This window comes from Zea mays, chromosome 2 (genome assembly GCF_902167145.1).
Source record: "Zea mays cultivar B73 chromosome 2, Zm-B73-REFERENCE-NAM-5.0, whole genome shotgun sequence".
Lineage (NCBI taxonomy): Eukaryota > Viridiplantae > Streptophyta > Magnoliopsida > Poales > Poaceae > Zea > Zea mays.
Window position 1 is genome coordinate 231,424,260 of NC_050097.1, and position 71,351 is coordinate 231,495,610.

The 71,351-nt window shown below is 43.4% G+C and overlaps 6 protein-coding genes, 2 long non-coding RNA genes and 1 pseudogene across 12 annotated transcripts in view; 2 read left to right on the plus strand and 7 right to left on the minus strand.

Annotated features, from left to right (window-relative positions):
- The first annotated feature begins 10,854 nt into the window (after window positions 1–10,854).
- On the plus strand, window positions 10,855–11,513 carry LOC100279135 (uncharacterized). The gene is made up of 2 exons (NM_001152175.3): window positions 10,855–11,085; window positions 11,182–11,513. Exons 1-2 carry the CDS (start codon window positions 10,980–10,982, stop codon window positions 11,388–11,390), a joined length of 315 nt encoding a protein of 104 aa, NP_001145647.1. The 5' UTR covers window positions 10,855–10,979; the 3' UTR covers window positions 11,391–11,513.
- A 16,930-nt stretch (window positions 11,514–28,443) lies between these two features.
- Window positions 28,444–29,706, minus strand: LOC103649392 (pathogenesis-related protein PRB1-2). The gene is made up of 2 exons (XM_008673672.2): window positions 29,145–29,706; window positions 28,444–28,762 (listed from the first exon to the last, which is right to left on the minus strand). The coding sequence occupies exons 1-2, from the start codon at window positions 29,593–29,595 to the stop codon at window positions 28,680–28,682; spliced, it is 534 nt and encodes a 177-aa protein (XP_008671894.2). The 5' UTR covers window positions 29,596–29,706; the 3' UTR covers window positions 28,444–28,679.
- A 4,955-nt stretch (window positions 29,707–34,661) lies between these two features.
- Window positions 34,662–35,213, minus strand: LOC100384283 (uncharacterized). Its single transcript, NM_001368218.1, has 2 exons — window positions 35,063–35,213; window positions 34,662–34,939 (listed from the first exon to the last, which is right to left on the minus strand). The coding sequence occupies exons 1-2, from the start codon at window positions 35,142–35,144 to the stop codon at window positions 34,773–34,775; spliced, it is 249 nt and encodes an 82-aa protein (NP_001355147.1). The 5' UTR covers window positions 35,145–35,213; the 3' UTR covers window positions 34,662–34,772.
- A 2,434-nt stretch (window positions 35,214–37,647) lies between these two features.
- On the minus strand, window positions 37,648–39,480 carry LOC103648052 (plasma membrane ATPase 2-like; annotated as a pseudogene).
- Window positions 39,481–40,276: 796 nt separating this feature from the next.
- Window positions 40,277–40,859, minus strand: LOC103648053 (uncharacterized). Its single transcript, XM_008672560.3, has 2 exons — window positions 40,686–40,859; window positions 40,277–40,562 (listed from the first exon to the last, which is right to left on the minus strand). Exons 1-2 carry the CDS (start codon window positions 40,774–40,776, stop codon window positions 40,396–40,398), a joined length of 258 nt encoding a protein of 85 aa, XP_008670782.1. The 5' UTR covers window positions 40,777–40,859; the 3' UTR covers window positions 40,277–40,395.
- Window positions 40,860–42,836: 1,977 nt separating this feature from the next.
- On the minus strand, window positions 42,837–43,734 carry LOC542477 (basal endosperm transfer layer1c). The gene is given in 2 exon segments (NM_001112031.2): window positions 42,837–43,096; window positions 43,528–43,734. Coding segments are annotated over 2 exon segments (258 nt in total). The 5' UTR covers window positions 43,619–43,734; the 3' UTR covers window positions 42,837–42,929.
- Window positions 43,735–47,207: 3,473 nt separating this feature from the next.
- On the plus strand, window positions 47,208–50,901 carry LOC103648054 (uncharacterized). Of its 5 annotated transcripts, none has more exons than XR_002267444.2 (5): window positions 47,208–47,452; window positions 47,611–47,677; window positions 47,929–48,098; window positions 48,233–49,486; window positions 50,533–50,901. It is a non-coding gene; the product is annotated as an uncharacterized lncRNA (long non-coding RNA). The 5 variants fall into 5 exon arrangements; XR_002267442.3 differs by lacking the exon at window positions 47,929–48,098 and having other exon boundaries at window positions 48,233–48,571; window positions 49,372–49,486; XR_002267440.2 differs by lacking the exon at window positions 47,929–48,098 and having other exon boundaries at window positions 48,233–48,343; window positions 48,438–49,486.
- An 11,321-nt stretch (window positions 50,902–62,222) lies between these two features.
- Window positions 62,223–63,180, minus strand: LOC103648055 (uncharacterized). The gene is made up of 3 exons (XR_563210.3): window positions 63,110–63,180; window positions 62,905–62,986; window positions 62,223–62,274 (listed from the first exon to the last, which is right to left on the minus strand). It is a non-coding gene; the product is annotated as an uncharacterized lncRNA (long non-coding RNA).
- Window positions 63,181–69,360: 6,180 nt separating this feature from the next.
- LOC100285667 (maf-like protein CV_0124) overlaps window positions 69,361–71,351 on the minus strand; it is a 3,891-nt gene continuing 1,900 nt past the window's right edge. Inside the window, 6 exon segments of the mRNA NM_001158558.1 lie at window positions 69,361–69,729; window positions 69,819–69,899; window positions 70,043–70,084; window positions 70,377–70,468; window positions 70,544–70,613; window positions 70,753–70,836. Coding sequence (NP_001152030.1) covers window positions 69,652–69,729; window positions 69,819–69,899; window positions 70,043–70,084; window positions 70,377–70,468; window positions 70,544–70,613; window positions 70,753–70,836 — 447 coding nt within the window. The 3' untranslated portion in view covers window positions 69,361–69,651.

Sequence of the window (71,351 nt, forward strand, 5' to 3'; positions counted from 1 at the left end):
TTTCAGGTTGCTCTCAACCTTGCGATGAACGGTGGTGACAGACGGTGGCGGACGGTCCGGTGAGACACGGGTAGTTCGACGAGGCATGTGCGGGGCGCAGACAGCGGCAGACGGTCCGGTCGACGTTCGGCGCGGCACCGGCGGACGATCCGGGCGATATTTGGCATGGCCGGGCGAGCTCCGACGCGAACGATGAGGAGGGCGTGAACGGTGGACGCGGACGATCCGGTGGCTCGGCGAGCGGTGCTTCGGCGCGGGCAGGGAGAGAGGAGAGGGAGAGCTTGGGCGAGGGGAGGGGAGAGAGGTTCGGTCGACCGGTTTTTATAGAGGGAGAGGGGAAGGGGCGCCGGGGAGGGAGATGGTTGGTCGGCCGGCCATCAAAGCCATTAATGGCGGCGACGTCCATAATGGAGGAGGAAGTGGGGAGTGAGGGAGGAGTCAGTCGTTTCCGGCTCGAAGGGAGGTGAGAGGGTGACCGAGTCGAGCGCGGCCACGGATGGTTCGGCTCGGCCGGGTCAGGGTTGGGCGCGCGTGGCGGTAGCGCTGCACTGGGTCAGCGCGGTGGGAGGAAGGGGATGAGCTGCGGTGGTCCCCATAAGGGCTTGTTCGCTTTGGAGTGGATTGAGGGGGATTGGAGGGGATTAAATCCCCTCCTATACAAATTTGTATAGGATGGGATTTAATCCCCTCCAATCCCCCTCAATCCACTTCAAAGCGAACAAGCCCTAAGGAAGTGAGAGAGGAGGTGAGGGGGAGGAGGTGGCGGTCGATTGGGCCTATTGGGCCAAATTGGCCACTCGACTAGGGTTTCAGTTTTTTCTTTTTAATCCTTATTTCCCAAAACAAAAATATAAATAAATATATTTTTAAATATCTCTAAAATTCATAATAATTATACCAACAATATTTATCAACACAGAATTTGTTTTTGGACCAAAGTTCGTGTATTAATTAGTTGGATTTTCATAAAAGAATTTTATAAATACAATCATCAAACAAATATGAGCAAGCAAAAAATCTTCTAAAGGTAAATAAGATCAAACACTTGAAAGAAAAATTCTTTACTATAATTACTACTAATAATCTGAATGCATTATTTTTAGTTGATGGTTTTGAGGTGTCACAAAAGTAAAGGTTAAATGATGAATACACTCAAAGGAACATATCCCAGATCACGAATAGTCCGGCCCCTAAGGCCAGACGGTCCGAGGTTGAACAGAGACAATCGTAGAGCTTAGCCCCTCTCGCGGACAATCTAGCCCCTAAGGCCGGACAGTCTGGTCCTCCCCTAGACAGACTGGCCTCTAAGGCCGGACAGTACGACTACTGCCAGGAAGTATAGCAGCACACATCTAGCATCGTGGATGGTTCGACCCCTGAGGCCGGACAGTCCACAACTGCATAGATAGCATCCAATTCCTCTGAAGTAAGCATAATAGAAGAATTTAGAGATCTTGACAAATTAGGATAGGGGTTTACATCGGCCGATCCTTTGGAGGAGATTGACATAGGAGATGGTAAAACTTCAAGGCTGACTTTTGTGAATAAGACCCTGGAATCCGATCCTAGGACTGAAATGATCGGCTTATTAAAAGAATATTCTGATTGCTTCACTTGGAGCTACACTGAGATGCTAGGATTAAGCCGAGAGCTAGTGGAGCATCGGTTACCTATTAAGCCTTGTTTCAGGCCATTCAAGCAAAAACCAAGAATGTTCCATCCAGACTTGCTCCCTAGGATCAAGGACGAGATTCATTGGCTATTGGAAGCTGACTTCAATAGGCCTTGCATATTTGTAGAGTGGGTCTCTAATGTTGTGCCATTGGAAAAGAAGGATTTAGGTAAGCTTAGAGTATGTATTTGTCGGGTATCATAACTAGGGATACCCAGATTGTGCCCCTAAGCATACCTAACACCTGTGTACCGAGAGATCAAACCAAAAACACGCTCCCCAAGGTCAAGCAGGGTTGAATCACGATTCGCCCGAGGCCCCGCTCAACGGTCGCTCAAAACTAAGTCTTGCCCAAGCCCTTCCTCGGGCAAAGGCTGCGCCCGTGAGAAATCCTTGACTCACCCGAGGCCCCCCTTCACCAAAAGCAATTTCTGTCTCGCCCAAGTTCATCTCGGACAGAGGATAGCCTCGAGCCCAACCTCTACGAAAGATCTCGGGAAGCATGAAGACGTGCATATTAAATACAATGATACGAATATCCGCTCCATGTGACACTACAATCAATAGAGGATGATGGGACCACGGTCCCATCTACTTTCACCGACTATGATGATGCACACCTGCGAATACCAGCCATTGCTCCCCCACTCCGGTCACTGTACTCGAACAACTCCGGATGGGACATGCAAACGTCTAGGCACATCCTCACCCTTGGGAGAGAACTCCGCCTTGCTCAAAGACGGCTTCAGCCTCGGGAGAAAACTTCGCCTCGCTCGTGCTCGGCCTCGGCCAACTGCCCTGGCAGTAGCCACCAACTCCTCATGAATCCCGTAGGAGAACTTTGGCAATTGTTCTAACCACTCCTTACACGACTGCATGCCCAAGCGCAGGCCCGACCATGGCCTCGGGAGAAACCTCCGCCTAGCCTGAGCATGCCTCAACCTAGATAACATCACCAAAAGGACATCTGATGCCACCAACCCTTCCACAAAGATAGATGACAACGGGATGGCTACAAGAACTATAGGGTTGGTGTCAAGTCTACTTTATGCCATACATGATGAATTACCATGTGCTTTTTACCATACTTATCATTGTTTCAACAACTACGACTCGGACAACAAATCCACAAGATAGGCTCAGGTACGCGTCCGAGCCCCTGACCTTGGCCTTGGCTCTGCTTGGTCAAGATATGAGACACAGGGGCCGACCATCCTTCCCCTGATCAAAGACAACCGCAAGGACAGAGGGCATTCCAGTGGCCATACTACTACAGGGGATTGCGCTCACCCCTCTCCACATTACGACAACGCTGGTACTCCTGGGTTCCCTCCTTGAGGCTATAAAAGGAGGAGTCCGGGGCTTCCAGGGGGAGGCAGAACCACACTTGATAGGTTTCACCCTCCACGACTGGTATTGGCACTCGCCTCAATCATCCACAGAGGCTTGGGATAGATGATTGTTTTAAATACTACAAAGGGTGTCAAGTATGTTAGAAGTTCGTGGATCTACAGTTAGTCCCGATAGCTGAACTACATCCTATTATCAAGTCGTGGCCCTTTAGGGGGTGGGGTTTGAACTTTGTAGGAGAAATTCGTCCTTCGTCATCAAAAGGGCATCAGTTTGCGTTGGTGTCACAGACTACTTTACCAAATGGACTGAAGTCGTTGCTATGAAGAAAATGACATATAGAGAGGTAATTCAGTTTGTAACTGAGCATATCATTCATAGATTTGACATTCCCCAGACTTTGACCATAGACCAGGGGGCTTCTTTTATGTCAAAGGAGGTACGTAAGTTTGCTGAATCATATAAGATCAAATTTCTCAATTCATCTCCATATTATGCTCAGGTCAATGGACGATGATACACCCAGCAAAAGTGGGGTTGGCCGAGGCCCAACAAATTAGGGTTGCTCGGAGCCCAACAGTTCATTAAGCACATCCAACTCTGGGAAAGGCCCAATCGCCCCAAAAGACTAGTCTAATGGGGGAAGGGTGGCTCTCCCTTTTAAAGTGGCTTCCTCCTCCCAAGTTAAGCGAGGTGGGATAATTCTGAGGCTCACACGGTCACTGTCCGACTACAATTGGGCCAACTGGGCCAATTGCATCTTTGCCAATGGGTAATAGTGGAGGATGTCCTCATCATTCCCACCTTCTTAAAATGGGCCCTAGCTCTGATACCAGATGATACACCTAGCCCAGGTGGGGTTGGCCGAGGCCCAACAAATTAGGGTTGCCCGGAGCCCAACAGTTCATTAAGCACACCCAACTCAGGGAAAGGCCCAATCGCCCTAAAAGACTAGTCCAATGGGGGAAGGGTGGCTCTCCCTTTTAAAGTGTCTTCCTCCTCCCAAGTTAAGCGGGGTGGGATAATTCTGAGGCTCATACGGTCACCGTCTGACTACAATTGGGCCAACTTGGCCAATTGCGTCTTTGCCAACGGGTAATAGTGGAGGATGTCCTCATGACTGGTCGAGTCTAGTAATAGGACATTGATTAGCCTTATAAAGAAGAAGATATCTTATCATCCTAAGCGTTGACATAAGGTCTTGTTAGAGGCTTTATGGGCTCATAGAATATCTAAACACCGTGCTACTAAAGTTTTTCTTTTTGAGCTTGCTTATGGACAGGAAGTTGTTTTGCCTGTGGAAATAAGCCTAAATGTTGTCAGGTTTGACAGGCAGAACGATCTAACTGTCGGTGATTATTATAATTTGATGATGGGCACTATTGATGAAGTGACCGACAAGAGATTGGTGGCTCTAGGAGAGATCGAGAAATACAAGATTATGGTTTCCAAAGTTTACGACAAGAAGGTCAAGACTAAATCATTCCAAGTAGAAGACCTAGTGTGGAAGATCATCTTGCCACTAAGGAACAAAGACCAAAAATTCGAGAAATGGTCGTCAAGCTAGGAAGGCCCTTATAGGATCACACAGGTAATAACTGTTAACACCTACATGTTACAAACAATGCAAGGTGAAGACTTGCCCAAGGCGTTGAACAGTCGCTTCCTAAAGCAATATCATCATAGTGTGTGGCAAGATGCTTAAGAAAACCGATGTTGTCACATCGAGTTGATTCCAGCCTGCACTGGTGCTTTTGGTTCGATCAGCTTCCCCAAAAGGCAGGGACATGTGTTGAGCACCATTTGTGGCACTGGGCACGACCAGTCCGTCCGGTCCTGAGGACCGAATGGTCCGGCCTACAGACTGTCCGCCTTTAGGCACAGACGATCCACGATTAGATCAGATCAGGAGTAACTAATCACTTTTCCATGCATGTTTATCCCTCTAAACCCGCGGCTGCTGTTGGGAAACGCCTAGGAACGAGTACAAACATCCCCTATATATATGAAGGGGTATGGCCAATTGCGGACACCAACAATCGAACTAAAATCAATATATCTTTCGTGCTTTACCTTTTGCCCTAGGAGTAGACAATAATGTAGCTTTCTTCAACTCAATCTTCACCTCTCTTCGACTCTATGTCATCTAGAGGCGTCTTAGGTGGCATGCCGATCCTAAGACCTCTCCTCCCCGATGGGGTCCCTCCCGAGAGCAAGATCTGGGTGCTGTTGGCGAACGCCGCTGCCCCTGCGCACACACGGATCGTCCGGTCTAGGCGCGAACCGTCTAGCTCGGCGCGGGGAAGACTCAGCTCCTGCCGCAGGTCACGGACCATCCGACCCAAGGCCGTGGACCGTCCATATTGCTATAGAGAGCACCGCCGCCGGTACACGTTGTAGTGATTGGCGTCCAGATCGGCGCCAACAAGTGGTATTAGTTCTAGTTAGTAACATCATCAGGGATTAATATGGACCCTCTTGTCTTGTATGGTGTTCCTTTGATGTACATAAAACAGAGATCAAAGACTGATACTCACATTGCTTTCAGGTTTAAACTTTACTGGGACTAATATGATGAATCGAAGGTATGTGCACTGTAGTCTATAAAGCATCATTTTTTTGGTTTTCAGTACAATCCTTTTTGCAAAAAAATCCTTATACTTCTTTATAATCTAACTCGTGGTACATCGTCGTCATGCGTCATTCGGTAAGTGACATAGCCCATGAGAAAACGCCCAAGCCCAGCACGACACGAAGCCGCACCAGCACAACGCTCCCGGATAGTACTGCCTCGCTAGTTGAAAGAGAACGAGCGCCCAAGTTTGCTATAAAAAGGGGCATGTCTTCTTTTCAACTCATATCTTTTTCAGTCTTTTGGCTAAGATAAAGTGTAATATTTGTAGTTTAGTATCTGGTATTGAGAGCACCTAGAGGGGGGGGGGTGAATAGGTGATCCTGTAAAAACTTGAAACTTAATGCCACAAAACTTGATTAGGAGTTAGCACAATAAAGCCAAGTGGCTAGAGAGAAGTTCTTGCAAGACACGACAACCACAAGAAGATCAACACAGATAGGCACAGTGGTTTATCCCGTGGTTCGGCCAAGTCCAACACTTGCCTACTCCACGTTGTGGCGTCCCAACGGACCAGGGTCGCAATCAACCCCTCTCAAGCGGTCCAAAGACCCACTTGAATACCACGGTGTTTTGCTTTACTTTACTATATCCCGCTTGCAAGGAATCTCCACAACTTGGAGCCTCTCGCCCTTACACTTTGATGTTCACAAAGAAGCACGGAAGTAAGGCTGGGATGAGCAACACACACAAGACACAAAATCAGAGCACAAACACGCACACAAGTCACAACTCCATTCGTGAATAAGCAGTTATATCCCATATTACAAAGCTGACTCACAGACAACAAGTTATATCCAAGTGACTCAACTAAGAACACATTGGAAATGGAGTGCTCGGATGAAATAGCTATTTTTCCTAACCCTTTCACCTTGCCTTGATTCCTGTCACCGAATATGATTGAGTCTTGGGAATCCTTGTTCTTGACGTAGGAGGTGAACATCTTCTTCTCCCCCGTCATGTGGTTTGTGCATCCGCTGTCGATAATCTAGCTTGATCCCCCGGATGCATAAACCTGCAAGGCAAATTTAGGCTTGGGTCTTAGGTACCCAACTCTTGTTGGGTCCTACAAGGTTAGTGACAATATCCTTAGGGACCCAAATGCAAGTTTTATCTCCCTTGCATTTTGCCCCTAATTTCCTAGCAATCACCTTTCTATCCTTTCTACAAATTGCAAAAGAAGCATTGCAAGCATGATAAATTGTAGAAGGTTCATTAATTTTCCTAGGAACATGAGCAACATTTCTCCTAGGCATATGATGAATGACATTTCTCCTAGGCATATCTCTACTATGCACATAGGAAGAACTTGAAGCAAACATTGCATTTGAATCATAAGCATTACAACTCCTATCATGATGAACATTTCTAGAAAATTTCCTATCATAAATAAATGCATGATTCTTTTGAGCACTATTAGTCATAGGGGCCTTCCCTTTCTCCTTGGTGGAGATGGGAGCCTTATGGCTTGTTAAGTTCTTGGCTTCCTTCTTAAAGCCAAGCCCATCCTTAATTGAGGGGTGTCTACCAATAGTGTAGGCATCCCTTGCAAATTTTAGTTTGTCAAATTCACTCTTGCTAGTCTTAAGTTGGGCATTAAGACTAGCCACTTCATCATTTAACTTTGCAATAGAAACTAGGTGTTCACTACAAGCATCAACATTAAAATCTTTACACTTATTGCAAATCACAACATGTTCTACACAAGAGTTAGATTTATTTGCTACATCTAGTTTTGCATTCAAATCATCATTGACACTTTTTAAACTAGAAATTGTCTCATGGCAAGTAGATAGTTCACAAGAAAGCATTTCATTCCTTTTAACTTCTAAAGCAAGAGATTTTTGTGCCTCTACAAATTTATCATGTTCCTCATACAAAAGATCCTCTTGCTTTTCTAACAATCTATTCTTATCATTCAAAGCATCAATCAATTCATTAATCTTATCAATTTTAGTTCTATCTAAGCCTTTGAACAAACTAGAGTAATCTATTTCATCATCGCTAGAAGAAGCATAAGTAGACTTTCGAGTACATACCTTCTTCTCCTTTGCCATGAGGCATGTGTGACGCTCGTTGGGGAAAAGGGATGATTTGTTGAAGGCGGTGGCGGCGAGTCATTCGTTGTCGGAGTCGAACGAGGAGCAATCGGAATCCCACTCCTTTCCAAAATGTGCCTTGCCCTTTGCCTTCTTGTAGTTCTTCTTCTTTTCCCACTTTCCACTCTTCTTTTCCTGGTCACTCTCATTATCGGGACAATTAGCGATAAAATGACCAATCTTACCACATTTGAAGCAGGAGCGCTTTCCCTTCGTCTTGTTCTTGTTGGGATGCTCCTTGCGGCCCTTTAGCGTCGTCTTGAAACGCTTGATGATGAGAGCCATCTCTTCCTCAATTAGCCCTGCCGCCTCAATTTGCGCCACCTTGCTAGGTAGCGCCTCCTTGCTACTCGTTGCCTTGAGAGCAATGGCTTGAGGCTCATGGATTGGGCCATTCAATGCATCGTCGACGTATCTTGCCTCCTTGATCATCATCCGCCCGCTTACAAACTTCCCAAGTACTTCTTCGGGCGACATCTTGGTGTACCTGGGATTTTCACGAATATTGTTTACAAGATGTGGATCAAGGACAGTAAAAGACCTTAGCATTAGGCGGACGACATCGTGATCCGTCCATCGTGTGCTTCCATAGCTTCTTATTTTGTTGATGAGGGTCTTGAGCCGGTTGTACGTTTGGGTTGGCTCCTCTCCCCTGATCATTGCGAATCTCCCAAGTTCGCCCTCCACCAACTCCATCTTGGTGAGCATGGTGACGTCATTTCTCTCATGTGATATCTTGAGGGTGTCCCAGATCTGCTTGGCATTGTCCAAGCCGCTCACCTTATTGTATTCTTCCCTGCACAAAGATGCTAAAAGGACAGTAGTGGCTTGTGCATTTTTATGGATTTGTTCATTGATGAACATGGGACTATCCGTACTATCAAAGTGCATTCCATTTTCTACTATCTCCCATATACTTGGATGGAGAGAGAACAAGTGGCTACATATTTTGTGACTCCAAAATCCGTAGTCCTCTCCATCAAAGTGAGGGGGTTTTGCCGAGGGGTATGGAAAGCAAATGAGTATTGGAGCTTTGCGGAATACGAGAATAATCAAAGGAAAAATTTGAGTTAATCGTCTTCTTTTTCTCGTAGTCGTTGTCCGTCGTCCTTTTGGGAAGAAGAGGATTCGTCGCTGTCGTCGTAGTAGACGATCTCCTTGATGCGCCTCGTTTTCTTCTTCTTCCCGTCTTTTCTTTTGTGACTCGCGCCCGAGTCAGTAGGCTTGTCATCCTTTGGATTTTTGATGAAGGACTCCTTCTCCTTATCATTGACCACCATCCCCTTGCCCTTAGGATCCATCTCTTCGGGCGATTAGTCCCTTACGTGAAGAGAACGGCTCTGATACCAATTGAGAGCACCTAGAGGGGGGGGGGGTGAATAGGTGATCCTGTAAAAACTTGAAACTTAATGCCACAAAACTTGATTAGGAGTTAGCACAATAAAGCCAAGTGGCTAGAGAGGAGTTCTTGCAAGACACGACAACCACAAAAAGATCAACACAGATAGGCACAGTGGTTTATCCCGTGGTTCGGCCAAGTCCAACACTTGCCTACTCCATGTTGTGGCGTCCCAACGGACGAGGGTCGCAATCAACCCCTCTCAAGCGGTCCAAAGATCCACTTGAATACCACGGTGTTTTGCTTTACTTTACTATATCCCGCTTGCGAGGAATCTCCACAACTTGGAGCCTCTCGCCCTTACACTTTGATGTTCACAAAGAAGCACGGAAGTAAGGCTGGGATGAGCAACACACACAAGACACAAAATCAGAGCACAAACACGCACACAAGTCACAACTCGAGCTCACAACACAACCCAAAGAGTTCTCTACTCAAATGGAGCTCTAGTTGCTATCACAAAGAATCGAATGCGCGAAATTGGAGTCTTGGTGCTTAGGAATGCTTAGAGAATGCTTGGTGTACTCCTCCATGCGCCTAGGGGTCCCTTTTATAGCCCCAAGGCAGCTAGGAGCCGTTGAGAGCATTCCAGGAAGGTAATTCTTGCCTTCTGTCGCCTGACACACCAGACAGTCCGGTGCACCATCGGACACTGTCCGGTGCGGATTTCTTTCCTTCTTTGGCGAAGCCGACCGTTGGAGATTCAGAGCCATTGGCGCACCGGACACTGTCCGGTGTACACCGGACAGTCCGGTGCCCCCTTCTGACCATTGGCTCTGCCACGCGTCGCGCGCGGATTACGCGGCCGACCGTTGGGCCGGCCGACTGTTGGCTCACCGGACAGTCCGGTGCACCATCGGACAGTCCGGTGATTTATAGCCGTACACCGCCGTCGAAGTCCCGAGAGCAGCCAGTTGACAGACGCCAGCCTGGCGCACCGAACACTGTCCGGTGCACCACCGGACAGTCCGGTGCACCCAGACTGCGCAGAGTCTTGGCTGCTCAGCCAAGTCTTTTCTAAATTGGTCTTTTCCTGTTTCTAGCACTTAGACACAACACATTAGTCTCCAAAGCAATGTACTAAGTCTTAGAAACATACTTTTACTCTTGATTTGCACTTCTTAAGTCTTTGGCACAAATATTACTCAAAACATTTATGTGGAACACTTAATCACCAAAATCTTATAGAAATGTCCCAAGGGAACATTTCCCTTTCAGGTATATGGTCCATATGTCCACTTTAATTTTTTTTGGAGGGTCCACTTTAATTTTATTTTTTTGTTGGTAGGGTCCATCACACTGGCTTGCCACTGGGCCCTTACATTTCTCACATTAGTTGCACTATACCAAATATGATTGGTGTGCTATCGCAATACACGAACATTGTAGTAGTTAGCCAGAAGTCATATAGAAGTCTGGGCCACTCTAACTTGGTCCAATATAGGAGTAGTAGTATTAGTAGATGACCATATTTTTCTGATATAGATACAGAGATAGAGATATAGATATTTTAGATATAGATATAGATATAGTTATAGATATAGAATTCAGATATTGGCATTGATGTTGATATGATATGAGAATATTGGTATAGTCATTCAAAGACAGGCAACACATTTGCAATGGTTGTGCTTCCACTGCTAATTATTTTGCAATCTAATAAGAAGATATTACACCACAACCTTTGCATACAAAAAACCATAAATGCTTAGAAGAAACATACCTAAGCCCCAGCCTACATAAAAACATATCACTGTAAGCACAGGTAGTCCCCATCGATCGTCGTCGCAGAAAGGAAATAGAAGTAGCAAGAATACTCGTTTCCTCATGGCACTACTCTTCAAGAAAAGTCCGACCAACATCACCGACTTGATAATCGCTTCTCTCCTGGTTCTTCTTTTCATCATGGCTTCAATGTCCCCATCCTTCCAAGGTGAAACTGCGACTCGATCTCTGCTTCCATTATATTTTTCCTGTAAAATAAACAACTAGTTTTTGTGGTTGTCTGATATGAGAGTTACTGTTGCAGTGCATGTGAAGGGCGACGATGGCCATCAGCACGAGGGATCCCTAGAACTCGCGCAGCAACTGAGGACGACGACGTGCATCGCGGTTAAGGGAGGCATTTGTTTCCAAAAGAAGTGCCAGGGTATCTGCGAATCCAATGGCTTCAATGCTGCAACTGCCTTCTGCTATAAACCGCCTGGTCTTCATCTCCCGCAGTGCTGCTGCCCATGATCGTTAATTAGCCTAATGCAGCGTACGCATGCATCGATCCGTATGCTTTATACGCACATAAACTGAATAAGATGTGTGGCTTTACTAATAATAATATATTACAATGCATGTGGAGTATTTCATATTCACTGCCGAACTCGTCTTCTTTACCGAGTGTCTCACACTCGACGAAGATCTTTTTGCACTCGTCAAAAACTTTACCAAGTGTTACGCTCAGCAAACATTTGATCGGTAATAAGTGTTGTCGCCGATCTCGGCAGCGCCAATCACTAGGGGTATACCTCCTGGTGGTGCCCTCTGTAGCGGCGCAAAGGCTCTAGGCCGGACGGTCCGCGACTTGGGTGCAGGAGCGGCGCCTTCCCCGCGTCGCACCGGACGGTCCGTGCACAAGGCCGAACGGTCCGTGATGGCGCAGGGTCGTCTTCCTCCTCGCTGGAATTTAGATCTCGCCCTTGGAGAGAGATCTTAGGGCGCTCCGGGTCGATAGGTCACCCGGGGCATCCCTACACGACGTGGAGTCGCCTAGGAATTAAGAGATCAATTCGATGAAGAGGCCTTGGGTGGACAACTAGATCTCGCCCTCCGGGAGGGGTAAGATCCTAGGGTCGTATTGGGGTCGGCAGGCCACCCAAGACAGATCTAGACGACGTAGAGTCAAATTAGGGTGGAGGTGGATATGCGGAAGGCTACAACTAGAACTACGCTACATCTACTCATAGGGCAGAAAAGGTAAATAAAGTAGATAGATTCGATTAGAATGTGTTTGGGGGTTCTCAATCGGCCGTACCCCTTTATATTTATAGGGGAGGAGGTCTATACATGTTCCTAGGAGATAGCCAACAACTCCCACGTGATTAGATGAATAACCACGCACGAGATAAGGATAATCACCTGAGTTGATCTGATCGTGGGGGCGCAGACCGTCCGGGCCCTAGGGCCGGACTGTTCGTCACTTTTGGTGCTCAACACATGCCCCCTACCTTTTGGTGGAGCTTGGCGAACCAAAAGCACTAGTAAAAACTTCAGAAACAATTGACCTCATGAGTTATTTTGTTCCCGAAGTAAGGACTTAGCTCGATGCAAGTCATCGGCTCTTGCGATAAGATAATACAAATATTTGATAAAACTTTGATGCACAGAGGCCGTTTCGGATGGCATCCTCTTCGACCATGACTGCCTGATCGACATGTCAATAGGCAAGAACTTGTGGTGCCCCCAGCCTAAATAAGCAAATGGATTGGGCCAGTAATACGGATTCATTGCCGTACCACCCCACACATGAGTAGGACAACACATCGGCGATGGATAGACCGGGAAGCACCATGTCATCCCTGGAAGAGGATGACTATGCGATCTTGGTTGTGCTACCTTTTGGGCCGGTTTAGTTGGCTTTTGCTTTCGCATAGACCGCCCTTTTGGCTTCGTTTGTTTTATTGGTCGGTTGTGTGGAACGACCTTCTTCATATATTTAGCAAGCAGCTGATCAAAAGTAGGGCCGATTCTGCTAAGTCGACCAGACGTCTTGAAAGTGTTTTGCTTCCTAATACTTGTTTTGGAACGTTGTGGTCCGACGGTCTGAAGTTGCTGCTGCTTCTGGTCATTTGCGGACCGTTCGGCCTTCATAGCCGGACTGTCCGCTCATGTCTCGAACTGTCTGGCCTTAGTACCCGGACCATCCGATGTACGCAGGACAGGTGACTGTGATCGAGTATTTGATCGTGCTTGCCCCCTGGTGCCTCTGGTCTTTCTTTTGTCCGGAGCCTTCCGTGTAACCACTTTGTGTGATATATTTGGCGTACGTGTATCACCAATGACGACATTTTTATCTTTGCTATTGTTGGTCGCAAATGGCCGAACTATGACTTTTTTGCTCGTCGGCTCTAATGTGGTGACAGGGACAGGTGACCTGTCAATCTTCACCTCCTTTTGAAATCTCAACCGGCCTTCATTTATAGCCAATTGTATTTGCCGATGGAAGACAACACAATCATTGGTGTTATGAAGAAAGGAGCCATGCCATTTACAATATATATGCTCTTTCAATTCTTCAATCGGAGGAATTATATGTGACAATTCAATATTACCATGCTTAAGTAACTCATCAAATATTTTATCACACTTAGCAATATTAAATGTGAATTTAACTTTCTCCTTTTGTGTCGAGTGCGGGTGAGAGCAAACAGAAGATTTGGCCTTAGCGGGCCAAACAAGCTTAGCGACATGTGACTTTTCGGCTCTTGGGGATTGGGTGGCCGACTATCTTTATACCGGCCTTCCACACTAGGAGGATCACATGTGATTTCATGTGCTCCGGACGGTCCGACCTATGTAGTCGGACGGTCTGTGAGTGGATCGGACGGTCCGGTACTATTCTCGGACTGTCTGGCCGCGTTGGGCAACGCCTACAACCCTTGTGGTGGGCTCTGTGTGACTCCAGACTGTCCGGTGTAGGGTGTCAGACGGTCTGACGGAGGGCTAGATGGTCCAAGATTATATGTGGATGCGGATGGTCCAACCGTGCTCAGAGTTGACCCACCATCTAGCGGAGATGGCGATGACAGTTGTCCTGGATATGAGTCCATCGGCACACCAGAATATGGCTGGAGAAACCCATTTGTTGCCGATGTGTTTGGCACAATTGTTTCGACGCCTAATTTATGTGATAAAAAATTAGGCATATGAGTTTTTCCTAATGCATGTGCCATCCTTTCTATATCCTCCGTGATACTTTTAATCCAATTATCAAAAGAGATTTTAATAAATGGAATATCATCGACTGACCTAGCATCACCTATCGCGGGGAGCTGTTGCAGCACAGCTGACATGTAATCGATGTTTATTTTCCTCTCCTTTACGACCTTCTAGTGGCGATCTACCTTGAAGTGCGAGAGGTACCACTTTTTTGCCACCTTGAGCATCTGATCTTATTGTCGTTGGATCTCCTTATCCATCTTCTCCATGTCATCTTCTAAGTTTTTATGTTCAGCGGCCAATAAATTAGTCAACCTTGTGTCGTTGTTTGGAGAAGCACTGTTGAGACCCTTATAATCGGCCATATAAGCCTGATTTTGTGGATCTACTGAAAGGGAATTAGACTTACACCTAGTTCCTAAATGATTTTGGTGGTTGAATTGCCCAACACAAACAATTGGACTAACTAGTTTGCTCTAGTGTACAAGTTATACAGGTACCAAAGGTTCACACTTAGCCAATAAAAAGACCAAGTATTGGGTTCAACAAAAGAGCACAGGTACAACCAAAGGCACCTCTGGACTGGCGCACCGGACTGTCCGGTGCACCACCGGACAGTGTCCGGTGCACCAGAGGACTCCCAGTCAAACTCGTCACCTTCGGGAATATCCAGAGGCGCTCCGCTATAATTCACCGGACTGTCCGGTGTACACCGGACAGTGTCCGGTGCTCCAAGGAACGGCGCCTCAGGAACTCGCCAGCTTCGGGAATTCGCAACGACTAGTCCGCTATAATTCACCGGACATGTCTGGTGTGCACCGGACTGTCCGGTGTGACAACGGAGCAACGGATATTTCGGCGCCAACGGCTACCTGCAGCGCATTAAATGCGCGCCAGCGCGCGCAGAAGTCAGGCACGCCCATACTGGCGCACCGGACACTCTACAGTACATGTCCGGTGCGCCACCGGACATCCAGGCGGGCCCAGAAGACAGAGCTCCAACGGTCGGAACCCAACGGCTTTGGTGACGTGGCTGGGGCACCGGACATGTCCGGTGTGCACCGAACTGTCCGGTGCACCATACGACAGTCAGCCCCACCAAACAGCTAGTTTGGTGGTTGGGGCTATAAATACCCCCAACCACCCACCATTCATTGCATCCAAGTTTTCACACTTCCAACCACTTACAAGAGCTAGGCATTCAATTCTAGACACACCCAAGAGATCAAATCCTCTCCCAAATTCCACACAAAGCTTTAGTGACTAGTGAGAGAGATTTGCTTGTGTTCTTTCGAGCTCTTGCGCTTGGATTGCTTTCTTCTTTCTTGATTCCTTATTGCGATCAAACTCACTTGTAATTGAGGCAAGAGACACCAATCTTGTGGTGGTCCTTGTAGGAACTTTGTGTTCCAAGTGATTGAGAAGAGAAAGCTCACTCGGTCCGAGGGACTGTTTGAGAGAGGGAAAGGGTTGAAAGAGACCTGGTCTTTGTGACCACCTCAACGGGGAGTAGGTTTGCGAGAACCGAACCTCGGTAAAACAAATCCTTGTGTCTCACCGCTTTACTCGCTTGCGATTTGTTTTTACGCCCTCTCGCGGACTCGTTTATATTTCTAACGCTAACCCGGCTTGTAGTTGTGATTATTTTTGAAAATTTCAGTTTCGCCCTATTCACCCCCCCTCTAGGCGACTATCAATTGGTATCGGAGCCCGGTGCTTCATTAGAGCCTAACCGCTCGAAGTGATGTCGGGAGATCACGCCAAGAAGGAGATGGATACCGGCAAAAAGCCCACTACAAGCAACGAGAAAGCTCTATCGGGAGAGTCCCGCAACAAGGAGAAGAGGAAGGAGAAGAAGAAGGAAAAGAAGACTTCTTCCCACAAGTCGCATCGGAGTGGCGACAAAATTAAGAAGATGAGGAAGGTGGTCTATTACGAGACCGACACTTCATCACCTTCTACCTCCGGCTCCGACGCGCCCTCCATAACTTCTAAGCGCCATGAGCGCAAGAAGTTTAGTAAGATTCCCTTACATTATCCTCGTACTTCTAGACATACTCCATTACTTTCCGTTCCATTAGGCAAACCACCGGTTTTTGACGGTGAAGATTATAATATGTGGAGTGACAAAATGAGGCATCATCTAACCTCACTCCACACAAGCATATGGAATGTTGTTGAGTTTGGTGTACAGGTACCATCCGTAGGGGATGAAGACTACGACTCGGACGAGGTGGCCCAAATTCACCACTTTAACTCCCAAGCCACCACTATACTCCTCGCCTCTCTAAGTCGAGAGGAGTATAATAAGGTGCAAGGGTTAAAAAGTGCGAAGGAAATTTGGGACGTACTTAAGACCGCGCATGAGGGAGACGAGGTGACAAAGATCACCAAGCGGGAGACGATCGAGGGGGTGCTCGGTCGCTTCATGCTCCACCAAGGGGAGGATCCACAAGTTATGTACAACCGCTTGAAGACCTTGGTAAACCAAGTGCGCAACCTCGGGAGCGAAAAATGGGATGACCATGAGATGGTCAAGGTTATTCTTAGATCCCTCGTATTTCTTAACCCTACACAAGTTCAATTAATTCGAGGTGATCCTAGATATAAGCTAATGTCTCTCGAGGAGGTTATAGGAAAATTTGTGAGCTTTGAGCTAATGATTAAAGGCTCAAAGAAAATCATCAAGCAAGACACCTCCTCCATGCCCGAAGCACAACCCGTCGCATTCAAGGCAACGGAAGAAAAGAAGGAGGAGGCTACTCCAAGTCGAACACCCATCGACGCCTCCAAGCTCGACAACGAGGAGATGGCGCTCATCATCAAGAGCTTCCTCCAAATCCTCAAGCAAAGGAGGGGGAGAGACTACAAACCCCGCTCCAAGAAAGTATGCTACAAATGTGGTAAGCCCGGTCATTTTATTGCGAAATGTCCATTATCTAGTGATAGTGACAGGGGCGACGACAAGAAGGGGAGAAGAAAGGAGAAGAAGAGATACTACAAGAAGAAGGGCGGCGATGCCCATGTTTGTCGTGAGTGGGACTCCGACGAAAGCTCTAGCGACTCCTCCGACGACGAGGACGCCGCCAACATTGCCGTCACCAAGGGACTTCTCTTCCCCAACATCGGCCACAAATGTCTCATGGCAAAGGACGGCAAAAGTAAGAAGGTTAAATCAAAATCCTCCACTAAATATGAATCTTCTAGTGATGATAATGCTAGTGATGAGGAAGATAATTTGCGTACCCTTTTTGCCAACCTTAACATGGAACAAAAGGAAAAACTAAATGAGCTAATTAGTGTCATCCATGAAAAGGATGATCTCTTGGACTCCCAAGAGGACTTCCTAATCAAGGAAAATAAAAAGCATGTTAAGGTTAAGAATGCTTATGCTCTAGAGGTAGAAAAATGTGAGAAATTATCTAGTGAGCTAAGCACATGCCATGACACTATAGGCAACCTTAGAAATGAAAATGCCAAATTAATTGCTAAGGTTGATTCTCATGTTTGTAATATTTCAACTTCCAATCCTAGAGATGATAATGTTGATTTACTTGCTAGGATTGATGAGTTGAATGTTTCTCTTGCTAGCCTTAGGATTGAAAATGAGAAATTGCTTGCTAAGGCTAAAGATTTTGATATTTGCAATGTTACTATTTCTGACCTTAGAAATGAAATGACATATTACATGCAAAGGTTATAGAATTAAAATCTTGCAAACCCTCTACATCTATTGTTGAGCATGTTTCCATTTGTACTAGATGTAGAGATGTTGATATCAATGCTATTCATGATCACATGGCTTTAATTAAACAACAAAATGATCATATAGCAAAATTAGATGCTAAAATTGCTGAGCATAACTTAGAGAATGAAAAATTTAAATTCGCTCGTAGTATGCTTTATAATGGGAGACGCCCTGGCATCAAGGATGGCATTGGCTTCCAAAGAGGAGATAATGTCAAACTTAATGCCCCTCCTAAAAGATTGTCTAATTTTGTTAAGGGCAAAGCTCCCATGCCTCAGAATAACGAGGGTTACATTTTGTACCCTGCCGGTTATCCCGAGAGCAAGATTAGGAGAATTCACTCTAGGAAGTCTCACTCTGGCCCAAATCATGCTTTTATGTATAAGGGTGAGACATCTAGTTCTAGGCAACCAACCCGTGCTAAGTTGCCTAAGAAGAGAACTCCTAATGCATCAAATGATCATGACATTTCATTCAAAACTTTTGATGCATCATATGTTTTAACTAACAAATCCGGCAAGGTAGTTGCCAAGTTTGTTGGGGGCAAACACAAGGGCTCCAAGACTTGTGTTTGGGTACCCAAAGTTCTTGTTTCTAATGCCAAAGGACCCAAAACCGTTTGGGTACCTAAAGTCAAGAACTACTTGTTTTGTAGGTTTATGCATCCGGGGGCTCAAGTTGGATCATCGATAGCGGGTGCACAAACCACATGACAGGGGAGAAGAAGATGTTCTCCTCCTACGAGAAAAACCAAGATCCCCAACGAGCGATCACATTTGGGGATGGAAACCAAGGTTTGGTCAAAGGATTGGGTAAAATTGCTATATCTCCTGACCATTTTATTTCCAATGTTTTTCTTGTAGATTCATTAGATTACAATTTGCTTTCTGTATCTCAATTATGCAAAATGGGTTACAACTGTCTTTTCACTGATGTAGGTGTCACTGTCTTTAGAAGAAGTGATGATTCAATAGCATTTAAGGGAGTGTTGGAGGGCCAGCTATACTTGGTAGATTTTGATAGAGCTGAACTCGACACTTGCTTAATTGCTAAGACTAACATGAGTTGGCTCTGGCATCGCCGACTAGCCCATGTTGGAATGAAGAATCTTCATAAGCTTCTAAAGGGAGAGCACATTTTAGGACTAACCAATGTTCATTTTAAGAAAGACAGGGTTTGTAGCGTATGCCAAGCGGGAAAGCAAGTTGGTGCCCATCATCCACACAAGAACATCATGACGACCGATAGGCCGCTTGAGCTACTCCACATGGATTTATTCGGCCCGATTGCCTACATAAGCATCGGCCTGAGTAAGTATTGTCTTGTAATAGTGGATGATTATTCTCGCTTCACTTGGGTATTCTTTTTGCAGGAAAAATCTCAAACCCAAGAGACCTTAAAGGGATTCTTGAGACGGGCTCAAAATGAGTTCGGCTTAAGGATCAAGAAAATTAGAAGCGACAATGGGACGGAGTTCAAGAACTCTCAAATTGAAGGCTTCCTTGAGGAGGAGGGCATCAAGCATGAGTTCTCCTCTCCCTACACGCCACAACAAAATGGTGTAGTGGAAAGGAAGAATAGAACTCTATTGGACATGGCAAGAACCATGCTTGATGAGTACAAGACTTCGGATCGGTTTTGGGCCGAGGCGGTCAACACTTCTTGCTACGCTATCAACCGGTTATATCTACACCGAATCCTCAAGAAGACATCCTATGAACTCCTAACCGGTAAAAAGCCCAATATTTAATATTTTAGAGTCTTTGGTAGCAAATGCTTTATTCTTGTTAAAAGAGGTAGAAAATCTAAATTTGCTCCTAAGACAGTAGAAGGCTTTTTACTAGGGTATGATTCAAACACAAGGGCATATAGAGTCTTTAACAAGTCCTCTGGACAAGTTGAAGTTTCTTGTGATGTTGTGTTTGATGAGACTAACAGCTCTCAAGTAGAGCAAGTTGATCTTGATGAGATAGGTGATGAAGAGGCTCCGTGCATCGCACTAAGGAACATGTCCATTGGGGATGTGTGTCCTAAGGAATCCGAAGAGCCTCCAAATGCACAAGATCAACCATCCTCCTCCACGCAAGCATCTCCACCAACTCAAAATGAGGATGAGGCTCAAGTTGATGAAGGAGAAGATCAAGCAAATGAGCCACCTCAAGATAACGGCAATGATCAAGGGGGAGATAAAAATGAGCAAGACAAGGAGGATGAAGAGCAAAGGCCGCCACACCCAAGAGTCCACCAAGCAATCCAACGAGATCACCCCGTCGACACCATCCTCGGCGACATTCATAAAGGGGTAACTACTAGATCTCGTGTTGCACATTTCTGTGAACATTACTCTTTTGTTTCCTCTATTGAGCCACACAGGGTAGAGGAAGCACTACAAGATTCGGATTGGGTGGTAGCGATGCAAGAGGAGCTCAACAACTTCACTAGGAATGAGGTATGGCATTTAGTTCCACGTCCTAATCAAAATATTGTAGGAACCAAATGGGTCTTCCGCAACAAGCAAGATGAGCATGGTGTGGTGACAAGGAACAAAGCCCGACTTGTGGCCAAGGGATACTCCCAAGTCGAAGGTTTGGATTTCGGTGAAACCTATGCACCCGTAGCTAGGCTTGAGTGAATTCGAATATTATTAGCCTATGCTACTTACCATGGCTTCAAGCTTTATCAAATGGACGTGAAGAGTGCCTTCCTCAATGGACCAATCAAGGAAGAGGTCTATGTTGAGCAACCTCCCGGCTTTGAAGACAGTGAGTACCCTAACCATATCTATAGGCTCTCTAAGGCGCTTTATGGGCTTAAGCAAGCCCCACGAGCATGGTATAAACGCCTAAGGGATTTCCTTATCACTAATGGATTCAAAGTCGGAAAGGCCGATCCTACTCTATTCACTAAAACTCTTGAAAATGACTTGTTTGTATGCCAAATTTATGTTGATGATATTATATTTGGGTCTACTAACGAGTCTACTTGTGAAGAATTTAGTAGGATCATGACACAAAAGTTCGAGATGTCTATGATGGGGGAGTTGAAGTATTTCTTAGGATTTCAAGTGAAGCAACTCCAAGAAGGCACCTTCCTAAGCCAAACGAAGTACACTCAAGATATTCTAAGCAAGTTTGGAATGAAGGATGCCAAACCCATCAAGACACCCATGGGAACCAATGGGCATCTCGACCTCGACGAGGGAGGTAAATCCGTCGATCAAAAGGTATACCGGTCGATGATAGGTTCTTTGCTATATTTATGTGCATCTCGACCGGATATTATGCTTTCCGTATGCATGTGTGCAAGATTCCAAGCCGACCCTAAGGAAGCTCACCTTACGGCCGTAAAACGAATCTTGAGATATTTAGTGTATACTCCTAAGTTTGGGCTTTGGTATCCTAGGGGATCCACTTTTGATTTGATTGGTTATTCAGATGCCGATTGGGCAGGGTGTAAAATCAATAGAAAGAGCACATCGGGGACTTGCCAGTTCTTGGGAAGATCCTTGGTGTCTTGGGCTTCAAAGAAGCAAAATTCCGTAGCTCTTTCTACCGCCGAAGCCGAGTACATTGCCGCAGACCATTGTTGCGCGCAACTACTTTGGATGAGGCAAACCCTTAGGGACTATGGTTACAAATTAACCAAAGTTCCTCTTCTATGTGATAATGAGAGTGCAATCCGCATGGCGGATAATCCCGTTGAGCATAGCCGCACTAAACACATAGCCATTCGGTATCACTTTTTAAGGGATCACCAACAAAAGGGAGATATCAAGATTTCTTACATTAATACTAAAGATCAATTAGCCGATATCTTTACCAAGCCACTTGATGAACAAACTTTTAACAAACTTAGGCATGAGCTAAATATTCTCGATTCTAGGAACTTCTTTTGTTAATTTGCACACATAGCTAATTTATATACCTTTGATCATGTCTCTTTCATGTGCTATGACTAATGTGTTTTCAAGTCTATTTCAAACCAAGTCATAGGTATATTGAAAGGGAATTGGAGTCTTCGGCGAAGACAAAGGCTTCCACTCCGTAACTCATCGTTCGCCGTCGCTCCGCGCATCTCTCCATCTTTTGGGGGAGAGTCAAAAGCAAAAGGACTCCATCTTTGGTATAATCTTCACTCATTTATTTATAACCAAAGGGGGAGAGAATAATTCTAAGGGCTCTAATGATTCCGTTTTTGGCGATTCATGCCAAAGGGGGAGAGAGTATGAGCCCAAAGCAAAAGGACCGCACCACCACCAATTTCAAAATTTTAGTTTTTCAAAGAGTATTTTCAAATTGGTATCTCACTTGTGATATAATTTCAATACTAATATCAAAACCCTCTTGAACACTAAGAGGAGGATTTCATTAAGGGGGAGTTTTGTTTAGTCAAAGGAAAAGCATTTCAAACAAGGGGAGAAAATTTCAAAACTTGAAAATGCTTAGCAAAATCTTATTCATTTACCTTTTACTATTTTGCAAAAGGACTTTGAAAAGGATTTACAAAAAGATATTGCAAAAACAAAACATGTGGTGCAAGCGTGGTCCAAAATGTTAAAAATAAAAGAAACAATCCATGCATATCTTATAAGTATTTATATTGGCTCAATTCCAAGCAACCTTTACAAAAAGATATGCACTCCTATATTTGCTTTGGTTTGTGTTGGCATCAATCACCAAAAAGGGGGAGATTGAAAAGGAATTAGGCTTACACCTAGTTCCTAAATGATTTTGGTGGTTGAATTGCCCAACACAAACAATTGGACTAACTAGTTTGCTCTAGTGTACAAGTTATACAGGTACCAAAGGTTCACACTTAGCCAATAAAAGACCAAGTATTGGGTTCAACAAAAGAGCACAGGGACAACCGAAGGCACCTCTGGACTGGCGCACCGGACTGTCCGATGTGCCACCGGACAGTGTCCGGTGCACCAGAGGACTCCCAGTCAAACTCGTCACCTTCGGGAATATCCAGAGGCGCTCCGCTATAATTCACCGGACTGTCCGGTGTACACCGGACAGTGTCCGGTGCTCCAAGGAACGGCGCCTCAGGAACTCGCCAGCTTCGGGAATTCGCAACGGCTAGTCCGCTATAATTCATCGGACATGTCCGGTGTGCACCGGACTGTCCGGTGTGACAACGGAGCAACGGATATTTCGGCGCCAACGGCTACCTGCAGCGCATTAAATGCGCGCCAGCGCGCGCAGAAGTCAGGCACGCCCATACTGGCGCACCGGACACTCTACAGTACATGTCCGGTGCGCCACCGGACATCCAGGCGGGCCCAGAAGACAGAGCTCCAACGGTCGGAACCCAACGACTTTGGTGACGTGGCTGGGGCACCGGACATGTCCGGTGTGCACCGGACTGTCCGGTGCACCATACGACAGTCAGCCCCACCAAACGGCTAGTTTGGTGGTTGGGGCTATAAATACCCCCAACCACCCACCATTCATTGCATCCAAGTTTTCACACTTCCAACCACTTACAAGAGCTAGGCATTCAATTCTAGACACACCCAAGAGATCAAATCCTCTCCCAAATTCCACACAAAGCTTTAGTGACTAGTGAGAGAGATTTGTTTGTGTTCTTTCGAGCTCTTGCGCTTGGATTGCTTTCTTCTTTCTTGATTCCTTATTGCGATCAAACTCACTTGTAATTGAGGCAAGAGACACCAATCTTGTGGTGGTCCTTGTAGGAACTTTGTGTTCCAAGTGATTGAGAAGAGAAAGCTCACTCGGTCCGAGGGACCGTTTAAGAGAGGGGAAGGGTTGAAAGAGACCCGGTCTTTGTGACCACCTCAACGGGGAGTAGGTTTGCGAGAACCCAACCTCGGTAAAACAAATCCTTGTGTCTCACCGCTTTACTCGCTTGCGATTTGTTTTTACGCCCTCTCGCGGACTCGTTTATATTTCTAACGCTAACCCGGCTTGTAGTTGTGATTATTTTTGAAAATTTCAGTTTCGCCCTATTCACCCCCCCTCTAGGCGACTATCATCTACAACCTTCTTCCCTAGTGGAGTCGTCAAAAAGTATGTTGACGCCGATCTGGGCAGCACCAATCACTAGGGGTGTACCGTCTGGCGGTGTCCACTGTGGCGGTGCAGACGGTCCGTGGCTCTGGCCCGGACGGTCCGTGACCTGGATGCAGGAGCGGCGCCTTCCCTGCGTCGCACCGGACGGTCCGCGCACAGGACCAGACGATCCGTGATGGCACAGGGTCATCTTCCTACTCGCTGGAATCTAGATCTCGCCCTGGGAGAGAGATCTTAGGGTGCTCTAGGTCGACAGGTCACCCGAGGCATCCCTAGACGATGTGGAGTCACCTAGGAATTAAGAGATCAATTCAAGGAAGAGGCCTTGGGTGGACAACTAGATCTTGCCCTGGGAGGGGTAAGATCCTAGGGTCGTCTTGGGCTCGGCAGGCCACCCAAGACAAATCTAGGCGACGTAGAGTCGAATAAGGGTGGAGGTGGATATGCGGAAGGCTACAACTAGAACTACACTACATCTACTCCTAGGGCATAAAAGGTAAATAAAGTAGATAGATTCGATTGGAATGTGTTCGGGGGTTCTCAATCGGCTGTACCCCTTTATATTTGTAGGGGAGGAGGTTTGGACCTGTTCCTAAGAGATAGCCAACAACTCCCACGTGATTAGATGGATAACCACGCACGAGATAAAGATAATCACCTGAGTTGATCTGATCGCGGGGCCGCAGACCGTTTGGGCTCTAGGGCCGGACCGTCCGCCACTTTTGGTGCTCAACAATAAGTTCTTTGCCGAGTGCTTTTTTGTGGGCACACGACAAAGACTTTGTCGAGTACTAGAAGCAATCGGCGAAGAAAACACTCAGCAAAAAGTACTTTATCGAGTACCAAAAGCATTCGGTGAAGAAAAGCACTCGACAAAAGCATGAAAAATAACAAAATATTTTTTTAATTAGGGAAACCACCTACCACCAGCCATCGACAGCCAAAGCCTACCCATTCACATTTTCTCAACATTTTTTTGTAGCATTTGTTTAGCAAATTGTATCCTATGAGACTCGAACTCCTCTCTCTCTCTCACAAACTTCTCTACCACGACCTGTTTATCTCAATCATGTCTACATTACGTTTTTCCTCTACATATATTATAACTAACCAAGTGTAAATTGATTGTTTGAGGCACTAAATGAATTCAAATGAAAAATTTGTCAACTACAAAGTTGTATAACTTTTTTGAGGTCTACGACTTTTATTTTGATAGTTTCTTCATCCGAGATCGTTTACAAATTTTGAATTTCAAATTTTAAAACTTCAAACACATTTTTATATGACAAGATGATTTTAAATTAAAAGGTTGTTAATTACAAAGTTTCATAACTTTTTGAGATCTACAACTTTACTTTTGGTGTTTTTTTCTATCCGAGGCAGTTTGAAAATTTTGAAATAAAAAAATTCAAACATAGTTTTACATGACAAGATAATTTCAAATTAAACAATTGTTAACTACAAAGTTTCATAACTTTTCAAGACCTAAAATTTCCATTTTTGTGGTTTTTCCATGTGAGGTCCTTTGGAAAATTCAAATTTTAAATTTTTAAAATTTAGATGTAGTTTTTGTTGATAAGATGACTTCAAATCAAAACGTTGCAACCCACAAAACTCTATAACTTCTCAAGGTCTACAAAATTTATTTTTGGTTGTTTGGTCATTTGTGTTGGGGGCCTTCGTCTCCCGAAGGTTGAAAGGGAAATGTTCCCTCTATATTGTTTTGGTGATTAGATGCACAACACATTATATTTGAATTAACATGATGTTAAGCAAAAGTGTTTAAGGCAAAATAAGCTCGGAAGAGCACTTAGTGCAAAGCTATATAGATCAAGCTAAAAGGTATGTTCTGGACATTGAGTCAATTGATTTGTGTGTTAAACATGTTTTTCTAAGTGTCAGGGACTCAGCTAAGTGAAGTCCAAAAAAGAAACAAAATAGACAAAGGAAGGAATAGGGAAAAGTTGCTGGACTGCGTAGCACCGGACGGTCCGGTGCTTGGCCCGGCCAAACTCGCTGCTCTCGGGGTTTTCAGCCTACGTCGGCTAAAAATCACCGGACAGTCCGCGCAAGGCGCCGGACAGTCCGGTGTACCAGCCGCGCAACGGCTAGTGGCCACGTCAGCGCTAGCCAACGGTCAACAGGCGCACCAGACAGTCCGGTGTCCCCCCAGAAGCGGAAATCAGCTAATCAGGGGATTCATTACCGCGTCCCGTGTGCGTACTGTTCACTGTCCGGTGTGCACCAGACAGTCTGGTGCGCCAGCGAACAGAAGGCAACAATGGCCTTCCAAATGGAGCTCCAATGGCTCCTAGCTGCCTTGGGGCATAAAATGGACCCCTAGGCGCATGGAGTAGTACACCAAGCCTCCATTGAACATCCTAAGAAGCCTAGACTCCGCAAGCACGCATTTGGTTCATTGTGATTGAGATTTGAGCACTTCTTTGAGCTGTGACTAAGCTGCATTGTTTCGTGTGCTCGTTTCTTACTTGTGTGTGTCGTTGCTGTGACTCTAGCTCTTATGTGTGTTTCTATTCCCTTCCTTACTCTTGTGGTTTAATTGTGATCAATCTTGTAAGGGTGAGAGGCTCCAACTTGTGGAGATTCCTCACAAAGGGAATACTTGAGATTAAGGAAGAAAACCATGGTACTCAAGCTTGATCGTTGGATCACTTGAGAGGGATTGAGTGCAATCCTTGACCGAAGGGGTCACCACAACGTGGAGTAGGCATTGGCCGAACCACGAGATAAAATCACCGTGTCACTTGCGCTTCTTTCTTTGTGATTGTTTTCTTCCATAAGAGTTCTCATATATTCACTTGCACTATTGTTCCTAAGTTCAATACATATTCTAAAGGAACAATCAAGTGAAGAGTTCTCTCCTTATTCACATCACCTTGGTTTTGATCTCACTAACATTTATTATAAACCAAGTTGTGTTGTTTAGACTTGATTTTTACAGGATAACTTATTCACCCCCGTCTAGGTGCTCTCAAAGGTTCTCAAAAACACGTTTAACCATTGATTGCGAAGTATTGCAGGAGCTTCGACACCAGAACACATTTGATACAGGGTAGTGGAGGGGCGACGAAGCTACCTTCGTCATAGCTAGGAGAAATCATCCAAGATATTGGAAGCAAAGGACAATGTTGTCCTTATGTTATTTGTAAACCCTATGTGTGATCCTCATGGGTGTAAATGTAATTTTGCACAAAGGTGTATGATTCCCTATAAATAGATGAACAGTGCTTTGCATAAAGTACCTTTTGAAGGGTTGGATAATTGCTGTGCGTAATCTTTTCTCTAGAGCACCTTCATCCTAACCCACTCTGTAAAACCGAAGGTACGACTGTAAATTCATTATACGAAAGAGGAGAAATGTGTAATTGATATATCTGAAGATGAGTTATTGTGTTTGAACTCCTTTACATTCTTTGCATACGCACTTACTTAAACTACTAAGTCACGATTTATTCAATTAACTCATTAACCTTCGTCTTCGAAGAAGTTATCCCGAAGGGATGACTGTTTAAGGACAAAAGATGATTATCCTTTTAATATTGTGTTGCCTTGTTTTTGGTTGTGTGTAACAATTGAGAACAAGTGACCAACAATTTGCTCATCCAACATGATGGTTCTAACATTGTTCACAAATCTTATATATCTCCTTTGTAATTTCATAAACTATAAGAGAGATATGTAAGTTTTGTAAACAAATTTATTTTTACTTTGTCATATAAAGAAATGACTAAAATAAAAATTGTACATCTTGATGAGTTATACAACTTTATAGTCAAAACATTTTTCATTTAAATCAATTTACTGCTTTAAAATTTGATTTCAAAATTATCTTTGCCTAGTTTAAAAAAGAAAACACTCGGCAAAAAAATTATTTGCCGAGTGCTGAAAAGAAAACACTCAGCAAATAGAATCTTCGCCGAGTGTCTTACCGAGTGTCGAAAAAACACTTGGCAAAGAAGCTCTTTGCCGAGTGTTTTCTTTTACCGAACATTTTATGTCTTTCTCATCTAAACAACGAGTGAAAGCGCTAAATCTTGTTCGTCTTCCCTAATAAGTTCGATGGTGTAGGTTGATGGTTACAAGAGAGCAAAGCCATAGGTCAAATTCCTTCGTTAGTGCTCATCTCATGTACGCACTCCTTTGGACCACAACAATAAAACTTCTTCAACCAATGGTTTAGGTACACGTCAATGCCGTTGTCAAGTTGCTTTGGTTCTTGTATAAGTGCTCGTATCATAATAAATTTTTCCTTCAAGCATACAAGGCAGGTAGGTTGGTAGGTTGTACATACGTAGAGTCACTTATAGGTTTCATGTCATTCTTGCTTAGCTCCTATGCAAACTTAGGGTAAATTCTATCAAGTTTTCTCTACTAGTGGGGTGTCTCCATATGAGTCTACTCAGGATAACTTTGTTCTAAAGAGCTTTACTGAGAATTGGGATTCCTGGATAATCTAGTTATCATCAGAATTTGGATATCGCTGGGCTCGTGTGCAGAGTAAGATAAAGGGATTTGCACGGTTTAGGATTTAGAAAACAGCGGATTTCTCCGCTCGCGATGACTCAGCGGATTCTCTATTCACATTGATTTGAACAATTTTCACATAGGCATGCTGAGAAGTAAAGCATCTGGCTGCTAGAACATTATTCTGCCGGACCAGTAAATCATGAAACTGACAGAACCACAAAACATATCTCACTGTCGACGAGAACGAACGTAAATACTGAAAACTAGCCGACATTAGTTCATAGGGATCAACTCAAATTATTTGTTCGGAGATGCTCCAAGAATACTTCAGCAAATTGGACAGTCGTAGCAACGGCTAATGTTGTATCTACAGTAGGCAGGGAGTGGCGCCATTCTCATAGCTTCCTTCACTAAATTAATGAATAAAATTAAAAAAGAGATAAGGACAAGAGATTAGTAGCATGTTGTTTCATCAACAAAATGCATATGTGTGTTGATGGTAAAAAGAAATATGTACAAGCAAATTAACGTAGAGACCAACAGTGCATTGTAGTAATAAAGCCGCTGCACTGCAAAGTATTTGGCATAATATTTGAGCATTGACTTTACAAAAAATAAAAAAAAAAGATAACATGAAAGCAGTCGTTCTATGATGAACACGTATGTATATTAATATCATTTATTTCGTAGTATAAGGTTAAATAATTTAGTATAACATGAAAAAAAGCAGACACGTCTATGACGAACATGTATGTATAGTAAAATCATTCCTAGTCAAAACTAGTAAATTACCAGCTGGTTTGTAGCTGCAGCTAATGACGACGCCGCGGCCGCCGGCGCAGGCGGCGCGTGCGCAGCCGATTCTGACGGAGGCCGGCCACACGAGCTGCACGTACTCCGTGGCCGCCGGCGCCGTCCACGCGCGCACGGCGTCGGCGGCTGCCCAGGCCTTCCCCGGCGTGCCACGGAAGACGTTCTCTCCATACCCGCCACCAGCAACAACAGGCAATGACATGCTCCGGAGGCCAGCAGCGCAGCCCGCGGCGGCCCGCTTGGCCGCGTGCCTCGCCGCCTCGGCGTCCCACGACACTCGCCCGGCGCCGGCCGCGCTGCGCGCCGCGTTGTGCAGCTCGACGTAGTTCTCTGGGGAGGTCTTGGTCGCGGTGGCAGCCGAAGCGAGGGACATGGCGCAGATGGCCATGCCGATGGCTAGTAGCTTCTTGAGGCTAATACCGGGTGCCATGACGAGCTTTGTTAGCCGACGTCAACTGTGCCTGTGATGTGAAGTTTTGCGAACGAGCTCGCTGATGATAGTCACCTAGCTTGCTAGGCAAGTGCTGGCATTTCTAATTAATTGGCATGCGCGCGGCGCGTCCCTCTGCTGATCTGCTGGTTCAGATGATTAGAAAACGTTGATCGAGCAAACCACCACGTGAATGCATGCGTTGGCAGATACGATTTGTCGTGTGGAGTTGACGCACGTGCGATGTTGGTTTGAATAGGGATGACAATGGTCCGGGTAGAGAAAAAACTCGTCCGTGAGACCGCGATCACACTCGTAAAGTCTAACTAAATCCGCTCACAGTCGTATCCACGAGTGCAATTCCAAACACGCACCGAACATGTCGGGTTTCGGGTCACCAGCGAGTTTTTACTCAATGTGCATTTTTAAATAATAATTCAGTTATAACTAATTAAGTACCAACACTATTTAAGTTATATTTATAGGTTTTAGGCCTTCTCATATTAAGCACTAACAAAACATTTCATGAATTATTAACCAAATTACATATTCAAAATCATTACTATTGTATATTAATCGTTTTTGCACAAAATAAATAATAAACTAAATTTCGGGTAGGCTGCGAGTCACTCACGGGTTGAAATAGAAACTCACACCCACACCCCCGAAACTTTGGGTTGGGTGCGGGTTGCACCCGCGGATCAAAATCCTTACTCGTACCCAAACCCGCCCTGTCGGGTACCCGTCGGATTTCGGGTTTACGAGTTAAATTGACATCCCTAGATTTGAAGCATAGTACCACCTCACTACCTGAAAGACAACTAGCGACCGAGTTTGCTATAAAAAGGGGCATGTCTCCTTTTTCAATTTATATCTTTCTCAGCCTTTCGACTAAGATAAAGTGCAACATTTGCAGTTTAATATCTCATATGTGGGCCATATATCCACTTTCATTTTATACTTTTTTATGGGAAGGGTCTACTTTAATTTTAATTTTAGTTTTTCGGGAGGATCCATCACACTGGCTTGTCACTGAGCCCTCTCATGTCGCACAGTAGTTGCACTGAGCCATCAAATATGAATGGCGTGACAGCAATACATGAGCATTATATTAGTGCACTTAGGTGTGAATAATATAAGTTTCATCCCCTCTTTGCTGGAAGTAAGGCCTCTCTTATCCCGAATCAGGATAAATGACTTGTGTCAACTCGCATCACCATCTGGATCTGGGGCACGCGACGTTATTTTACTAATTGGTTAGGTCCACGGATCTAAAACACAGACACCTCCATTCAACCGTGTCCGCCAGCGATTCAACGAGGCTCCTTCCCTGGCCGTGTGTTTGTTAATCCAGAACTCGAGCTCCCATCCATCGGTCTACTTCTTCCGATCTCCACATCTACTGGTTCGATTCCTTTCTACTCCCCTTCGTTCACCCTTGTCCCATTCTTAGCAGTACCATACAAAGTTCAATGTTCATTTGGTTTGTAACAAGTTTAATGTTCATGATTCGGGTGATTTGGGTGAACGATCTGACATTTAGGGTTTCAATGCTTCATTTGGTTTCAAACAAGTTTAATGTTCATCATTCGGGTTTAGGATCTGACGTTTAGAGTTCGCAATATTAGGGATTTTGCACACTGTAGTAAGGATAATAAAATACAATCGCTAATTTTAGTTAAAATGCATTACATTTTCATTTACTTCTTGTACTGAACCTTCATTTCATTGTGGTTTGGCCGAAGATACATTGGATGGTAGTTGAGTTAATTGAGGGGAAATGTATATAATAATAGTATGGTGGGGGTATAGAGTGTTTATTTAGAGTGAACCGTTGTAGAGGATAGAGATATAGAGGGAGAGAGATTGCTGATGTGGCGCGTGAGTGGGATATAGAGTGAAGAAAATAGAGTGAACCATTGTTCATCGTGTGTAGCCACCCTATTTTACGTGACAAGGATGGACATTTGCTCAACTCAGCCAGATTGGAGAGACGACGGAGCGTGGGCGCTGCGTCACCTCATGGACTATGAAAGTCTAAACATGGTGTCTATTCAAAAGGGGTCCAATCTTAATTGCCGAGTAGAGTGTAGGAACCACAATAGTTGGCCTTGCATCACCGACCAGGGTGTTCATTGTCAATGTTGTGCACTTATTCTTTGTCAAGATATAAGCGATTTCGATGCTGCGGTGTACTACGTCGATTATCTAAACCTATTGTTTATTTTCTACCTCTATGTATATTTGTTGCGAGTGATATGGTTCTAGGTTCCAACACACTCCACTTCTCCACTTTGCCTCCCTATCTTCGTGTGTTGAATCCTCTAACTGTCTAGCCGACTAAAGACCCATGTCTATATGCGTAGAAAGGATAAACGAATTGTAGTCTAGAAGCCGAGAATCGACCTAGTTTGTTGCCCACTTTTGCCATATCTCCGTTCGCTAGACGTGATAGGAAAAGTTCATTCTCATATCTATGACCTATCGACTTAGTTTGAGTTTCATCCTTGTCCAACTCTAGAATTAGATAATTTATTCCTATTTTTTCTAAAATAGTTAAAATTACCCCTGTTAGTGTCTAGGAAAGTTATAACATCATCCAATATAAGCAAAACACATTCTAGAACTCCATCAACAAAAGATAGACCTATAATGAACTCAATTTGGTGTCATCCTTACATCTCCGGGTCCTACACCTCGAGGATGAGCCTCATGCTAGTCGGGCCTCGGAACCCTACAAGTCGAGAGGTTAACGAAGGAGCTTTCGACACTCTCTAAGATGCACTTTCACAGACGAACTCCAGCGGTACGATCCTGACAACATACGTGCCTCAATCAAGTCGTCGCACGACATCGAGTGGCTTGGATATGGTTCATGTTCTTTATATTTATTGTGATGAATGACGTTGCAGTTAAAAGGCGTCACAATAGTCATGGCTGAAGCTGCACACATATCTATGAGCACTATAAAGAACATGCAGTCATAAAGATTACCAACTACGTCAAACTCGACGACATGGGGTCTCTCTCTTTAACCACATCTGAAGCTGTAGGTATACCCATGAGCATTATGTAGTGTGTGTGTGTGACTATCAACTAAGTTGCTCTCGATAGCATGGGGGCATTAATGTAACCACGTCTAAGGCCACAATCGTACCCCCAACCACTATATAATAAGTGCAACTACAAAAGGTATCAACTACTCCATACTTGACGTCACATGCTCCCATACCTGCCACTATGGCACATTACACTCGTTAATATGGCATACCAAAGGCATGTATTGTGTACAACACAATAACTAGAACAATATAGGAGTTAGATCTATGCAAAACAAGGCCCAATGTCCTGGCAGGGATGTAACTCTCTCCTCTCTTGTGTCATAAAAGTAAATTGTAGAGAAATATAGAAATAGGGATGCTATATATGTTCAGATCCTAGTACTTGAGTTTAAAGTATCTAAATTCTTAGTTTCACTCGCTAGCTCAGGCATCATCTGAGTATGTAAGCTCGGCTCATGCTTGAATTTATACATCCATCACATAAAGGATATAGGGTATTACACTTAGGCAATCAAACCTCTCTACATCATGCAGTTATGTACTATCATGTCAACACTCTATTATAGCGATCTTAGGTCTATGCCCCTCTCCCTCTCTTTGATTCTCTTTGGTATCCTTGGTATTGTGGTGACATATCCCAATAACATCTATCAAAATAATACATTATACAAACATCAAGTATATCCATCTAAATACCATTACAAATTTCTAGCATCATTCAATCATCCATTCGACATCACAATAGATAATTAGATAAAGTAGCAACACCAGGATAGTACCACATAACACATTACATGGTCATCAAATAGTTGTTAAGCCTTCTATGACACTATCACTCAAAAGGTTGTTAAATAGTCAAAAGAGATGGATGGTTGAAGCCCAAGTTCATGCTTTTGGGTCAAATTTATACTGGGTACACGCGGCCAAGTTCCAACCCGCTCTGCTCGTGCACCCGACACGGTGGAAATAGAAAATATCTCTGCGACGCCTGAGAGGAGGGCTACGCGCGCAACTCCTCGTGACACAGCTCCGCCTAAACCCAAGAAGGCGTAAAGCATGGAGCTGTAACGTATTGCAGTGATAAATGATTACATTTAGAGCATCTCCAACGCCTCCTAATAATTCTATCCCCAATGTCTCTATGTTGGGTTCCTCCCAAAAGTCTAAAAGTCCCCAAAACATACCTAACTCCAATAGTTCCTTAAAAATGTCCCAATGAACCTTCAAGAATGGCGTGCAGCCCTGCCAGGCACGTGAAACGAAAACAGATCACAAATAGGGGCGGTGATGTCTCGACCCTAAATTTGTTCCGCGAAGCTCTCGTTTTGGAGTACCGAATAAATTGGGAGCACAGATCATAAACTATTGGACTGGTTTTTTTTTCACTTTTGCCCCTAAACTATTGTTTTAGGAGTATTAATTGTGATCTGTTGTTGGAGATACAATAATGCCATCCTAAAATTTCATCCAAACAGCACCGGAACCACATGACGTGTGGAGGACGTGTGCTTCTGCTTTGTCATTGGCCGTTGTTCAAGGGATCTGGACAAAAAAAACACGAGGCCAAGATCGACCTTCATGTGGCTACTACGAGCGCCGAGCAAATCATTTTGTCCAAGGAAAAGGAAGCTTTATTTCGGACTGGTTCCTTAATTATTCTTGTATCAGATATATATTTTGATTTAATATGAAATTTTAGATTTTAGTTGAATGTACCAACATGACCTATTAATGCATAAGATATGTTCTTATAGATTTCTTTTCTAGGTAGGAGTGTATAAGACAATTATTGTATAACCTGTCTCCTGTAGTTTTTCTTATATCGGAGAACTTCTCTCTATTACTAAGCTTCCTCTTAAATAGAAAAGCGGCAGAGTTATTTTTTCAACCTTTTTTTTTGACGCTGTTTTAGTTCCATAATAATAATAATAATGGCAATGTACGTAGGTGTGTTCCTTTGACATCTTACGTTTCCTTTTTTCCTAAACCTTTTGCTCCATATAATTTTGTTCAGAATTTTGCACCACACAGGTAGATTTTATTCAGAATTTTGCACCACACAGGTAGATGGATGATGCATATATATGCATCAACATAACATACGATATTATATTTCTAATGGGAGCAGCAGCACACTTTGTGCTCGACGCTTTCGTCACACCAGCCACCGTCCTTGAAACCCTTCGAGCTACAGATCAAGCGGCAGTTCTGGTGGTCCTCGGAATAGGACGAGAGGTATGGCCTTCTCGGCGGCGGCGGTGACTTCTTGGGTTTCCCGATGCCTGCACACACATCGCAGTCCAAACGAGACCGGCCGGTTAATTAATAGATAATTATCGCCAGCTCTTAGAAGGAAATAGTAACTCTTGCGCAAGTAATTAGAAGTAGAGATCGAAGGTGCCTACAGCCGCCGGCTTCGTAGCATGGAGACAGCGAGGACAGAATGGCAACAGCCAACAGAAGCGCGACGATTGTGCTGCTCTTCATCACCGCCGTAAGGAAAGATGATCAAGCTTCCCTTATTACCACGAGCTAGTGACGAAGAGAGATTATATGATTTGTTTGTTCTAATCTCCATCTTCGATCTCACTTGTACTTATATAGAAGACGAATCCATCTCTAGCACATCTCATTTGTGCCAGAAGATCTAGTTATAGATATAGATAGAGATAGAGATATAGAAATTTTACATATAGATATAGTTATGGATATAGATATTGGGATATGTTGTTGTTGATATAATATGATGATATTGGTTTAGTCATACAAAGACAACCAACATATTTGCAATGGTTGTTCTTCCACTACTAATTATTTTGCAATCTAATAAGAAGATATTAGACATTAATCCATAAATGCTTAGACGAAACATACCTAAGCTTGGAGGTGCGTCTACATAGCATAGACACTACCAGAGTCACATGCTTTGCCGAGTGCCCCATGCACTCGGCAAAGCCAGAAATACACACAGTAAACCTTTTGCAGAGTGTCACACCCGGCAAAGAGTAAACGGCAAAAAAATCATTGGCAAAGGCGGTTCAACCCTATTTAGTCGTTGTCACAATCGCTGCTGTTGTTTCCAGCCGCCACCATTGTTTCCAGGCCGTGTCCAACGGTTCACCCCGTTGTCTCTCTTTCCTGTATACTCGGTGTATGGACGTCTGGAATGTGGTCCAACGATGTGTGATGACACCGAAGGAAATCAACAGAAGGCGGGAAGGAACCATGGCTACTAGGAGGGTTCGATGTCAAGTGAAGCCCAACTCTCGCGTCCATGGGCCAGATTGGACCCAATGAGTGTTTTAGTGTTTTCTTTTTGTTTTGGCATGTGGTATAAAGAAAAGGACTTTATGAATCGCCAAGGGCGGCTTGGGGCATAAGTTGAGGCCGACTGCGTTCGGAAAGGGAGGGCTCTTCCTCTGTAACCTGAATCATGAATTCCAGTGATAATTTGATACTTCGTGAGGTGGAGGGTACCAGGAGCGGTGCTCGTGATCCAAATCATGTCTTTGTGTTCATCGGCTCTGTTACCTGTTCCATGGTTCTATTACAATTGGTATCAGATTCCTGGTTCCTGATCCTGGTGAAACCTCTAGAATATATTCTTCGCCCTTATTACAATACAAGAAACCAGAAGTAGTTAGAAGCGATGGAGAAAATATCATTGATCTATCGGTGCTCTTGCTGAACATGCAACTCTAGAGTGAATCAAGCAAGCAAAATAATATGTCAAAAGAAACATGATTACATGACTGCCTATCTGTCCAAGAAAAATAATTGAGATTGTTTAAGAAAAATAAAATGCATAATTGTCTAACTGTCCAAAATGCACAACTTGTAAACTCTTAAGATAAAATATTTTTGTCATTGTATTGGCATTAGTAATGTCTAAGAAATGTGAGTGAGTTAGTAAGTTATAAAAATGCCACCAATAATATTATCTAAGTAATGTGAGGCTGCCGGTAAGACCTACTCTTACTAAAGTCGCCAGAACCCACATGTACCTAACACTACCGTAAAGGATGCATCTCATATTCTAGTAGGTGCAGAACATACACTATCAGCACCAAGTCAATGATTTTGACACATCAAAGTGTTACCGACCAAAACACACCTAAATAAAATTCATCATGCTTGCACAGACACTTCAGTTACGACTACACCATAGAAAATTCAATTTTCAAGATTGGATAGAACCTATCAGGCAAGAAGGGATACACTACTGCAAATTCAGAGATGCATATTGCTCTATTCAGGGAATAAGAAATACACTAATTGGATCTCAGAGAAGCATTTGACAGCTCCATTTTGAGAAGTGCAAGATCTGTACCATTTGTCGGGAGGTGAAAGGATGAATGGTCCTTACCGAAGGACGCTGCAAGCCAACGTTGTTATCCCGACGTGCTTGGCTCGATAGGTTCAGATCGTCGCACCTGACTGGTTCATATCCCGAATGTATCATCTCACACTCCAACCAAAACACACCCAAATAAAATTCATCATGCTTGCACAGACACTTCAGTTACGACTGCACCATAGAAAATTCAATTTTCAAGATTGGATAGAACCTATCAGGCAAGAAGGGATACACTACTGCAAATTCAGAGATGCATATTGCTCTATTCAGGGAATAAGAACTACACTAATTGGATCTCAGAGAAGCATTTGACAGCTCGATTTTGAGAAGTGCAAGATCTGTACCATTTGCCGGGAGGTCAAAGGATGAATGGTCCTCGCCGAAGGACACTGCAAGCCGACATTGTTATCCCGACGTGCTTGGCTCGATAGGTTCAGATCGTCGTGCCCGACTGGTTCATATCCCGAATGTATCATCTCACACTCCAACGCCTCGGCTGGCTCCTCCAACGACGATGGTGTCTCTCCCGCTCTTGCCCTCCTTTCCTCGAACAAAACTGCGTGCGCGGCTGGAAAAAAGACGTCGGAAGCTACTGGATTGCACGCGCTCGGGAAGAATTGGGGAGAGTTTGGCTCACGCATATATGTGGGATGCATCATCGTCTTTACAGGAAGCTGAAAAATGGGGAAATGATTAGCAGACCATTGGAGGCGAGAAAAGTGAAGTTTTGACGCGAAAAACTCTACTGGGGTTGGTATACGACTTCTCTTGGAGTTGCTCTTAGGTTACCTAATATGCGGCTTGCATTATGAACTGAACAAATTAAGGATCAACTAGATATTTTACCCTCGTCATGAACTATAACTAATAAAAAGGAGGCTTACCTTCATTGAGGATGGCAATGATCTGGACCATAAATGGTGGGAAGTCAGACTTCCATATCAGTGCAAGAAGCATAAAACCAAGCTGTTACAACAAAGTATGTATGGGTAAGATATATTATCTCCGTTCTCGAATACTTATCGTCCGACCAGTTCATTTTTGAACTAAAACGCGACAAATATATAAAAATGAAGTGGGTATTATTTATCTATTCAGTCAAGCGAGCGTTATTTTCTAAAAAGTAAGCAGAAGTCCATACATACCACAATACAGATGGTAATTGATACAACATAGATCTGCAAACAAAAATGAATTTTGAAAATATTGGACATAGAAATGGAATGCTAGGAGACTCAGGGGGCGAAGCCAGGATTTGAGAGTGAGGGGACAAATCAGATTGTGAGGGCTGTTAGAAGGTATTTTACATTATTTATATGGCGATTAGCTAAAAATTTTAGTAGCTCGTACAAATTTGGGGAGGGTTTACTATCTCCATCAGACTCCCTATCACACGTTATCTCACTCCTTATTTCAAACTTCACTCATGCGAAAACATTATTTTAAATAGCCGTTTACCCGGTCTGCTCGAGATGGCCTTACGGGGACATTGCTCTCCTCTGCCCCTACTAGAATCGCATTGTAGACTGAAAAGCAACCGTAGCATTGACTTACTTTGTAATTCTTCATCTTTTGGAAAATTGCTCGACTCGTCAACACAACTCTATTAATTACACTAAGGCATGGTTAGGATAATGTCAGAAGCACCATGGGTTGCGTAAGTAGAGTCTGCTATTGCAATACCAATATCAGCCTTCTTCAAATTTTGGGCATCATTTACACCACCCAAGTCATGCCACATATATGTTTTCTTTCTTGCAAGCATTTCACGATCTCATACCTGTGTTCTATCAAGCATTAACAAAAAAATGAATTAGACATAAATACTGCCTATAGATGTTGAAGAATTGTAGAGCTTATCAAACATGAGTAATAAAAACAGGCAATCTGCATAGTTGTACCTAGAAAGACTCCAGATAAGCCATCAGCCTTCTCGGTCAATTCATCAATTGGCAAGGAAGCAAGTGACTCATCCTTATTCTGTTCAGAGTAAGGAAGAGGAAGGGTACATTTAGTACTCATTCCCAAACGACGTGTTGTTTCCTTCCCAATACCAAGTTGATCACCTGAGGCGGGAAAAAGGTCGGTTATTACAGCACAACAGTTCAGTTGCAGTAGCCATATCTACAAACATATTACTATCGACAAGCTAGCAGGAATGGGATGAAACTCCAGATTTAGAGCAATCAACTCAAGGTACATAGGAATAAATATGGCAAACCTGTAATCATCTTGTCATTGACATCAAGATTAAGTGGCCCTGCACTATCATGGCGTGGGGGCACAAAGTGGCAGGAGGCTAATGAACTATCATGGTCCTTCGTGACTCTCTTTTGTACCATCTGGCACTTCCTGTACATGAATTTTGTCAGTCAAGTACAACACACATCTAGTCAAAGATCTTACCAATATTGCACGTTAAAGGATCCCAAACCTGGTAAGCCACACCAAGTGCTCGCAGACCATGCTCAGAGGTGAAAACCGTAGTATACAAAGAAGCAGGAGAGTGTGACGCCTAGCACGACACAGTCGATGATGTACATGACGCGGAATGTGACAGCATTCGCCGCCGCCGCCATGGAGCCGCTGCGCTTGGGGTGGGAGCTTCGAGAGGAGCATCGTCCTGAGGGAGCGAGAGAGCGACAAGGAAAATTGGACGCACCGGCGGTGGACGGGACGGTCAGCCTCCAGCGCCGGTTGCTTTGTCAGCCATCCGCGAGGGCGCGCCAGAATGGGAAGGAGAAGCCCATGACCAAGTAGGCCGCGGTTGTGCACACGGGTTGCAGACAGGAAGACGGGGACAAAGTAGCCCCGAGCGAGCGTGGAGAAGCTGCGACCAGGTTGAGCGCTTGGCCGGGGAGATGGAGGGAGAAGGGGGTGCGAACAGGAAGAGGTGCTATGGCGTCGGATGAGGCGAGGAGGCGGCGGCGGGATGCTCCATAGCTGGCTAGGGTTTGGCACGGGGGATAGGATGGATGGATCACTGCTCCATTTGGGCGGTGGCGGGTGGGGGGAGGCCGGGAGGGACGTCCCTGTGGCTGGCCAACGCGAGACATGTCCTTTTTTTCCTCACCTATGTGTCATCCTCCAGATTCTAGAAGGTCCGCGTCGTTCGCAAGCCACTCCAGATTCTAGAAGGCTCAGCGTCGTTCGCAAGCTGTGGCTGGAGGCTGACTCTAGCCGTAGATTCACAATCGGGTGGAGCACAAAAAAATGGACGACGTGGATAGCGTCGTAGCTTCCGTTTTGAACCGGCTTTAAAGAAATAGAAACTTTGTGCTCAATCAGGTTTTATTCAGGTTTTATTCAGAATTTTGCACCACACAGGTAGATGGATGATGCATATATATATGCATCAACATAACATACGCTATTATATTTCTAATGGGAGCAGCAGCACACTTTGTGCTCCACGCTTTCGTCACACCAGCCACCGTCCTTGAAACCCTTCGAGCTACAGATCAAGCGGCAGTTCTGGTGGTCCTCGGAATAGGACGAGAAGTATGGCCTTCTCGGTGGCGGCGGTGACTTCTTGGGTTTCCCGATGCCTGCACACACATCGCAGTCCAAACGAGATCGGCCGGTTAATTAATAGATAATTATCGCCGGCTCTTAGAACGAAATAGTAACTATTGCGTAAGTATTTAGAAGTAGAGATCGAAGGTGCCTACAGCCGCCGGCTTCGTAGCATGGAGACAGTGAGGACAGAATGGCAACAGCCAACAGAAGCGCGACGATTGTGCTGCTCTTCATCACCGCCATAAGGAAAGATGATCAAGCTTCCCTTATTACCACGAGCTAGTGACGAAGAGAGATTATATGATTTGTTTGTTCTAATCTCCGTCTTCGATCTCACTTGTACTTATATAGAAGACGAATCCATCTCTAGCACATCTCATTTGTGCCAGAAGATCTAGTTATAGATATAGATAGAGATAGAGATATAGAAATTTTACATATAGATATAGTTATGGATATAGATATTGGGATATGTTGTTGTTGATATAATATGATGATATTGGTTTAGTCATACAAAGACAACCAACATATTTGCAATGGTTGTTCTTCCACTACTAATTATTTTGCAATCTAATAAGAAGATATTAGACATTAATCCATAAATGCTTAGACGAAACATACCTAAGCTTGGAGGTGCGTCTACATAGCATAGACACTACCAGAGTCACATGCTTTGCCGAGTGCCCCATGCACTCGGCAAAGCCAGAAATACACACAGTAAACCTTTTGCAGAGTGTCACACCCGGCAAAGGGTAAACGGCAAAAAAATCATTGGCAAAGGCGGTTCAACCCTATTTAGTCGTTGTCACAATCGCTGCTGTTGTTTCCAGCCGCCACCATTGTTTCCAGGCCGTGTCCAACGGTTCACCCCGTTGTCTCTCTTTCCTGTATACTCGGTGTATGGACGTCTGGAATGTGGTCCAACGATGTGTGATGACACCGAAGGAAATCAACAGAAGGCGGGAAGGAACCATGGCTACTAGGAGGGTTCGATGTCAAGTGAAGCCCAACTCTCGCGTCCATGGGCCAGATTGGACCCAATGAGTGTTTTAGTGTTTTCTTTTTGTTTTGGCATGTGGTATAAAGAAAAGGACTTTATGAATCGCCAAGGGCGGCTTGGGGCATAAGTTGAGGCCGACTGCGTTCGGAAAGGGAGGGCTCTTCCTCTGTAACCTGAATCATGAATTCCAGTGATAATTTGATACTTCGTGAGAGGTGGAGGGTACCAGGAGCCGTGCTCGTGATCCAAATCATGTCTTTGTGTTCATCGGCTCTGTTACCTGTTCCATGGTTCTATTACAATTGGTATCAGATTCCTGGTTCCTGATCCTGGTGAAACCTCTAGAATATATTCTTCGCCCTTATTACAATACAAGAAACCAGAAGTAGTTAGAAGCGATGGAGAAAATATCATTGATCTATCGGTGCTCTTGCTGAACATGCAACTCTAGAGTGAATCAAGCAAGCAAAATAATATGTCAAAAGAAACATGATTACATGACTGCCTATCTGTCCAAGAAAAATAATTGAGATTGTTTAAGAAAAATAAAATGCATAACTGTCTAACTGTCCAAAATGCACAACTTGTAAACTCTTAAGATAAAATATTTTTGTCATTGTATTGGCATTAGTAATGTCTAAGAAATGTGAGTGAGTTAGTAAGTTATAAAAATGCCACCAATAATATTATCTAAGTAATGTGAGGCTGCCGGTAAGACCTACTCTTACTAAAGTCGCCAGAACACACATGTACCTAACACTACCGTAAAGGATGCATCTCATATTCTAGTAGGTGCAGAACATACACTATCAGCACCAAGTCAATGATTTTGACACATCAAAGTGTTACCGACCAAAACACACCTAAATAAAATTCATCATGCTTGCACAGACACTTCAGTTACGACTACACCATAGAAAATTCAATTTTCAAGATTGGATAGAACCTATCAGGCAAGAAGGGATACACTACTGCAAATTCAGAGATGCATATTGCTCTATTCAGGGAATAAGAAATACACTAATTGGATCTCAGAGAAGCATTTGACAGCTCCATTTTGAGAAGTGCAAGATCTGTACCATTTTTTTCAACCTTTTTTTACGCTGTTTTAGTTCCATAATAATAATAATAATAATAATAATAATAATAATAATAATAATAATAATAATAATAATAATAATAATAATAATAATAATAATGGCAATGTACGTAGGTGCAGTGTGTTCCTTTGACATCTTACGTTTCTTTTTTCCTAAACCTTTTGCTCCATATAATTTGCCACGTTTCGTTTCAGGACATCCGGAAAAAAGCCAGATTTTATTCAGAATTTTGCACCACACAGGTAGATGGACGATGCATATATATATGCATCAACATAACATACGCTATTATATTTCTAATGGGAGCAGCAGCACACTTTGTGCTCCACGCTTTCGTCACACCAGCCACCGTCCTTGAAACCCTTGGAGCTACAGATCAAGCGGCAGTTCTGGTGGTCCTCGGAATAGGACGAGAAGTATGGCCTTCTCGGCGGCGGCGGTGACTTCTTGGGTTTCCCGATGCCTGCACACACATCGCAGTCCAAACGAGATCGGCCGGTTAATTAATAGATAATTATCGCCGGCTCTTAGAACGAAATAGTAACTATTGCGTAAGTAATTAGGGCATGTATAGTGGAGAGACACAAAAACGGTTCTCCAAGCACAGGAGACAACTAAGAGACTCTATTGTACAATGGAGTGTCTATAAACGTAGTCTATTAATAAATACAGAATTAAATGTATTTGTATAGCATCAGATCGATAGAACAGACGACAAATTCGTACAGTGGGAAGTGAGACGTCTGTTGTTACTTGGTTTACGAGCCAGATGCGTCTCTTCACGGAGAGACGGCTCTAAGATTTTTTTGCAAATAACCCCCTAAAACACCTTAAGAGCCCCCACATTAAACACCACTGTACATGCCCTTAGAAGTAGAGATCGAAGGCGCCTACAGCCGCCGGCTTCGTAGCATGGAGACAGTGAGGACAGAATGGCAACAGCCAATAGAAGCGCGACGATTGTGCTGCTCTTCATCACCGCCATAAGGAAAGATGATCAAGCTTCCCTTATTACCACGAGCTAGTGAAGAGGGAATATATGCTCTGTTTGTTCTAATCTCCGTCTTCGATCTCACTTATATAGAAGACGAATCCATCTCTAGCACATCTCGTTTGTGCCAGAAGATCTAGCTATAGATACAAATATAGAGATAGAGAATAGAAATTTCACATGTAGATATAGTTATAGATATAGAGATATAGAAATTTTACATGTAGATATAGTTATAGATAATGATGGAGATATAGAAACTTTACATATAGATATATTTATAGATATAGATATTATCATATATTGTTGTTGTTATGATGTGATCATAGTTGTTTAGTCATACAAACACAGCCAACATATTTGCAATTGTTGTTCTTCCACTACTAATTATTTTGCAATCTAATAAGAAGATATTAGACCTTAATCCATAAATGCTAAGAAGAAACATACCTAAGCTTGGAGGTACGTCTACATAGCATACACACTACCAGAGTCACATGCTTTGCCGAGTGCCCCATGCACTCGGCAAAGCCAGAAATGCACACAGTAAACCTTTTGCAGAGTGTCAAACTCGGCAAAGGGTAAACGGCAAAAAAAATCATTGGCAAAGGCGGTTCAACCCTATTTAGTCGTTGTCACAGTCGCTGCTGTTGTTTCCAGCCGCCACTGTTGTTTCCAGGCCGTGTCCAACGGTTCACCCCGTTGTCTCTCTTTCCTGTATATTCGGTGTATGGACGTCTAGAATGTGGTCCAGCGATATGTAACGACACCGGAGGAAATCAACAGAAGGCGGGAAGGAACCATGGCTACTAGGAGGGTTCGATGTCAAGTGAAGCCCAACTCTCGTGTCCATGGGCCAGATTGGACCCAATGAGTGTTTAAGCGTTTTCTTTTTGTTTTGGCATGTGGTATAAAGAAAAGGACTTTATGAACAGCAAAGGGCGGCTTGGGGCATAAGTTGAGGCCGACTGCGTTCAGAAAGGGAGGACTCTTCCTTTGTAACCTGAATCCTGAATTCCAGTGATAATTTGATACTTCGTGAGAGGTGGAGGGTACCAGGTGCGGTGCTCGCGATCCAAATCATGTCTTTGTGTTCATCGGTTCTGTTACCTGTTCCATGGTTCTGTTACAATTGGTATCAGATTCCTGATTCGTGATCCTGGTGAAACATCTAGATTATATTCTTCGCCCTTATTACAATACAAGAAGCCGGAAGTAGTTAGAAGCGATGGAGAAAATATCGTTGATCTATAGTTGGTCATCGTAGTTGGTGAAAGTGGATGGGACCGTGGTCCCATCGCTCCCTATTTATCTGCAGCATCATATGGGGTAGATATTCGAATCGTCACATTAAATGTGTATATCTCCATGGTTCCTGTGACCTTTGACTGAGGCTGAGATCGGGGCTGTCCTCTTGTCCGAGACAGGCTAGGGCGAGGTGGAAACCGTCATTCCGTGAAGACGGGCCCTTGGGAGAGGCGGGGATTTCTTCCAAGCGCTGCCTTCACCCGAGGACAGGCTCGGACGAGGCAGAGTTTTGAGCGACTGTCGAGCGGGGTCTCGGGCGAATCGTGATTCAACCATGCTCGACCTCGGGGAACGTGTCTTATGATTTTTCGGCAGTTAGGTGGTAAGGATGTTTAGAGGCATAATCTGGGTACCCCTAATTATGATACCCGACGCCATGCATACCAATTCATTTCCTAAATTTGTGCATATGCATTCCAAAATTTTTATGCAAATGGAAATAAATGTGCATACAAGGGGCGTGTGGGGGTGGAGGCGGTCAGGCCAGTCGAGTTAGAGGGAAGGTTTCACCTAGTGCATGGCGGGGACACTCCAGACCACATGCACCTGGTTGTTAGGTGTGGTCCAGGGGGTGGCTGGGGTTCATGTAACTATTGGAAGACGTGGACTCCCTATATATATATATATATATAGTTTGTATATATATATATAGTTTGTATATTTGGAGCCCTGAGCTTTCAATAACTAGAGGAAGCTCTGGTCCAATCTCTACTACTTATTAAGGCGGTAAGGGGTAGGCTGTCATTCCGTGTTCTGTCATTCCCATTCCCCTCTCCCTGCAAAGCTTATTCCCATTCCCGACTGTCACGCTGTCATTCCGTGTTCTGTCATTCTCATTCCCCTCTCCCCGTAAAGCCCATTCTCATTCCCGGCTGTCACGCTGTCATTCTGTGTTCTGCCATTCTCATTCCTCCTTCCCCACACTGGGATTTGAACCTGCGACCCCTCAAACAAATATGCTCGTAGCTACCACTACACCACATGTGTGTTTATATCAACATCTATCACAGTAAAAATATATACTACATCTCTCCCAAAGCCCACCTGCTACCCTTGCATCCAATTTCTTTTGTTTAAATAATGTTTTCAACTTAAATTGCTTTTTTATATGTGTGTCATTTATTCTCCATAATATTTTCCATGAATCTAACTTGTGAGTCATTTTCATAAACCAACGCCAAAGATGAATCCATGTTTCTTACTTGTAAACCCCGAACAAACACCACTGGCAGGAAGCGCTCGCGTTGGCGTCGCTCATCGACGACGAGAAGAAGCTTGGAGGCTGCCAGTTCGACCTCTAGAAGCAGTACTACGTGGCCCGCATGCGTCGCTGTGTTCGGCAAGCTCCGACGCAGCCGCTGCTTGGACGCGGTCCAGAGCGGCTGCACCGCGCTGTCCATCTTCAAACAGGGAGACCTCATGGTCGTCGCCAACGCCGGCGACTCTCGGGTTGTTCTGGGCACCGCATCCGACAACGGCGTCGTCACGCCGTCCAGCTCATCATCCACCTGAAGCTGAACCTGTCACATAAGTCACTACTGACCGGCCATGAATTCTTGTGCGCTGGGACGACGGCCGTTGCTGACGTTATGTCAGTGTCCTCGAACAAGATGTATGTAGAGGAGTAGCACATCCGGTGGTGCAACGGTTAGGCGTACTACCTCGCTGATGAGCCCGGGGTGCACTTCGTTTGGCAGCCCAGCCAAGAGTCATCGGTACTCGCCATGTTGTGCGCGTTCGACGACTACTATATCAAGGACTATGGCGTCATCTTGGTGCCAGAGGTTACGCAGAGGAGGACTGACAGCAATAACCACTCGCCATCGTCGAGGTAGCTTTTGTGCTGGTCTGCCTTTAAATCTCTTCGCAAACACATATACTTGCCTTTTTTTGTTTAAGCAAGCGTGTATGGTGGTGTGTACCTGATGACTGACAATGTACGAGGGAACTTCTACCAGCAGGTGTGGCATGTGCTCTTCAATGATGAGACCATGCAAATCGTGGTATATATCAAAGTCTGCATGATACTGATGGTTGGAATGTAGTAGTGAAACAGCTAAATTAAAATAACAAATTTTATGTATGGCTAGGATTACAAATGGATTATGAAATATTTTCTTATAACAATATAAGACACATTTTGTATATAAGTTATTATGTTATTATATGTTCCCGTTGCAACGTACGGGCACTCACCTAGTAGTATGTTATGGTTCAACCATACTGTCTCAATCGTTTCCAATCCAACGTAACACAGGCCCAGCGACGGATCTCAGGCCCAACCAAACTGGCCTTCGGCGGCCCAGCACAGCAGCTTATCACGGCCAAAACCGCCAAACCCTAGTTGTGCATGCATAGCCCCTCACGCCAGCCGCCAACGCCCCAATCCCGTAACCGCAGCCTCGCCCCGCTCACATCTTCCTCTCCCTCTCAGCGCTGGTGCTCAATCTATAGGTCGTCCCACTCCCTACACACCCGCCCTCCGGTGTGAACCTCCATGACGTCTGCAACCACTCTTCGGTAAGAATCCCGCGTGCGCTTACACAGAGATTGGTAATAGTGGTGACCCAGTCGCAGCCGCGGACCTTCGCCTCCTCATCGCTTGCTCGTTGTCGCCCTTTGCTTACGTCTGCACCCGACGCTGCTACCCTTTGCTCACCTGTTCATAATCCTTTCAGATCTGCTGTCGTGACCTCATCCAGCCGTGCTGTGGCAGTGGATCGGAGTTCGCTCCAGCTCTGATTGGTAAGGAACTAAGCATGCCCCTCTCATATTTGCGTAGATGCGTTGTTTGTCTCATTCTACAGAATCACTCTCCCATAATGTTGATTTCTATACGTATTAATGTTGGTTAGAGTAGGCATGTGCAACGAAAGTTACAAGAATGGTAGAATTCTTCCATGACTTCTGTATGGTAGTGCTCCTAGATGGTATGCTGTAAATTAGATATTACCTTGCATCCTCCACATCTTCACACATATATATGGTGTTTATAGGGGGGAAATGACTAGGGTATCAAGTGGAAAAACATAATGGTCCAGGTTCTACTGCACCTCTTTCAGGCTAAGCATCTAAACAACAATATGTAAATTATCCTTTTCCAATAAAATACATGCTTAAACCGTGGCTGCTAGGCAAATGGTCCTACTTTGGTCATCAAATGCAGGTTAGCTTAACTTTTTCTAATGCATTATTATTTGTGGTTTCCATCACATGTACGTCAGCTTATCTTTTAGCAAATTTGTAGCTGATGTCAATTAACTTTTTAGTGGAATTTTATCTGCTCATTCTTATATTCAGGAATTCCACTACTATATGTGCCACTTGAAGTTGTTATGTCAAAATATTATGGTGAAAGCGAGCGTCTATTGGGATCTATTTTTTATCTTGCAAATGATCTTCCTGAAAGAGGTAATATATTCTTAGATGAGGTATATATCGTAATACTTATAGCATAAGCACTCAAGCCACTACAAGTAAGCTCCTGCCCTTTGCTTGTTTCCAGATTGATATGTCAAGATACGCTTGTTTCACTTGAGCTCACTGTTATCTGAAAATCTATAGACTGCCTTCGTCCCCTTCATCACTACCGATGACCGTGACTTGGCCACCACAGCAAAAGCACGCAGGATCCTTGATGTGTGTGGTCTAGACGTGATTGAATTGGGCGTGCCTGACTTTGATCCATTAGTTGAATGTCCAGCAACTCAAATTGTTTGCCTATACAATTTGTTCTTATACTATATTGTCTATGTATGCTCCTGCTTCCTGCGTTTTGGTTTACACTAGTTTAGGCCTCCTCGACACGCGCTCTGGCGAAGTGCACCACATTTGAGGATGTCATCTCCATAGTAAAGTGGGTGATACCTGACCTATTTTGCCCTAACATGTAGCACTTTCACATATTACAACCTGATTCTTTTGCGTGGTACCCCCAACATGAGCGTTGTTATAACCTCATTCTTGTGATGTTCACTCCCATTAAAATACCATTACATTAAGTAGATAATCTGGTAATAGGACATCTAGATAATTTTGGTAATTGACCTTGGGGGAAAATGGTACATCCAATTACTGCTTACAAATTGATCTTTTTACGGTTCTGCTTATCGCGTTTGTGCATTGCGTTTTTTCGTTCAATTGTTTTAGTTTTACATATTTTATGTTATTTGAATAACTATAGATATATATCCAAACTGCACTAGTAGAGAAAACTCTTAAAACGCATGTCCCAATATAGATATAATATGAAGGATTATTGTGCTTAAACAAATTTTAGATTATGGGCATAGCCTACTTAGTTCATACTGAAATGAATAAATTTATGCATTTTCAAACTAAATTTTACGACACTTCTTGTTGTGTTTTATGTTTCTATTAAAAAACAGTCTTACTGCGTTTTACACCAAATTTATGACACTTTTTGATGTGTTTTACAGCAATCTAGGTGCCACCAGTGTGGGCGCAACCCATCACGAGGCGATGCTGGCGAGCCAGCCATAGCGCGACATCTCCGTCCGCGTCGTTAATCCCTATGGGTGTGCAACAGCAGCGGTAAGATTCCTTACTGGTCCCATGTTCTTGCTCCCCTTTTTCTACCTACTGCAGCCTTGGTGTTTGATGAAATGTGCGTGTGGGCAAGGGTCTGTTGCAAAATAAATATTCAGTATTAGTGATCAATGTAGCGCTCACACTTTGTTTTCTTAGGTGCTTTGATTATCTGCTTCAAACAAAACATGCACAACACTTACAAGATAGTATTGGTTGTATTTGCTCATATAGATCTACAACTAGTTGTTTCTTGCTATGTTCATTGTCAAGGTAGGCTAGTGCTTGAGATTACTACTGAAATGTGCCCAGTATTGAGAAGTACAAATTTAAGATAAATAAAGTGCTCCTTTTGACTAAACAATAAAATAAAATACTCCAAATTTGGAAATTGTACCTTCTCAAAATGCTTTAGAAGTCATAACATCAATGCTCCACTCCACATTATGGGATACGATGCTTGTGGCTCCAGCACTCTAGCAGGCACATCAAGTTGTGTTGGCCTAGGCTGGGAAAATAGGGTGTAGGTAATGGGAGCAAAAAGATGGCAGGGAAATATGTCTGATAGTTTGGTCTGGAACTTGGCCCCATGTCTTGATTCCAATGTGTTTGTTTGTTCCTACTATGTGAAAATGAAGAAGATAAATGCTGGGAGATGGCCTAACCATCATGTTGTTTTATGGTGGTGTTAGTAGTTGGCTAATTGCCAAAGGTGATGTGTTAGGCATGGGATGGTTAGGAAGAAAGAAGTAACAAGCCTTAACAAAATTGCATAACACTTCTAGGGGCAAAGATAACCTTTTTGTCGGACTCTAATATTCGGTGTACATTATCCTACCAGAACACGAGTATATTCTGTAAAATTACATCGCTTTATTGTGTACCTGACAGAATTTTGGTCAAATGACATTTTCGTGCTCTCCCAAATATGTACATGCCTTATATTGTCTTGTTCTGCTATGGCTTTGGCTACGAGAATAAGATTGCATATCTCGTGGCAGTAATATTGTGGGTGACTGAAGCTAATAAGTTATAATGGTGTATGGTTTCAGGTATTCAACATGTTAGGTAAAAGTATCGATGCAGACCAAAGATTAACACTTGATGGAGACAAGTTGACCACTGACCTTGCTGGTCTATTTACTAGAACATCAAAGAGTCCTGCATACCATGTTTATGTCATGAGAAGTAATAGGAAGTAGAGGATATCTAGGTGGTTTTGGCAATGTATTTAGTGATTTTAACCATTCACCCTCTAATGCAAAGGAATACCCCCTTGCCTTGCCATCACGATTATTTTGTCCTCTTTCTGTTGCCTTGGCAAGTCAAGATTCTACATATGCATATTTTAAAATTGCTGGACTCATGTATGCTAAAAATTGTACTTATTTACGCAGTTTTGATTCTGTTTTATGCTTAAATCCATCCGAGCAAGAACTTGTGCACTGTTGTATGCACGTGATTTTCACGCTGTAATTTGGGTCTCATTCGTCGTTACGAAACAAAACGACGATTTACGCTAAAATTCATACCCTCGTTTTGGTTCACATTTTACGCTGAAATTCACCCGAGCATGATCGGACGTACGTGAATTTCACGCCGTGATTATCGGGTCTCATTCGCAGTTATGAAACAGATCTACGATTTACGCTAAAATTCATACTCATATACGCTATGTTGGTTCACGTTTTACGCTGAAATCCACTCGAGCCAGAATCGCGCGCGATTTTCACGCCATAATTTCGGGCCCCATTCACGGTTACGAAACAGATCTATAATTTACGCTAAATTCATACTCATTTACGCTGTTTTGGTTCACATTTTACGCTCAAATCTGCTCGAGCCAAAACCAGCACACGGTCGAACACATGTTTGTACGCCACAATGGTATACCTGGCTGGGGCTTCCCGATACTAATGAAAGCCCAGGGCTCCCATTACCATCAGCCTATATATATATATACATATATATATATATATATATATATATATATATATATATATATATATATATATATATATATATATATATATATATACTTTTAAAATATAATAAATAATTTAAAGATTTATTAAAATCTATTTTTATATATTTTATTATTACCAAAGGTAATATCATAAATCTTTTAAAATAACAAATTTAAAAATATATTTTTAATCTAAAAATTAGGTTTCATGTTTCAAAAAAATAATTTTTGAATTTATTTTTCACACAAAAACACCATGCATACGATAAGAATGCAACAAACAAGAATCATATATTATGTATAGAATTATTTTGTTTATTTAAAATTCATGTCATACACAAATATATCTGGAATATTTTATAAAAATGATAAAAAATATTTATTTTCATTAATTGTTTTAGTAATAACTCAAAATGGAGATTTTAGGGTGTAACAGCAAGGCAAGTTGCAAAGAGGTTCTTTCAAGTTGAAGATCTAAATTTTAGAGAGACCTTTACATCAAACAATCCATGTGTATCATCCTTGCACATACGTATCTAATCATAACATTAAACTATTTTAAATGGATGTTAAAGTGCATTTTAAATGGTTTTATAAATAAACTAGTCTATGTTGATCAAGCTCTGAGTTTTGAAGACACTTGATATCTTAATAATTTGTTTATAATTTATCCAAAGTGATATATGGGCTAAAATAAGCTCTAAGGACATGTTATAATTAAGCATCGTTGGGATGGGATTTCATCCACTGAAAAGAGCTTTAAGATCGAGGCAATTGATACCATATTGTTTACCAAGAAGCTACATGATAATATCTTCATTTGTCAATTTTATGTTGACAAAACTGCAAAATGCGTTGTTTGGAGCTCTAAACATGCAATTTGGCCACACGCCCACCCCGTCGTCGTGCTAATCGAGAAAACGGAGGGACACAGGCGAACAGGTCAAAGCCGTCCTCGAACCAACAGCCAACATCCCCGTGCCAGATGTCGCGGCCGGCCGGCCGTCTTCCCAGCAAGCTGGAAGAGCACGACAAGATACATTCTTTGCGAGGCATATGCGCAAGGAACCAGCCCTGTCATCTCCCGTTAATCCCAATCAGGCAGCCAGCAGCCCAGCAATGGCTAGCTAGCTGTGTTCCTAGCTGCGTGCTAGCTAGTAGGCAGCCCCTGTACGAGCACAAGGGTAATAGGTACGAGCTGCACTCCGGCAGCGCCGCCTGCGCTGTCGATAAAACGGAACCTTGCTGGTGTCAATGTGAGAACATCTAGACAATTAATTAGACGCAATTTGCAGGGAGACCAGCTTAATAGCTTGTAGCTATAGCCTGACAGTGACAGCATAGTGAAGTTCATTTCGCAGCTAACAATGGCAGCCCGGATAGTCGTCCTGATCCTCCGGCTCCTCACCCTCGGCCTCCTCGCTGCCTCGCTCGTGCTCATCGCCACTGACAAGCTCAACATCGACGGCAGCGACGACTCGTCGGAGAACTACATCGACGCCGGCGACAGCGACTTGTCGGTGAAGTACACCTTCAGGGACATCCACGCCTACAGGTGAGAACGTACGCCAACCAACACGACGCTTCATTCAACTGGTACGTACGAAGCGCATCTCTGAACGAACACCAATGGCGCCTCCGTGGCGTGGCAAACGCAAACCAGGTACGTCCTGGCCGTCGCCGTCATCGGGTGCGCCTACACGCTGCTACAGCTACCGTTCGCGGCAGTCAGCATCGCCAGAGGGAAGTCGGCCAACGTCGGCGGCGGCGGCGGCGTGGCCGCGGCGCTGGTCCTCGTCCTCGCCGACGTGGTCTTGGTCCTGCTGCTCGCGACGGGGGCCGCCGCTGGGTTCGGCTTCACCAGCGACGTGAAGCGCCTCTTGGACGGGCTGTTCGACGACACCAACGGGCTCGACCAGGTACAACTGAAAGTGGACAGGTTCTTCGACCTGGCCTCCGCCTCCGCGGGGCTCATGCTGGCCGCCGCCGTCTCCATGGCGCTCGTCGTCATGCTCTCCGTCTACTCGCTCGCCAAGTGACAATGACGAGATGCGTGGAAATAACCAGCCGGTTCGAGATTTGTCTTCCTTTGTAATAAGCTTTCTTTATTTACACACATAAGAACACGGCTATGTACTCTTTTAAATTGAGGTTGTCTTTCTGCTCTCTATATACATATATATCAAAAGATATATATATTTAGATACACACTAAAACATATATAATAACTAGTTATCATATGGATAGAGTTTGTTTTAATAAAATATAAAAAATATGTATTTTATTGGTTATATGGTGTGAATGTAGAGCCAACAAATAAAATTTAAACTCGCAATTGTACACAATTTTATCTTATTTTTGCAAAAGCGGAAAGGGTACGGTGATGCATGGTAACTGTCAAATCTTGGAACCGTGAATACTGTTGCTTTATATGGTTAGAGAAATAAAAAACAATTTATAATTTATTAGAACATAGTGAATATGATGTTAAATAAAATTTTGACATTTTTAACGGATCAAATAAACAACTAGCTCTGCCCGTTCAAACATTTCAAATCATCATAGTATTATATTTATCATTTTATTCTTGCATAACTTTTATTTTCCCTTGCATAATTTGAGTTTTAGGTTCAAATATTGTAAAGTGATAACTGATATGTGTACCATACTTTACCGATATATTTAGGATCTTTTTGCAATAACCCTTGTTTGCCACGTATGCATTCCATATTAATTATAATTATATAGAGAGAGGTCAGCGCTAGGTGATGATCACCCACCCTAAAATGGCTTAGCAAACCTTTATTAATTGTTAAGTCATTCGTGATTTTTGTTAAGCCATTCCAGGGTTGATGATCATCACCTAGAGCGACGAACCGAACCGTGTTGTGTAATATATATAGGGCAGAGGTATTCATCACCTAGGGTGATGAACCGTCTAGACCGACCCAAATGATGATAGTCTAGAGGAGGGTGAATAGGTAACTCCTGAAAATGTTAACTAAAACACAAGGAGCAATCTGAATAATCTAACTTTGGTGGTTAGGTGAGAACAATATAGCCAAAAATAAAAATACTTGCTTATGCTGCTAGTAAAACTTAAGTGCAAAATAAAAGACTAGCAACAATATGGTGCGAGATAAAAAAACTCAATTGATGCAAAAAGCATGTATTAACTATAAGAGAAAATGCAAATGCAAATGGGAAGGAGAATGCACAAAAAACTCAAGATTTGATTACTAGAGTTTGGCCTCACAAAGAAACATATGTATTTGTTGAGGGGTTCATAAAGAATCAGGTCTTTTCAACCCTTACGCACACAAGCAATCATTAAGATCGAACTTGAGTCATTTCTTATTCAAATGGGTGAGAGCAAACTCTCACAAGGCTCTCCACACAAAGTCGTAGGTTCTTGATCATTTTACAATCTTTGGAGCAGCAAGTCCACTCAAGAATAATCACAACATCTTCTCTTTTTTTCTCAGAATCACAACTCAACAATGTGCCTCAAAACCATTGTATTTTTGGAGCTGTCAAAACTACAATATTGTCATCACAATTACAAAGTATAGTATTGTAAAACCATGGTTTTGAGAAACATTGTTGCCAAACAGGCCCTCAAGTGCTCTAGCAACTCTATTGCTATCTTAAGCTCTCACAAGTTGTCTATACTAATCACACTTTGATTTTGGAGCACTTGGATGGATTGAATGGTTTGGAGATGATCCTCTATCTTGTATGTGATGTTTATTAGCTCATAGATGGAGTTGTGCCTAGTTAGAGGGGTATATATAGGCTGGCTATCTCAAAATAGCCCTTGGAACCCCACTATCGTTTCTACATACTCACTAGACACGTCCGATGGTGCACCAGACAGGTCTGATGCTGCCTTAGAGGTTACCATTGAAAAAACTATAAGTTTTGTTAGTTTTTAGTCTATCAAAACTCACCAGACACATATCTGGTGGGGCACCGGACACACACGTCAGCTAGTTATTGGAATGTCGTGTCCAGTGTGTCATCCGGCGCAGCACTGGACTCGTTAAGTGCCCTCAATCTGACTTTGTCTCCTTTTGTAACCTCTTTGCAAGTCTTATCCAGTGGGGAATCTGGTGTGCCATTGGATACTTCCAGTTCCCATCGTTTCCGAAAGTCTATTTCCAGCCTCTCTACAAGTCGTATCTGGTGTGCTCTCTGGTGCACCATCAATATATGTCAGGTGTTCTTTGGCCTATCTTAAGTTGTTTCTTCGAGTTTTTTTGCTTGGACTTGTCTTGGACTTTTGTATGGCCTTGATAGATATTCAGCTATTTAATTGTATGTACGTTACTACAGTTTCTATATGTCATATAAGTAGACCTTGCTTAAACAAATCAACATATGCACCACCAGTCGGTGTGCCTTCGACGCCTCATGCGGATCTAGACGTGTGGTGGCGCGCTCCTAGAGCTTGATCGGGTGGATCTAGCTGTGCCTCGTGGTGCACCTAGGATTTTTCTCTAGAGATGTTGAGCGACGTGTGACGAGGAGAGAGACGGAGACAACGAGTGACAAAGTATGTGGTGTGGGGTGAGACAAGATAAAGTTTTTTTCTCCCGCTTTTTTCATGGTCGTGAGATCAGGGATGGTGATGTAAAAGGTGTTGAACATTGAAATACCAAATGAACCATGCCTGATAGGTCAATCCAAGGGATAAGCCATTTGATAGTGTCGCAGCCTGATCCGAGAACCTTGTCGTGTCTAGACTTTATTGGGCCGTAGTGACGATCCGGTCCGACGTGATTATATTTTTTATTCTTAAATTATTAATATATATATATATATACTAGGTGAGTGCCCGTGCGTTGCAACGGGAACGTATAATACCACAACAAATTATGTACAAATATGTGTTGTATTGTTATTTTAATCAAAGTATTTCACCAGCACATTGCAACCATTAGTTCTATATATGATAGTAGAGTGTCGTGCATCGCGATAGAATATAAATCATTCAATGAAATATTAGTTCACAACGATTACTGAAGTTTATTTTATTGTTTGATATTGACTATTTTATGTATTTCAACAGATTCTTTATCTTTTACTTACTTGCCAGTGGCCCATGTTATATGAGGTTAGCAACATTTTGACCCTCATCCACAGACAACACTGAAGTTCTGAATTGAAGCAATAATCTTAGACTTGTCAAACTTGCATTTACCATCACTCCCAGTGTAACGATAATCCTTCTCTCTTTCAAGGCCACCAGCCTTGGAGATGACTGAAGGACGCGTCATCTGCACACCATTGCATCCCGAATCACATAAATCAGGTTCCGATGAGTCACACTGCAACATTTGCAACAAGATTGGGGGATAGTGAGTTTGGATTAATGTGAGGTAAACCAGGTACCATTATCTTCAAGCCAGCAACTATGCAAATTCTACTGCCCAAAACATACAAATATATGATTGACATCTCAAGGCTTTAGCTTCATGCATGTTCATTACTCAATAATAAAGCACTGCAAAATCACTTTGTCACATTCAAGAAAAATTAGCAAAAGCATCATCCAAAATTAAAACATTACATCATTGGATCAGATATTGGTTAACTGACATGTACAGTGAAATTGCTTCTTGCCCATGATTCAGGAACTTTAGATTCAAAATAGCCAAATAATGATCCAGAAGATATCAAAAAAAGCTCGTAAATCTCTACTACTAATAATAACAAAAGTCACCTATTGAGGCTGAACCATGGATGGCTATTACAATAGTAAGTGAACTCATTGCGATCTCCTGTTCATAGGTAGGCCTATGTATACTTAACTGATGACCCAAGACCAAACCAAAATAATCAAGATTGAAACCGAAATATCCAAAACCAAAAAATAGCCATTAGTTCAGGAACTTAACTGATGACCCAAGACCAAACCAAAATAAATATAAATGGAACTAAAACAACTCGGGTTTGTAGGGAGAAGATCAGTACCTTGTGATCCTTAGGCTTAGTGAAGAACTGCACAGTTGGTTTTGACCCAAGGGTCAGCAAGACACCAGAAACAAAGAGAATCTGACAACATGACAAGCAACAGTGCTTATCAGTAAACAGGAGGCTAGATTGAAGTCAGAATCAGCCACCTCATATGCTCCTAAAATGGCACCCTGCCACCAAAGCAGGTTGAAGAAAAACCACAGTACAGGGATTTCTAGTATTTCTCGAGTATTGGTGTCAACACTATGATCTGTAACATGGAAAAATTAATCACACTGACATGACATACAGTTCATATATCTCATTCTAAAAAAAGTTTGAGAAGCTAGCACCTTATTTATGTTGATTTGTTGGTCTGCCTCAATGCCTCATGTTGGTCAGCCCCCATAGTTATATTTTGGCCAGAGACCATCAATTCAGTTAGAACAAAGATCAAGGATGAACCATGTTTCAGTATGTATGTTGATATATAAATAAATTCTAGGGTGAAAACGAACGGATATAGATGGATAATATGTCATCATGTATCCTACCCTAATGTATTTCAATCGGATTCGGGATCGAATACAACTGTGTGTAAATAAATAATAATAAGTTCAATAGTTAAAATGAACTAACCTGATGCCCCTCTATCACATGACTCAAGGAACTACTTGAGAAGTTCTTGATAAAACTCAGAATCATCAATAAGTTCAGGATCACCTTCCATAATGTGCCCCTGAGTTATAGCAAAGGCGATGAAATAAGCCCAGGTAGTGTAGTCCGCATTATATCTTCTATTTGTACAAATAGTAGCATTCTGATAGCAATGTTAGTGTGACAGATAAATAACCAAGGTTATGATAGAAAAGGGGAAATCATCTCAGGGGAAGAAATGAGCTTCAATTAACTACAGGCCGTTACACTTCAGTAGACTGAAGGAGACCAAATAAGGTTTGTAATATTTTTAAGGGAAAATGTAGTAAATGCTCGAACCTCCACAGCTGTTCCAGGTTCTCCCACGTCCTGAAATATGAATAGGCATTAGGTTATGACCCAGTATAACATGAAGAACTCAAAAGGAATAAATTCTAAAGGTGAACTCCACCTCATGGGGATTGACCAAAACAACAAAAGTAACTCTGAATCAATGGGGACTATAGAAGATGGATAGAGTAAAATATTCTGGAAGGACAAAAAATTTGCTGGCTGTCTACAGATTGTAATCCATACTCTATACATTTAATCAATGTCTTTTTTAGAACAAAAATATATCCAGTAAATGTGCACCAAAATAACATCATGTTGTTCTATTTTGTGAACAAGCAGATATCGCATTAGCTTCAATTGTTAACTGTTACTGAAATAAATCATCAGATGAAAGGTCAGCAGCTAGAATGAATATTTACTGAAATAAATAGACAGCAGGTATCTCATTAGCTTCAATCGTTAGAATTCTAATTTGATAACCCAGATAACAATACATACCAAAGAGCTTCCAGACAATTCCTTTTTCAGTTGTGAAAGATCATCATCAACAGATGAAGTCTCAAGCAGTGCAAACTGTTCACCAATAAATAGAGACAGTCATGTGATATTAGCACAAGGCAAGTATTTATATTGGTTTGTAAATGTTTATTTTTACCTTTCCTTCTAATAAATCATCAGTTGCTAACTGGTCGAGTGCCTCTGCTTGGGATTCCATCGCCATAACTAAGCATTAAATGTGTAATTATTGCATTATTTGTTTGAAAACAACATTCTAACATTCTACCATGGAATAAAGCATGTTGCTGACAAACACATGAAGCAAGCAAAGATACAGTAAGACACCATTCCTGGCTAAAAGAAGACATATGGTATGTGCAAGTCACAGCAGATACATTGCCGTTAAAATGAAGTTTTTGAGTATGTTGTTATGCTTTGCCAAGATCATACTCAACTAACTCAAATGCATAGCGAGAGATCCAATAGATGACTTGAGGATGTAGTTATGCCTTGTCAAGATCATACTTATAACAACAATAGGGCATAGTGAAATATCCCACGATCAAGCAATATCATGATACTAAAATAGAAAATCATGTTCTAAAGGCTTGGACAAAAGGCCAAAAAAATGACAGACCCAGTGTTGGCGGCTCCCACATGAGTAGGGTCTGGGGAAGAAAAATCGAGGCAAGCCTTACCCCTGCATTTTTGCAGGGAGGCAGCGTCAAACCAGGACCTTTGGCTCAGTGAAAAGACTTCTCACCACTGCGCTGGGCTTATCATTCAAGAGTCCAAAAGAAGAACATTTGTAGAATTACACATCTATGCAAGGAGCCATCTTAGTGCATCTTGGTAATGTAGAGTTTCAAGCTATGTTTGACATCAAGTATTAGAGCATCTCTTCCCTAAACCAAAACCAATGGCAGAAGACCAGACATGCAAAAAAGTAATATCATCATATATATAAAACTGATCTAATAAAGAACGGTACCTGCATGTCTAATAAAGAACGGTACCAATGAGCGAGAGATATTTACCGATCTGTCAGGTAAGATGAGCGGCAATTCAATCATTCATATCAGAATCGTCCCATCCCCATCCCAACCGTGCTTTGTTATTTTCCTAATTTTTGTGCCAGGCTTGTTCAGATCCAGGAACCTGCGTCAACAAAAAAATTGTGGGATTTAACTTGCTCCGCAAATATAAACGAAGGGAGACACTTCACTCACAAGTACCACTAATAAGAATTGAGAGTTCATGAGACTAATAAAAGGAGACAAAATGTCAACTACACATTCATGCTATTTAATTGCTGAACGAAATATTGATCCATACTTGGAAAGTGCAAGGTTGTACCTCATTGGTGTAGATCAAGTGTCCTCAAACATTTGCTAGCCTTGAAGCCATTCATGTTTGGTACTATGTTTTATCTACATAAAACATAGCCACCTTTTATTAGTCTCACAAGTACCATAAGATTGGCTAAAGGCTTCATTGTATAATCAAGACAGAAAGTGTATATCCACCTAATGTCTACAAACTATAAAGAAGAAACTGTTTTGGATGCATTTTTTAGAACAACAACACGTCATTGTGAGGTTAGGGTCGTCTTGGTCGTAGTGGCTAAGATGTCCCATAAAAGACATTAGATATGTAAGCAATGTATCTGTAAGCAATGTATATCATTAAAATTAAAAGGCATAGTGAATATGTACCAAGCGGGCTTAGCTGAGCAGAAGATATTGAAGTCTCATCTGTCTTTTCACAGCATTTGTTATGAAACCCTATACATTGCAATCACCTTAATGAGATGATGACAGTAGAAAATGAGTACAACTTTTTGTCGAATATTTCATCAGTGTCTCTCATCATCAGAAATCATGACTACACAAGGTGAGCACACCACCAACTCTCAGCCGACCAAACCCAAAGAAGTTGCTCCTATTTCCATGTGCGATGTAGGTAACCGATGCAATATTTGGTGGGAATAGGAGAAAATCTAGGTTACCTTGATGGGGAGAACGGTGCCTCGTTGGATTGGTCGCCCGCGTGGACCTAGAGGTGGACGTGGGTGGAGAGGAAATAGGGTGACCGCTTGAGCATCTCCACGAGCTGCTTCCTATCGGTGGTGAGGAGCTGCCGGTGGGCGACTCCGTTCCCTGGCACAACGCTCGACGATGACCTTGTCGTCCTCCCCCATGTCGGAAATAGGATGAAGAGTGGGCGTGGGCGCGCGGAAGAGGATGAGGATGGGGATGGCCACCAAACGCAGATCTGACCTGACCCAAGTGCGGACGGCGGTGGAGATCACGGGCGAGGGTGGTGAAGACGCGGCGGCGGAGATCACGGGCGAGCGTGGGCGGGGGCGCGCGGATGAGGACGGGCCGCCAAACGCAGATCTGACCTGAACCAATTGCGGACGACGGCGAAGACGTGGCGGCAGAGATCGTGGGAGAGCGTGGGCGAGGGCAGGTGTTTGACGGGGGCGGAGGCGAGGGCACCATGGCACGGGGGGGCATCACACCGGGGGAGGGAGAGGGGGCGCGGAGATGGCGGTGTGGTAGGGGCGTCGGACGGAGGCGGGGCCGCGGGGGTACTTGTCACGGTGGGGGAGGCGGGCGGAGGCCTCGCGAGCGTGGTGGAGAGGGGCGCCTCCACCGTGAGAGCGTGCCGAGACCGGGCGAGCGGGCGGGATCCATGCGCGGACACGACGAGATCCGGGCGAGCGGGCGTGCCGGGATCCGCGGCACCGCGGCGGAGATCACGGCGAGGTGGAGCCCAGGCGAAGAGAGAGGCGGTGTGGGGAGGAGGGCCGGGATCCGCGGCACCTTCCATCGGCGGCAAGAAGACCTTCCGTCCGTGCGCCACCAACAGAACCGTGCACCACTCAAATGTGTGGACGCCTACACTCCGCTCTTAAGGAGTAGTAGGGATAGTAAGCTAAGACAACAATGGCTGAAAGTTAAAGGAAGCACTGAAATCACCAATGCTTCAGCTTATGGATTTTCTTGACCTCATACCGTGTGTGGACCAAAATATAGATAAACAGAACTTAAGTACTTAACTATGCAACATCACACAATAAAGAGCTGAATGCAACCAACAAAGGAAGCATTTTAAATAGTAACCTATGAATCATCCATGTTCTTATTGAATGAACTGAATTTCATGGCATCATTGGAGTGCATGGATGCCTTCTCTCCAAATAAAATAGCAACAAGGTTTGGACAAGGTCCTGTTTGGACAGCCCTGCTAAGTACAATACATTGAAGACCAAAAACTACACTTCACCAGCTATGATAAGCAAATCAAGTGTATATACACGGATTGGAAACACAGTCTTACCGGTAGGAACTTATAGCACGCTATTCAGCTCGCTCCTCTATAATAAAAATATAGCACATAAATATTTTTTCATGACTAACAATATTATATAAATATATTCTACATAAAACTGTATTAGCTTAATTGATCTATATCTAAATTACAATTATTAGAATGGAATCCAATTCCAAGCATCCAAACCGAGCGTTAGGGTATTGTAAGCAGGAAATCAATGAAACGAATAATATTTAAAACTTGGTCAGCACTTAGAAGTTAAGAATGACATAACATAATTATCCTGTTTTAGCAAACATACTCTGAACCAAATACTCTTAATATTTATACAAATGGAGTGACTTGTCCTGGATATGAGTGGATGGTGCTTGTACATTATACTTCATGTAAAGATTGCTCAAGTGGGAATCAAGGCATGTCACCTAATGTGGAATTACTGGCCATCTGATGTGCTTAAAATTTATTTGATGAAGTACTGTAGGGTATAACACAATGTGATGGACCTGGCTATCACCAGTGGTCTGTTTAGATAAGGACCTCGTATTAGTACCCTAGGTTACTATGTGATATGATTGTTTTTCTTGGGATTAATTTAGAGCCTAAAGTTTGGAATGCGGTATCCTCTAATCAATGAATAGGCATTTGTGGCCAGCTCACATATTTGCAGGGTTACCTTCGAAGCTCGCAGTTCATTCGCGGCCGTTCGGAGAGAATCATCTGACAGAATCAATCTTGACAAAGCACCAGTGCTTAGGCTGCATTATGGTCATAGTTCACCGAGATAATTATGAGGTGGCTTGAATGTAAAACTATAGCAAATATACATGATGTCATCTAGCATCTGTGCGCAGCAGTGGAATATAGATGTAACGTGTTACCCTAAAATCTTTGCTGCATCTGATACAGAACCTTCAACAGCAAACAACAGGTCTAATAATGCTTGCATTTCCTGCCCAGTGGAAAACGAAGTACAAAGGGAGGTGTTTAAATATGCAAATCGCAAGGACCAATGACAGCAAAACACATGCATAATGCATTAGCCATTGAATTATAACAACAGGAACATACTGGAGAAAATTTTGAGTTATTTGGACCGATTTGGGGGCCAACATCTTTTCCTCTAACGCTGTACTTCAGGGGTAATATCTGAAGAAGCTCAACAGGTGGAGTGTAGTCTTCCAGGTTTATCGGCCTCCTAACTGAAGCACTGCGCCATTAATGATCATGGAAATTAAATCCATCAGGCAGCATAAGAACTTAGGGGATGTTTGGTTTCTAAGGACTAATTTTTAGTCCCTCCCATATTTGGCAATTTAGGGATTAAATAGAATAAAATGGAGGAACTAAAAATTAGTCCCTAGAAACCAAACATCGCGGTTAAATTGGAGGCATATGAGCTCTTATGAAGCTGCACTATGATTTGTATGTGACTCATGGTCACTTAGGGGGTGCTTGTTTGGGATTATAATCTGCCCAGATTAACTAACAGTTCAAAAAAACAGTTCAAAGTTTGTTGGATTATATAATCTGGGCAGATTATAATCCCAAACAAGCACCCCTTAAGATGTTTCTTAAATTAGTTGAACAGACCTATAGTTCCTTTTCTGAAACAACACATAACTTGGAGAACATTAGATTCTTTTACCTTTAAGAGCAATCAGGGTTCGAAGCCGAGATAAAGCAGACGCTCGGTTCTTATGTTGTGACCGATCCTCCACAACTTGTGTGGAATTTTACGGGAAAAAAGATTAAGCATTCAGTTTGTGTGAAGTTCAACTGATTCGTGATTGCATATCCAACCTTCTCCTCATTCAAATTCTAGGAACAGATAAATCATTGTACGAAGCGATCGAGGTAATTGAGAATTTAAGCTAATTCAGCAAGGCTACCGACCTGGGCGATGATGCCGGTGGGAAGGTGTTTCAGCCGGACGGCGGACTCGCGCTTGTTGCGGTGCTGGCCGCCGGGGCCAGACGCCTTGAACGTGCCCATATCGCACTGCTCCATGAGCTCCTCGTCGCTCATCCCCAAGTTGCCTTAGTTGCAAAAACAGTTGGCAAACATACTATTACATAAGCATTCCAAAAGAATCATAGACCATGTAAGATAAGCCATCACTGCTGAGCCATCCACACGTGAAGGAATGGATTGGACGAGCGCACTCCTTTCCCCCCTCTTTTTATGGTATTCTATTTTCTATTCACCCTCTGCTACCTGATGGTTCTTATGTCAAAAATTACAGATCATAAAAAAAGAAAGCATAAATATTGCAAAAATGAAAGTAACATATGATAGCCTAATAACAGTAATAACATATACTGCATATATTTCACTCTAGCCTAGGAGTCAATGTTATCTAATTACACTTGCAAAAGAGGGAGCATATGCTATACACAAAAGAGCAAATGATAAATTGATATTTGTTTGGATGTATCAAGGTTTTATGTTCCTATTCTAATATATAAAAACTTGCATCCCCTAATTGCAGACCAGTTGGCACTTTAGGGGAGACCTCCCTGGAGCAGAGATATGTCAAATGAAGTATATTGTAGCTACCTGTTAGTACCTTAGGGAGACATTCCTGGAGTCGAATCTCCGATTTGTCCGGCCAGCATGAGGGACTACAGCCCCATTATAAGGCGGCTGCATGTTAGAGATCATAAATTTTGTGCTGAGGAAGTTTGACCTGGAAATGACGACAAATATCTCGATTAGGCGACATAATCAGACAAACCAGGCAAAAACAAGACAGTCAACCCATTCACTTGCCTTTCAATTCTATTACCTCAGCTTTCCAATATATGTTGTCAGCATCATATATGTTGTCAGCATCCATCGAGATAATATACTCGTGCAGCTTGTTTTGCGGTTCCTTCTAGCTGATAAGAGGAACTCGCCACTCTCCGTAAGTACAGCTGACCCAGAGGGGTAAAAAAGGAGTGACCAATTGCATTCCAAATAGAAAGAATGTTGGGCAGAAATGATGGGAAGACACAGGCAGAACAGAGACCAGAATGTCTACTTGACACTAATAGATATTTGCCAAAATCATCCTACGAATTCACCAACAGTAAAGGATCTATTCATACAAGCAAAATAAAGGCACAACATACCAGTGGTCAGGCACAAGTAGAGATGATATGTGGTCTTCGATTTATCTCGCTTTATGAAACATTGAATCTCGCTTTATCTCGTATCCCTGGCGCCGGAGCTCGGCGAAGAGCTCGAGCGCGCGCTCGTACTGGCCCGCGCGGGAGAGCGCGTGCAGCACGGTGGTGTAGGCGCGGACGTCCAGGCGGGAGCCCGGCGGGAGCGGCGTTTCGTCGATCCACCCCACCACCCCACCACCGCCCGCCAGATCTGCGACGTCGCCTTCTCCCGCCGCTGCTGCGCCGCCGCCGCCGCGATCGGCGAGTACACCTCTGCCGCCGCCATAGACGACAGAGACGAGCTGTCGCGCCACGTGGAGCTTCTGGTCCGGGAGGCTGGAGACCGGGAGGACGGAGGGAAGTCGAGGACAGAGGGATGGCGAGGCCGGAGGCAACCGGAGGAGGAGGTGGTGCCATGGTGGTCGGTCTCCACGCCCGCGCCCGTGTGCGTGGTGGGGAGCGGAGAGAGGAGCAGTTGCGATCGATGGATGGAGGAGGCTTGAAGCGGAGGCGACGAGATGGATGGTGATGATTTGACGCATATAGATGGACAGTGTAGATTGGCTGAAGGCAGAACCAGGGGGAGGCAGCCTACCCCTTACAGCCTTAATAGGTAGTATAGATATATATATAATATTCTTTGTGTTGCACAAATACACATGAGCTTCACCGGAAAAGACGAGCGTTTTGTTCTCTATTTGAATGGTCAGGGTTTGAACCCACCTCATCGCCCTCTATTTTTTTTTTTGTTTATTTTCCTAATTTAGGGAGGAGGAGGTCTACAGTAACTTAATTCAAATACCTATTCTTTTATTCTTCTATTTTTTGATCCAAAGAATAATAAAATCAACATAAGTTCCTAACTAAAAATGTGATTTCTAAAAATTTTATTGCAATTCTTCGAATTCTCGAACAAACCCTATCCAATAGAATATAATATAAAAAATTTAAAATTCGTAAATTAAGTAATAAAATATAGAAAAATAATTCAAAAATACAATCCTTATCTACCTTTTCTTTCTGTAGATGAAGGAGGCCTACAGCGCACGCGGGCGCCTGCAGCCTTGTATGCAGGCATGCGTGTGTGCATGTAAGATTTGGATGCGTACACATGGGTGAAGAGGACGATGCACGAGGAAACTATTTTATATCAGTAAAGATAATGCTTTGATCTCGTCTTGGGCAGGACTTAGCAAAAAAGAACTGCAGGATCTTCTTCAGAAGGGAGCGAGACTTCTGGTGGGGGCTACAAGTTCTGGAGGACTGACGCGCTTTATGTATGCTTCGTTTCAGAATGCTGGCGGTTGTGAAGCGTCTGTTTTTATCTAAATACAGTCTTTATATATCTTTTGTGGTCATCGAATCTTGTTGCATGTCGCTTTCTTGTTCTACCTGTCATGGACCATATATCCTGTGGAAAACTATCTCTTGCCCCATCCTATCATTTTGCACGGTTTGGTCATGTAATCTGAATCAGATTCTCTGATCAGACTAGGTGATGTTACTATTTGTCGTATGTGCATCAGAAAAACTTTTGTATTTCTGTTATGATATAATAGAAACGGGGTAATCCTCTTGTCAAAAAAAATATCAGTAAAGATAAGTCCTTTAAAGTTATTTTATTTATAAGTCCTTTTCTTGATGTATTGATCTTTTAAATTCCTTCATATATTTTGTCTAAGTCTATGTTATGTCCTTTGAACTCTGTAAATAATCATTTAAAGAAGTTGTTAGTCTAAATAGATATCCTGATCATCAAACATCAAAATCAATATTAAAATAGTCTGGGATCCATTTCCCTTACAATCTATTCTTTTTTGGCGATTAATAATAACACAACCAAAGCAAGCAAGAAATAATATAAACTTGTAAACTACTTGCTAGGATGCATGCACATATATAAGATTTAGAAGATACTTGTCAGTACCCTAGAACAGGGGTACCCGTTACTACAGTATGAAGGCGCGGCGTCCATGCGGATATCTTTAGTCGCGTGGCGAACAACACCTGACCCCACCACGTGGACGGCTCCAGAGCCGCCACGTGGCCAGGAAAGACAATATACTCCATGGTGTCAACAGTAGGTCCGGACCCCACGGGAATGTGCCGGACCCTTGGATACACGGCCCGAACCTCCGGGCAGGGTCCAGGACCTCCGCGAGTACAGTCTGGACCCCCGAGACGGGTCCCGGACCTCCCTGTGTGGGACCCAGGTCACTCACAACAAGGTCCCGGGATTCTAGGAGGAGTACCCAGACCTTAATCAAGGCCAGGCAGGGGGTCCGGAGCCGACACATGTCTGAACCATATTGCATACGCCTCTGCTCCCCGCTCAGGCGGAGACCCGATGCTGCCACGTGGCCAGCTGCCTGTGACGTAAGCCAACGGGCGGAGCCGGACGTAAAGCCTCTGGGCCGCGCGCATTTATTGCGGGTGAGGCGCGCCGCCTGTCAAACTGGCAGGTGATGTGCCGCCTCAGTATTAAATGCGTCCTGTCTACTCCACTGACAAGCGATGTGTCGCCTCAGCATTTAATGTGCCCTGTCACTCTGCTGGCAGACGGCGACCAAACCATCCCGCAGGCGGCGTGCCTGTCCATTCCCGTGGCAGGCGGCACGTCCATACTGTCGCATGTGCCACGCTCATCATCACTCGTACGTTGTCAGGGAAGCTTCCGCTGGACGCCAATGCTACGCGGACCGCGGATATCAGGGCGCAAGAAGATGGCACTAGCGACCAGGATCAGCTACTCCAAGTATTACATCTGTTATGTCTCTAGGCCCGCATGTCGGGGCTCAGCACCCTTGTACGTGCCCCCCCTTCGAGCTATAAAAGGGGAGGCACTCAGCGTTACAAGAGGACTCAAGCTCACTCAGACACACTTAGACCCAGCTCAGGCTCACAAGTTCATACAAGCTCCCAAGCTCAATACATCACACAGTGGAGTAGGGTATTACGCTCCGGCGGCCTGAACCACTTTAAATCCTTGTGTGTTCTTGTGTTCTTCCCGTTTCAACCTAACAGGCAAAACGCTTAGGTCTCTCCTCATCTAAGGATTTAGGGCGGGTGCATTCCGCCACCCGGCCGGAGATTTCCTCTCCGACAATACTAAAGGTAAGCTTGTACAAAACTTAAACCTTTAAAAGATTTTTTTCAAGATTTTTTCCCCGTTTTCCTTTAAAACTTGTTGTTTTAGGCTTTTTAAAATTCCCCCCCTTTTTCCTTAAAAGATACTGATTTTAAGGCATGTGAAAATTCTGCCCATGAAAGATTTTTCTCAAAACTTTATCCATGCTTCTTTTGGCCTTCTAAAAATTTCTTACCCCTTACTCTTGAAAGAGGATTGTTTTGCAAAGAAAAATTAAAAGAGTGATTGACGGTCATTGTTGCTTTAGCATGTGAACTATCTCCTTTGAAATCAAACACCAAAAAGAAAGATATCTAGTGGCCCTTAGAAATTCTCTGTTAAAGCTAGTTTGGAAACCTCATTTTTTCAAGTGTTTTTCATGTTCTCAAGTGAAATTAGTTTATTTTATCTTGAGAAAATAGGAATTCCTTGAAAATTGTAATTCCTAAACTAGCACTTAGGTAAGATTTAGGATATTTATGTAAATATAAATCGGAGAACAAGTCTGATACCAATCATTTCACAGTGGAAGCGTGTTTTTTTCTCCGAGGATTCTATTTTCCGAGACTACTATACATATGATAAACTTAAAAACAATATTAGTCTCAAAAGACACCAGATTATAGAGTAATCTCTCCCTAAAATTATGCAAAATATATGCATTTAGACTTTTGAGGTCAAGGGAACAGGTTATCTAAATCTAAATTTGAACATTAGCACACATATATAATAATATGATCAATTAAAAGTACTATTTGAAAGTTCATGATCAACGACGTATATGATCTCCAACTTTTTATTCCGCGTAGCTGTTCATATCGGATCCATTTTCATCCATGCATTTGTTGTGTTCTTTAACAATTGCAACGAACAGTCACATATCAGAGACGAGATTATGTATATCAGTATATTACAAATCATACCAACTGACCCACTAAAAGAAGCATCAACGTATCCTTCAAGTGAAACAGAAGGCAAGTACAACCTGATCACAATTTGCAATGCCAGGTGCGCCTGTCTTGGTTTAACGTTTAAAAATACATGAATCACTATGGGTATCCCCAGATATGCTCTCTGCTTGATCACATCTCCAGGTGAGTGCAGTAAGAATTTGATCAGAAACAGTAGTGCTGAAATTGCTACGCTAAGTAGACAGTGCGTCGTGAATTAACTTGTTTGCAACCTCCTTTGACAGCCCCATGACACTGTCACTAGAACCAACCTGCACAAGTCAATGAGGTAGTAAACATTTGTATTAATGGAAACAAAAACCCTGTAAGACAACCAAGATAAGGTGCATGAGACACTGACCACTGCTTCGACAAACGGCAGCGTCAATGGATGTTCAAGCAGCAAACCACCTGCGACCCTAAATACTACTCCCTCATCGATCTAACAAAGAGTGCAGAGAAAAACTCAGTGACATAACAACATGGCAAATATGAAAATATTGAAGCTCGTGATGCTAATCCTGCAATTTTTTTGATTGCAGCTATTTATAGAAGGCGTGCAAGTAGAATAAAATGAGAACATACCAAGCTCTTGATGACCTCATCTGGTATATCGTGGAAATAAACCTGCACAGTGTAGAATGATAATGCAAAACTTCCTTGGTCAATTATCATCCATAAATATCACATTCAAGACAAAAACTTCCTTTTCACACAATAAATTTGAAGAACCTCATCTACCAATATTCATCACCCTACATTGGTGAATTCATTTCTATTAAATAAGTATTACCGATATTAGAGATTACGCATCTAAATTGGACCATATATCCTTCTGCACTAATAAATCTGATTTGAATGGCAATATAACAAAAGTAGCCTTGATGAAAGAGTCTTTTGGCTAAAAAGTGAAAATTGCCTCAGCTTTGTCCAAACTTCCAAGTCTCTTCCCAGTTGTAAGATTAGTTACAACAACAGACCCAACAGTTGACACGTGACCTCCGGAATAGCCTTGAGAAGATAATGATTCAATTAATTAAAAACGCATTAAAACATTGTGAATTGGATGTTTTGTTGACAACAAACCTTTCAGGAATTGCCGTGCTTCTTCCTTGGTGGTTGGTTTTTCTCTAATAATCCCTTCATGGACGACCACCTCAAAGTCAACTACAATTCAGTATGCAATCATACGAATGATAACATTCTAGCAAAAACAGATGAGAAGATACATTCCACCACAACCATGGAATAATAATTCCACCCAAATTAGGAATGCAGAGGTAATCGAGACATACTATGTCAGATGTGATCAGGAGTGTTGGTTGACTGCCTTCTTTCTGATAATCATCAATGTTCAATCTGGACATGATAGCATCAGCCTGAAAGATGCTTAAAGTGGTTAATTCCATGCTGGGGGAGAAAAAAACAATTGATGATAGAAAAAACAGCCATGGCCCAATTTGGTTGGACATTTCTTCCACCACCTTGTTCTCCGACAGAAAGAAGTATTAGTTTTCATGTAGCTTTAAAAACAAGTATGTGTGCAAAATTTGTTTGTCTAACACTAACAAAACTGAAACCCATGTTGAAGTTGATCCTAATTCAGGCAGACTGATGTAGTCAACTAAATGGGCCAAGGAACAAGAAAAAAATGTGAATGCCATCAATTGCAACACATTGCTGGACCATTTTGCGAATTTAATTTGTTGTGTAATATCGTATTCACCTAGAAAATTTACATGCACTTTAAGGAACTTCCTAATTTATGCTTCAGATGGCCACCTAAAGCAGTTGCAAACTTGGCCAACTTAAGCCCTGTTTGTTTCGTACTTCATTTTCAGAATTTCATTCTAGAATCCCATTATGAACCAAACACCTCTTAAATTCTGCATTG

Excerpts from the sequence above, each read along its gene's own strand:
- LOC100279135 (NM_001152175.3), top strand. The coding sequence starts at position 10,980 with ATGGCACTACTCTTCAAGAAAAGTCCGACCAACATCACCGACTTGATA. Across the intron at positions 11,086-11,181 it reads AATGTCCCCATCCTTCCAAG|TGCATGTGAAGGGCGACGAT; the intron begins GTGAAACTGCGA and ends TTACTGTTGCAG.
- LOC103649392 (XM_008673672.2), bottom strand. The coding sequence starts at position 29,595 with ATGGCACCCGGTATTAGCCTCAAGAAGCTACTAGCCATCGGCATGGCC. Across the intron at positions 28,763-29,144 it reads CTGCAGCTACAAACCAGCTG|TGAAGGAAGCTATGAGAATG; the intron begins GTAATTTACTAG and ends TCATTAATTTAG.
- LOC100384283 (NM_001368218.1), bottom strand. The coding sequence starts at position 35,144 with ATGAAGAGCAGCACAATCGTCGCGCTTCTGTTGGCTGTTGCCATTCTG. Across the intron at positions 34,940-35,062 it reads ATGCTACGAAGCCGGCGGCT|GCATCGGGAAACCCAAGAAG; the intron begins GTAGGCACCTTC and ends ATGTGTGTGCAG.
- LOC103648053 (XM_008672560.3), bottom strand. The coding sequence starts at position 40,776 with ATGGCGGTGATGAAGAGCAGCACAATCGTCGCGCTTCTGTTGGCTGTT. Across the intron at positions 40,563-40,685 it reads ATGCTACGAAGCCGGCGGCT|GCATCGGGAAACCCAAGAAG; the intron begins GTAGGCACCTTC and ends ATGTGTGTGCAG.